Genomic DNA, 68780 nt, shown 5'->3' on the forward strand with positions numbered 1-68780 from the left:
GCGCTGCTGGGTCCTGGAGAGGTGAGGCAACTGGACCCTGGGATTGGAAGTACTCGGACAGGGAGCTGGGGCACCAGGTGTGCAGATCCTAGGCCACCTTAGCCCCTGTGTTTTCTCCTCCCTGCTCAGCCGCGACGTGCCCCAAGCACAGTGGCTGCCAGCTCTGCCTGGAATCCCACGACCTGAGTCTCTGAATCCCCGCCCATCAGCACCAGCCCAGCGGTGGCCCTGCCTGGGCCGAGGGCTGTGCTGGAACAACGACCGGCACCTGTGGGCCCCAGACCGGTACATGTGCCCCAGAAGTGCGGCTGCGTGCACAGCATTTGCTCCTAACAGGTGAGCGGAGGGCTGGACCTTGCTCCTGTGAGGGAGGCCCGGCCATCTTGAGGGTCAGGAACCCCCAAAACAGGCCAGGGATGGGCCCCCAATCCAGGACACCCACATTCAACTGGTGTGGTTGGCAGATTGGGGATTGACAATATGTTACGATTCACATCTATATTTTTGATGATTCCAATACTATTGCAGATTTTTACTAAGCCCCATTCCCTGTGCTCAGGAATGTGTGCTACATGCTTATTGTTGTTGTTGCTGTTAGTAGTATTGGTTTTTCTCAGCCATCATTTATTGAGTGCTCGGCCCAATGAACCATTTTGATAATAATAACGACAATGATAACAATAATTAAAAAAACCCATAATCACAACAGGTAAAATTACTTAGCATCAATAAGTACCAGATTCTGTATGCTTTATTATTGTCTTTCGTGTTATTTTAGTGGTCAACATTTAAGTCCTGACCATATGTCTTTCCCACACTACTACTGCTAACAATGAAAGTGTATTGGGTATTTCCTTTGTGTCCAGGCCTGGACTAAACACCGCAATAAGAATAATTATAATAGCAATAACAACAATGGCTAATATATGTGGGCACGTACTACGTGCCTATCGGTGTGGAAACATATTAAAATAATGATGATGAGGATGATAATGGCCAATATGGACGGGCATTTGCTCTGTACCTGTGCTAAGTATTTAACAACATATGGGAATAACAGGGGCTACCATGTTTCGGTCATTTACCGTGTGTGTAATCCCGTCTTCGTAATAACGGGTACAATTTTCTGAGCTCTCGCTATGTGTCAAGCACTGAACCAGCATGTTCTTAAGAATAATAGTAGTTAAGGTAGGTCGGCAGCTTACGGTGGGCCCGCTGGGTGCAAAGTGTCTCACGCACACGCCTGCAGTGACCCTCCAACAGCCCTTTATCACCCCGACTGTGATAAAGTCGGGAGGAAACAGAATACCAGAGGACAGTTCTCAAGAGACAGAGCCATGTAGCGGTTACCAGAGGGTAAGGGGGTTGGGGGTGGGAGATGAGGGTAAGGGGGATCAAATATATGGTGATGGAAGGAGAACTGACTCTGGGTGGTGAACACACAATGGGATTTATAGATGATGTGATACAGAATTGCACACCTGAAATCTATATAATTTTACTAACAATTGTCACCCCAATAAATTAAAAATAAATAAATAAATAAATTAATTAATTAATTAATTTAAAAAAAGAGAGAGAGAGCCAGAGCCAGATCTGGACCCCAGATCGACCCCCAGCCGCGCCCTTAACACTGGGCTGGGCTTTCCGCCGAGGGAAGCAGGTGTCAGTCAGTGCGCGCGAACCTCAGGCGCCCCTGTTGCTGGCTCTGACCATCATCCTCATGCCCATCCTCACGCTGCGCCAGCTCCTCGGTCTCTGCTCTGTCCGGTCCAGCTGCCAGGCCCAGACTTCTGCCTGACCCAGGCCTCTACTGCCTATCCAGGTCGGCCTCTCTCCCTTGGTGCGGCACCTGGTCTGGCTGAACCGATGCCCCCGCCACTGCAGCCGTGGCAGTTCAGGGCAGTTGTGCTGCAGCCAGCTCGATGCCCTGCCGGGAAGGTCTGTGGTCTGTGGGGTGGCCAGCTGGGCTGCCAGAGGATCTCATTACTTCACTTTTGATGGGGCCGTGGCCCACTTCCAAGGCACCTGCACCTACCACCTGGCCCATTCCTGTGGGCTGGCTCCCAGCCCTGGGGGATCCTCCTTTAGTGTGGAGGCGTCCAACAGGCACGTCCTTAGCCAGCACATGGCCTTCTTGTACTGCATGGAGGTGGCACTCAGCACTGAAAACCTGTGTGATCCTGGAACGAGGGCAGCAAGTTCAGGAGAGAAGGTAGAAGGGTAAGCCCTACTCTCAGCCCTGTCCAGGTCAATCCCTCATCTCACCCTCATCCATTTAAGCCCTGGTGCATCCGTCCATCAATCCCTACAACCAACCTTCCGTTTAATAATCCATCCATCCCTCCATCCTTCAATCCCTCCATCCACCTTTCCGTCTATTCATTGATCCATCCATCCCTCTACCTCTCCATCTCCGTCCTTCCACTCCTCAATTAATCTACCCCTCCACCAACCCACCCCTTCATTAAAACTCCCTGTATCAAATCATCCCCAATAATATAGCACACCATTGATCCATCCATCCGTGCATCCATCCATCTATCCATCCATCCTCCCATCCATTATCCATCCAGTCAGCAAAACTTTACTGAACATTAATTTTTGTGTCAAGCCCTTTTCTACATTCTGGGGGCACAGCCGAGAACCAAACAGGTCCCTTCCTTCCTGGAGCTCACAATATAATAGTGGGAGAAAGAGATAGTGACAAATAAATATATATTAGATGGTAGTAAGTCCCAGAAAAATAAAACATGAAAAGAAGATTGGGAGAGCATGTGTGTATGGGGTGGGGGTTATAATCTTAAATGGGGCAAGGTTCTCTCTGGCTTTGTGGGGGAACAGACCATTGGAGGCCTGGGGGTGCAGGTGGATTGATTCAATTGTCCAAGAGGGAAAGGCCAGTGGTTGGAATCAGGGAGAGGGTAGTAGGGGCAGGGAGAAATGGTGGAATTCTGAAATATTTTGAAAGGATCAGATGTGGGGTGAGAAAGAGGGCGGGTTCCAGGATGACCTGGTTTTGGCTTGAGATGGAAAAGGTGGGGTGACGGGATTTGGGGTACGATGGGAGCTCAGATTTGGATGGTGAACTGGGACATGTCCCTTAGCGCTTCCTCCCTCCCTTCATACATATTGTGGGGGTCACGAAGGGGTGTGTGGCTGGTATTGGGCAGGGACAGGAGGTGTTAGGAGGAGATAGATCGTGAGCTCCCCCACCCATGGGGGGACAGGCAGGTGGTGAGTCTCCCGGAGCAGCTGGACCCTGAGACCCACATGTGGTGGGAGCAGAACCTGGTGCTACTGCAGGTGGGCGCCCAGCTCCAGGTGTGTTTCAACAGCTGCAACGCACTCTTCCTGCGGGTGGGGCCTGAGTACCCGGTTGCCTCTGCAGACTCTGTGGCAACTTCAATAGTGACTCCAGCAATAACAAGCTATTCCCCAGCAGGGCACCCGTCCCCAGTGATGCCAACTTCAGCAATGTCTGGCAGACCCAGGACAGCTGGCCTGGGCGAGTGGCCACAATGGGCCGAGGGACCTGGGTTGGGGGAAAGACAGGGCTGGGGGCACAGAGTGGGCAAACAGGCAGTGCCTCAAAGACAGATAGGCTGAAACAGGCCACTAATAGCAAACATGTGGGGCTCCTTAGTGCAGGAGGGGAAACCAAAACACAGAAGGATTAGTATTTGCCCCAGTTCCCACAGAAGAAAGGGTGGAACAGGGATTGGAACCCAGGCAGCCTGGCTCCAGAGCCCGTGATCTTAAATACTCCACTCTACTATCTCCCAAAGAAGAGGCTGGAAAAACGACCCCCTTACTGAAACTTTAGTCCAGAGATGTCCAATGCAGCAGCCACTAACCTCACATACTATTTAAGTTTAAATGTAAATTAATTTAAATTAAACATCTCGTTCCTTGGTCACACTAGTTGCGTTTCAAGTGTTCAATGGCCACAGGTGGCTGGTGACTACTGTATTGGATGGCACAGACTTAGAGGTTTGTCCAAGTGGCAGAGCTGGGGTTTGAAGCCAACGAGGCTGTTTCCAGAATCCGTGTTCTAACAACTACTCCACTGAGCAACAGTATGAAAGTCACTTGCTACTGTGGGTTGGGGTTTTTAAGTTTGTAAAACTGTGCCAGGAGCTGTCAGGGGCTGAAAGAGAGAGATTGTCGGGCAGCTGAAGGAGGAGGGCTGGCAGGGTTGGCCAGGCAGGGAGGCAGGACACGAGGCTTGGAGGTGGCCATGCTGCGTCCCCAGGATCCCCCAGCTGCTGGCAGGACACTGGGGGCATCAAGCCTTGCCAGGACCGGCCCCATGTGGAGCAGCTCTGCAGAGTTCTGGTGAACTGTTCCAGGCCCTTTGCCGAGTGCCACTGGCACAAGGACCCTGTGTCCTACACACAGGCCTGAGTCTTCGACCTCTGCTACTAAGGCTCGGGCAACCACATGCGGTGAATCAGGCTGGAGGCCTACGCCGAGCTCTGCGTGTGGTCTGCCTGCTGGAGTGGCGCGCCAGCCTGGGACGCAGGAAGTGCCCCTTCACCTTCTGACGAGGCCCTCACCCTTTGGCCAGCTAGTATACCATCTTCCCCGGCTGATTGGAGCCCCTCATTTCTAGGGAGACCCCAAGACCTGCTCCTGGATATGGTGACCCAAACCTCACACGAACCAGGGCCCCCGCTCAGCCCTTTTTGAATCTACCTTCCACCTCCCTGCACTTGATCCTGAGCGTCTTCATTGTTCATCACATGCCACAATGTTTAAGTGACCCATGGACATGATATTAATAAAACACATGTGCATTAACCTGGCACAAGGGTGATTTGGGAAGCGTCCTGTGGTCCATCTCTGACCCCTCCCTGCCCTGCACCCATCCTAGGTTTTTCTCCCTCTGACTGAAGCACCCAGGGTTTCAGGGTGGTGGCCCCAGGCCATCTATTCCCTCCCCCAGGTGTGACATGTCCCGCCAACAGCTACTACTACTTCTGTGGACCACCCTGCCCATACACCTGTACCAGCCTTACCTCCTCAGCAACCTGCACCCGCCAGTGCACGGCCAGCTGTTTCTGCCATGAGGTCTTTGCCCTGGAGAGGGGCATCTGCATGCCACACACTCGATGCAGCTGTCACCTGCAGGGCCACTACATCCTTCTGAGCACTGAGGTGTTACCTACAGCCACCTGTGACCAGAAGTGCATGTGCTATGGGTCTGGACACCTGCCTCAGTGTCACCCTCATGCTTGTGGGCCCCACAAGCTGTGCTGCCAGTGCAGGGGTGTTTGGGGTTGTCACCCCATGCGCTACGTGACACTGGCTCTACGGAGACCCCCACCTGCACACCTTCAGTGGACCCACCACCAGTTTCAAGGGCCCGGCCAGGAGGTGTTGACCAGAACATGCTGGTCCCACCACACCTCTTTAACCAGCTGGAGGAGGTCGGGTGCCACGTGGGCCTATCAGGTGGACGTGAACACGGCAGGATGGCGGCTGTCACTGCTGGGAGGACAGTTTGAGGTGGTCCAGGTGAGCCTCACCTAAGTCTACTTCTGGGTCTCAGAGAACCCTGATGACTAATGAACATAAATAATAGGCTGATGAGACGGTAGCCGAGGGGCCTCCACTTTGGAGAGGGAAAGGTGACCTTAGAACTGGGCGGAGGGTCCCTGCCCCAGCCCTACAATTCAGAGGGTCTGCTCTGGCCTCCTCTGACTGCACCCTTCCCCGGGGGCTGCAGGGTCCAAGGACCTCTGTGCAGTGGCCCTTGGAGTCTATGCCTCCGGCCAACCCCCTTCTAGACCACGCTCCAGGAGCCGGAATTCCCTGCATAAAAGGCTCTGAGCCCATTCCAGGGCCCTCATTGACCATCCTTACGACAGTGGCCCATGCAGCCAATGTGCACACATTAAGGTCCCATCGCAGGAGGTGAGGGGACCAAGCTGGGCTGAGGAGCACCGGCTGGGTGGTATGAGTATGCAAGACTCCCTGCAGTGTGAGCCAAAGCCAAGGCTGGGAAGACAGGAGGCGGGCCTGGGGCAGCCTCTCCTTGGTGCTCTGAGGAGTCAAAAACCCTAAAATCACAGCTGGCGTCCCGGGCCTTAGGAAGGTCATGTGGCAGGCAGGAAGAGAGAACATATGTCATTTAACTGTTTGGCAGCTTGAAGACTAATGAAAAGTGAGCTTCCGTTCATACTCTTATTCTGGGCCCCACAAGTGGAGCACAAATGGACGTGGACCTACCAGCGTGTTAGCTCTAGCAGGCAATGTGGTGGGGCAGTGAAGCGCGTGGTACTGGGCTCAGAAGCCTGGGTTTGAATCCCCCTGTGCCATTCGTTAGCTATTGACCTTGGCCTGGTGGCTTTACCTACCTGTGCCTTGGCTTCCCCATCTATAAAATGGGAGCTAATGGTACTATTCTCTGCTCACACAGAACGCTTCTGTGAGTAGATGTGTGGGTTTTCCACAGCAAGCAATTCTCTGTGACACCAGCTGGATGCCCTACAGTTCAGTTCAATTCTGACTCTATCTACCTGGAGATAGCGTCAGACTCCATAGGAGAAGGGTTCCGTCTTGCGAGACTGTCCCCTACCTCAGACAGCAATCACAAGTGGTGGGTGCCCAAGTTAACCCCACTTCTGTCTGACTTGGCTACAAATTGGGGTTCTCACAACCCTCTCCTCAACTTCTGATAATTTGCTATCACAGCTCACAGAACTCAAGGAAACACATTTACCGGTTTATTCTAAAGGCTGTTACAAAGGATACCGATGAACAGCCAGATGGAGCGGTACACAGAGTGAGGTCCAGGAGGGTCCCAAACGCAAGCGCTTCTGTCCCTATGTATCTTCCAGAACATGAATGTGTCCACCAACCCGGAAGCTCTCTGAACCCCATACTTCAGGGATTTTTATGGAGCTTTCATCACATAGGCATGACCAGTTATTAGCTCAACGCCTAACCCCTCTCCCTTCCTCAGAGGATGGGGATGGGGCCCACCAAATGTTGCCTCATTAGAATAAAAGACACTCCTGTCATGGAGAAAATTCCAAGAGGTTTAGGAGCTCTGCATCAGGAGCTAGGGTCAAAGACCAACTATCAGCATAGAAGATGCTCCTAGCACTCCTATTGCTCAGGTAATTGCAAGGGTTTTAGGAGCTGTGCGCTAAAGACAACATATAACTGCGAAGTCAAACCGGCTTTCGAAGCAGTGCCCTGCCCCCCACGGCAGGGAGTAAAGCAGCAACCTCTCAAATTCTAAATCAGGTCACACAGATCTAATCTCAAAGCCCTCCCATGGCTCCATCTTCCTCGGGAGTAAAACTGTGGCCTATGTGACCCCACAGAACTGGCCTCTATCACCTCGCTGCCCTCATCTCCTGCCACTTGCCCCTCACTCACTCTTCTCCAGCCGCGATCACCTCTCTGCTGTCCCTCCGACACTCCAGCCAGGCCCCCAAATCAGGGCCTTGGCAGTGGCTGTTCCCTCTGCCTGAAACACTGTTCCTTGAGATGCTCACGTGGCTGATGCACTCTCATCCTTGAAGTTTCAGCTCAAATGTCACCTCCTCTGAGAAGTCCTTCCTGACCACCCCCATGAAAGGAGCCACCTCTCCAAGTCTCTCTCTTTTATAATCCCCCATTTTCTTTTTTTTCCCAAAGTATTTGCCAGTATCTTATATCATCTTTTCTATTAATCATGTCTTTATTTCCTGTCTGTCTTCCTCTTGACAGAATAGAAGTTCTCCAAGGGCAGAGACTTTGTTTACTTTGTTGAAAACTAGACAAAAATCCCTGGAGAAAGACTTAAGTATTATAATGAGATGCAATAATAACTTGCCTGTAATAATGTACATAACTCCCAGGACGTCAGAAGGTAAAACAGGTTTTTTTTCTGGAGGAAAATAAAGCTGGCAAGAGAGTGCAGTGGGCTGTTATTCTTTAAGACAGGGCGGGCGAGGACGCGGTCAGGCAGAGACCTGAAGAAGACGACAGTGGGAGTCATGTAGACACAGGCGGGAGAGTATCCAGACAGAGGGAACAGCCAGTGTAAAGGTCCACAGGTTGGAATGGTGCCTGATGTGTCGCTGGAGCAGAAGGACTGAGTGAGAGGGCATGAGAACAGAGAGGTGACAAAGGCCTGTTTCATAGGGCTGCACAGGCCATGGTGAGGAGTTTGGATTTATCTGAGTGTGCTAGGGAACCACGGAAGGGTTCTGAGCAAGGGAGGGACAGGATCTGATTTGTGATTTTGAAGGACTCTTCAGATGCACATGGAAAGTGGATCACAGGGGCAGAAGCAGGGGAGCCCAAAGGGGTTGGTGTCTGGGCAGGACTGCCTGACACCCCATGTACCTGTGTTCCAGGTGAACGGATCCCAGACCAGCCTGCCTTGGCTGGACCTTCTTCATGTACTTGGCTGTCACAGTCCAGGTGGCCTCTGGCCTCTCCATGGCCTTTCGTGAATCTCATGCCCTCTGGGTAACAGTGTCCGAGACCTGCGCTGGCACCCTCTGTGGCCTGAGTGGGGACTTTCGCATAGGTGCTCGGGATAATTCCAGTGGTTCCAACAACATGCGGCTCTCTGATGCCCATGGCTCAACCACAGGCGTAGGCAGTCCTACACCGGGCTTTCTGCGGATGGCTGGGTGCTGTGCTGGGCCCCACCAGGCCTGCAATGAGGCTGTGAGCCTTGGGTCCATGTGCAGAACTGTGTCCACTACCTCTGTGCCACCGGGGGCTCAAGGGACACTTTCCATGTGGTGCTGGGGAGCTCTGCCCAGGAATGCCAGCGACATGGCCTCCCTGTGTGGCCCTAGAGACACCTCGTGGCCTGTGGTGAGTGGGTGTTGCCAGGAGAGGGTCTTTCTCAGCTTGATCTCACCAGTTGTCTCAATGCCACCTCCATGATGTTTTCCTAGGTCAATACCACCCAAGCTGCGTGACTGCACACCCTGCTGGATAACTGTCTTCCCTGAGAACCCTCCCTGATGAAAAGACTTCAGTAATAATGACAGCTGACATTGAGTGCTATCAAGTCAGCCAGGATAATCTAGGTTAGGAGACTATCTGCAGTAGCAAACTAACCTGACATCTCCACGGCCCGACATGACCAAGGTTTATTCTCTCTTCTTACGCATTCCACAGTATTCTCCAGGACACCATTCAAGTTCACTTCCATCCTGTGATGCCACCCTGGTAATATGTGCACCCACCCCCACTCTTCAGTCCTTCACCTTGGAAGTCACGTTCATAGTTCATAGCACTTTGGCCAGCATTAGTCATGGTCCCACCCATCTGCAAGGGGGCCTGGGATGGGGAAGCCTGTGGGCATAAAGTGGCTATAAAGTGACTCTGCCATATGAGTCACTTCAATTAACTGATTGGAGCTAAAAGAAATGCATTGGCGCAAACTAAGTAAAAGCCATGTGACATATCCCAGTGAAAGTGCTGTGATTCTGGGTTCACCGAATTTCTCTGTATGCCAGTTTGGCTGTTCTTGGTTACAAATAACAAGAAACCACATGAAAACTCCCTTAAACAAGTCAAAATTTTAGATTACATAATTGAAAATTCCATGGTGAGATCAGGCATGGTTTGATCAGGGTGCTGAGGCTGTTTCTCACCTTTCCTCTTAGTCTGTGGTCCTCTCTGGCGTTAGTTTTGTCCTCAGACTGGCTTTTCTTGTGGTGGCAAAATACTGCAATTCCCAGGCCTCCAATGCACATTCCCCACCGCCCAAAGCAAACCCCACATCTTTTCTTCCCCCAATTACTAAACAAATCCCCGGGTTTCACTTTGATTGGACCCTACTGAACCAATCATTGTGGCCCAGAGCTTGCCTTAGGCAAATCTAGTCCTAGCCTCAGGAGCTACAGATGGGAGAGATCCCCCCAACCCTCACAACTGCTCATTACAGGGACACGGATATAATGGGAATACACCTCAGTGGGCTCACATTCCCAAACCAGTATTTCTTGTTGCAACAATCCTCAAAGAATGTAAATGCCCAGAAAGACCTGCCGTCTGAGATCTAAGCCTTTGGTCTGGAAACCACAGGGGTGAATGTGTTTTCCACGCCTGAGGTCCCCCGCCTACAAGAGTTCCATTGTTGGCTGTTGGAATACACACAGCCGGTGCCTCTTCCACCCCACCCGTTCCAGGAAGGGAACAGCTTTTAGAATTAGTCACGCTATCAACATTCCACACAACAATGCTGTTTAATCCAAAGGGCAACTCTGCAGGGAGAGTGCTATTCTTATCCCCATTGTACAGATGGGGAAACCAAGGCCCTGGAGGGAGACTTGCTTGCCTGAGGTCACACAATAAGAAGGAAGTGGAGCTAGGATTTGGACCTAGGCTTTCTAGCTCTGAGTTCCTTCCCTCGCCACCTGTGGGCCTACTGTGTGCCCCCAAAGTGTAATCTACTTAAGGAGAATGGGTTACCTCATTCATCTGTTATGGGGCCTGTGATATAGTAACTATCAAGAATGGTTTTCATTCATTCACTGAACAAATATTTCCTGAGCACCTACTATGGGCCAGACCCTGTGCTCAGTGCTGGAGACACAGAGGGAATAGAATAAACAATGTCCTTTACTCACTGAGCTGACATTCCAGAGGGGAGAGAGACAAACATAGCCAAGAGGTGTATAATTATACAGTATATCAGAAGGCAGTGGGACGGCTGGTTAGCTCAGCTGGTTAGAGCGTGGTGCTAATAACACCAAAGTTGCCGGTTCAATCCCTACATGGGCCACAGTGAGTTGCGCCCTCCTTAAAAAAAAAAAAAAAAAAAAAAAAAAAAAAGATACGTGCCAATGCCACAGGAAAAAATAAGGGCGAGAACAGGTTGGAGGGCGGAGGGGCGGTGGTTTCCAGGTGGAAGCTGTGGTTTTAAATAGAGTGGCCAAGGAAAGCCTCATCAAGAAGGTGATGTTTGAGCAAAGCCCTGAAGAAAGGAGATGAGAAGGAACTCAGGCGCACATCTGCGGGAGGAGAGAATCCCTAGACGGAAAGGCAAGTGCAAATATCTGGAGGCCAGTAAGGCACCTGGGGTGTTAGAGGAATAGCAGGCAGTCGTGAGTGAGTGAGGGGCTTATGGGGAGGAGATGATGAGATCAGAGAGGTGACAGGGAACCAGTTGGACGGGGCTTATGGGTCGCGGTGAAGACGCTGCTTTTATTGTGAATGAGGTGCAGGTAAGGAGGTCCCAGTCAGGAGGACCCTGACCTGACTCCGGGGTTCATAGGCTCCATCCCACTGTGTGTGGGGAGCAGACTGTGGGGGAGGGGCAGCAGCAGAAGACCAGGGAGGAGACAGCTCCTCCCTGTAGGGAGAGGATGGAGGCTGGGTCAGGATGGGGCTATGGAGGTGGGGGACGGTGGGTTCTGAAAATATTCTCTGCAGTTTTATTCTTTCTTCCCACCATTCTGTCTGTTCTTGGGACCCTCAAAGGTTTGTGGGGCCCTGTTTTCATTTGTCACCACACACACACACACACACACACACCCACGAGGTGGAGTCAGACAACCTAGCTTGCAATCCCAACTTTGACACTTAATTAACTGTGTGACTGCTGCTCAGTGACTGAACCCCTCTGTGTCACAGCTTCCTCCACTGGGAGAATTATGCCTGCCTAGCAGGCAGTAAGTCCTGCAGCTGCGTGCATGCGTCAGGATTGTTTGTTGAAAATAGAGACTGTTAGCAATAGTAGGCAAATGACTCAGGGATGTGCAGGGCTCTGGAGCTGGCTCTCGCTGGGCACAGACAGCATCACCTTTGTGGATACTGAGGTGCAGGGGGAGGGGGATGGGAATGCTGAGATGTCAGGGGTCCTGCTGCCAGCAGGCTGCTGGGTCAGTACCTCCCCATGGCCTCCAGTGCTAGCCAAGTTCTTAGGACTGCAGACTCATCTCCCTGCCTCTGCAGCCAGGCAAGAGCCTGCCAGCCCTAGCGCCAGCCACAGAGCCTCAGCCACCCACCACTGCCAGGCCAGAGCTGAGCAGCCAGGAGGGAGGAAGACACCCACCACAAGGGAGGTGCAGAGCTGAGTAATGAGGGGTCACAGACGGGGAACTGATCCAAGAGAAGGAAAAGGAAAGCATTGTGGGAGGGCAAAAAAGAACACAGGCTTTTATCTAAAAGGAAAAAATTATATATAATATATTTAATATATAATATGTACATAAATATATTACTACCTAAGTTCAATTAAATTACTTGATTTTAGGTTACCCAATCCTGAATTTCCTTTTTCGTCCATTCTTTTGCCGTTGCTTTTAGTCTTGTGATTTATTATTTTGTGTTAACTTTAGTTTTAAGATTTTTATTGATTTTTCCCAACTGTTATTTTGAATTTTTTCAACTACAGAGAAGTTACATAAACAGTACAGTACAATGAAGCTAAATAACGTTTGCAGAGATTCACCAGTTCTTAGTGTTTTGCCTCATTTACTTCATCTCTCTCTACGTGTATCTATATTTATTTTTCTTCTGTGTTTCTTGCATCTCAGAAGTCTCCTGCCCTTCTTTGTGTAGACATTTCCAAAGACAGTCTCCTCCCCTGTTAGTTGTCCATCAAAGTCTTTTTGAAAGGGAGTCACAAAACATGACCAAGCTTTTCCTCAATTGTGCCTTTTCCTCTGGCCATGGGCAGGCTTGGGGTGACAGTCCTGGGGATGTTTTCTGCATAAACCCTACCCTGATACATTCCCCAGAGTCTGTGCTGTGATGGTGGCCACGTAGGTGGACAGTGGATCTGAGATGGGAGATGACAGAAACTATTTATAGGCTTGGTTTTTCTCATTGGCAAGAATTCCCAGGATGCTGAGAAATAGCAGCCAATCACAGCTTCAACAGGTTTTTCGGGCCAAATTTTTCAAAAGCAGAATGAAGGGGTAATATTTCAAATGATTTTATTATCTATATAATAAATATATAGAAAAAAACACATATACATATACACACTTTAAATGTGACTAAAGTCAAATCGGCCTGGAAGACTCATCCCAAAAGAGAGCCAACCTCCAACAAGAGGCTGCATGCCCCCCAGGGTCCCAGTGTGCACAACTTTACCCCTCCACACATCCACGGAGCGTCTCAGGTCCTACCCCTCCCTGCCATAAGCCCCAGCCCCAGCTCCAGCTCACTCTTGGATGTGGCATGTTCAGGGCCAGCCCTTGGAGGAAGCTATGGTTGGCCTGCGTTCGGCAATAGCCCCATAAATGTCTGTTTATCCAAAGATTCAGGAAATGAAGTTGGCAAAAGTCTCTAGGTGGTGGTCCACCAGGCTGAAATCAGCCCTTCGATGTGTTCTGTTTGACCTGCATAATTTAAAAAAAGAAAAAAATCTGATCCAATTTTTAATACTGGAAATCCCACCTAAAGATTCGGTTTTCTGATATCTATTGAAAACATAGTAGCAATTGGCTGGAACTGTGTGGAGGCTACCTTTCGTTTTTTACATTAAACGTTTTTTTCCCAAGGTCGTACATTTTCAGGATATAAAATTCAAAAGTACAGAAGGGCATATGATGATAAGTGAGTGTCTCTTCCACCCCGTTCTGCAGCCTCCCCAAAGCAACAAAATTTTATTCATACACAAGAATATACACAAACATTATTTTTCCCCTCACAAATGGTAACATGCTTCTCTACATCTTGCTTTTTTCCCTTAGCAAATTATCTGGGAAGTACTTCTTTATCTGTCCACGTGAGCTTGCTCCAGTCTTTTTGGTGGCTACCCTTTAGACAGGACAATAGTTCTCCTGTTTGCCACCGTACCTCATAATCTCACGCCTGTCCTGCTGCACTCCTTCATGATTCTTGCCTGGCCCCTTTGGCATCTGAGTTTGCAGACTCTGGCACAGGTGGACAAATCAAGCCTCCTTCTCCGGGAAGGAGCGCTCAGCCCCTCCCGCTCTCTGATGCCTGCAGTTCCCGGACTTCCCGGCAGAGGGAGAAACAACTCCACTCCTAGGACCACCTAAGGGGTCTCCCCAGGGATATTACAATCTTGAAATGTCTAGGCAAGAGATGCTATCTGCCCAGACACAAAGACCCTTTAGCTGGACTGGAATCCCCGCAAGGCCTCCCCTTCCTCTGTTTCTATTCCCCCCTGAATTTCCCACTTTGACAAAGCCCCACCCTTCCTGAGTGCTCCCTCCATTCCTTGCAGGGACTGGCCCCTCCTGACTGGGGGTCAGGGAGGGCTTGTCTTAGTCTAGGGCCTGGGATTAAGAAATTGCCTGGGGGAACCACATAAAGGAAGCATGCAGCTGGGCGAGCAATCCTGCTTCCCTATCCCTCCCTGCTGAGAATTGGGGGGTCCATTTTCCCTGCCCCCAGAAGACAGTCCCTAGAAGACAGAGCCTTGATCTTCCAAACCCCTTTTCCCTGTCCTTCACTCCACCCTCCCAATAGTACCCTCTCCCTGGCCTGGCTCCTGCAGCCCTCCTCCCCACCCCTCGTGGTGCTGTTGGGGGTCGCCTGGAGTCCAGCTGGTGGCCAGCATAGAGCCACCCCTTTCCTGGCCCTGCCCCTCCCCGTGACCCCAATCCTCCGCCAGCCACTCAAAGGCGCCTTGTTCTCCATCCAGCCCCCAGACAAAAGTCCTTCTGTCTAAAAAGGCTGAATTGGGGGAAGGGGGCACCCCAACGGGGACCATGCGGGGGCCTGCACAGACCCCAGCCGGAAGGAATGCATTGAGGAGGAGGAACAGGAGAGGGAGAAGAGAGAGGAAGGGAGCTGTGCCCAATGCAGCGGGCCTTATCCGGAGTGGGACACAGCCCCCCATCTCAACGCCCACTCTGTAGACCCAGGCTCCCAAATGGCACAATGAGGGAGGGGTCATGGTCTAAGGCCCAACAGCTCCACCCCTACCCTTTGTGCATCCCACGCCCACCTTATGACCTTGGTCATGTCAGCATCTTCTGCTGATCCTCAAACCAAGAGCAACAAGTGACTGGGAAGGGGATATTAGATCTCCCATAATCATCACCACTCCCTTCTCCAAGCTCCGCACACAGTCTAAGTAAAAGAAATTAAACTATTTTACCCCTATGTTGCCCTCCCCCACCACTCCACTAGACAGAAGCCCTGCTGTTATAGACCTGGACTTTCTTCCTTCCAGGTCCTTTTCTGAGGGGCAGGAGATTGAAGAAAGCCCCCTCCTCTAATGTGCGGGGCAGAGTTCCAGCCCATCCTGTTCTCTCTACACCTCTCCTGAGACTGCTATGATCTTAGACCCCAGGGAGCTCCCTGTCACTAGTGGGGACAGCAGCAGGGAACTGTCTCTTTAAGAGCAGGAATGGGGTGAGAGCCCCCGTGCTTTAGGGAGTCTGACTTGTTCTCTACCTGCCCAGCTTTGCCCAGGTTTGCTTAGGGCGTGGCAGCTGCAGATAAAGGCAGGACTCGGGCTGAACCTGGAACCTACATGCAGCCTGGGGAGCCACACAGGTGAGCGACTGGGGTACCCTCTCTCCAACCCCCTGTTGGTTCTACCCCAAACTATCAGCCCCTCCCCTCTCTACTCTCTGTTAAAGACCCTAGAACCTTCCTCCTTCCAGGTGCTTTTCTGGAAGGATAGAGGATTAGAGAAAGCCTCCCTCCCCTAATGAGGTTGTCCCCTCCAGTGTTCTCCTCTCAGGGGCTGGGTGAGCCAGCTGGGGTGAGGATGAGGCCCACAGGTAGGATTGGGGTGTCTGGGAAGATCAGGGGTGTCTGAGTGGATCAGAAATATCTGGAGTACCAGCGGTGTCTAGGTGGCCAGGGGTGGGGTGGGGGTGCCTGGATGGGGGTATCTAAGTGGTCTAGGGGTGGCTGGGGGTATCAGAGTGGATGGGGGTGACTAGCTAGACTAAAGATCGGGGTCCTGTGGATCTAGGAAAGGAAGATAATGTTTCCTGAGGAGCTGTAAAATGGGGAGTTGGGTAGAAGAGTTCAGGGACACAGGGAATCGTTCTGCATGCCTGAATGGCCTGGCCACCATCATGGAAGAACAGAGGGGAGAGCAGAGGGCAGAGACAAGACCTCTGGGGCCGGGAAGGAGCTGAGAGGGGTGGGCAGAGCCTCCATCTGCAGGCCGCGTTCCTCTCTAAGCCTCACACCAACAGCAGGCATTTCAGGAGCAGCCCAGGGACTCTTCCAACAATGGCCTGACCTGGGAAGAGGGCAGCAGACCCCCACACGCCAGCTCCCAGTGGCCGACCAGGGGAGAGCCAGGCTGGAAATGCTGTGCAGGGGCTGGGGCACAGCTGAGGTCGCCATCCGTCTCCCCTGACCTGGGGAGGCCTCACCGTGGGGCAGGGATCCATGGAAAGAGGCTTAAGAGCTGCGACTCGAGTCCCAGGTGACAGAGCATACAGCAGTAAGCTGAGCTCCTAGGGGTTACAGGGTTGCAACAGCAACGTGGGATAATCATAGTGCCAATTTCATTAAGCTGCGAAGATTATACACGTGAATAAGTGCACAGAACTGAGAACAGCGCCTGCCATGGGATGAACACTCAATAAACGCACACTCTCGTTACTAGTAACAGTATAGTCAGAGCGACAAAGCCTCCTAGGTAGCTTTAGACAACAGCCAACCTTCTAGAGACCTGATCCCAGAATCACTGGGCTGTCCTGCCTACACACCCATTCCAGCTCTCCCCAAAACATTTTGGGTTCCTAAATGCCTTAGTAATGCTCCCCAAAGCTACAGGGCCACTTCCTGCAAGAAACGGATGCTCAAAATAAAATTATGAATCCCGCATGTGGGATTAACAAGAAGCTAAGAGGATTCCCAGGACCTAGTGGCAAAGGGAGAGGGTGGGGTCTGTGAGAAAGAGCAGGAAACAAGAAAGCACCTGGGACGGGGGTTAGATGAGGGCAACAGAGAGAGAGAGAAGGGGGCGCTCTCTCCAGCTGTGAACAGGAACACAGCAGGAACTATTAAATGCGCTTGTTACTGGGCTTGGAGAGGATATGTGTTTTCCCGGCATGAAATGGGATGCATAAAAGATGACCTTCAGGGTGGTTGGGGAATAAATGAGTGAAAACCCAGCAGAGTCATTTGTCAGTGCCCCGTGCAGAGTAGATCAAAGTAAGTTTAAGCTCTTGCTATCAAAGTTATACAACATATGCTTGTGGCTGTGGAGCAGGGGCAGTTAGAGGGCAGGGGGACAACGCCCAGAGACTGGGGGCTTATCACAGGCACACAGGATGTTAGGAGGATGGACTAACCCCAGACCAGGAGGAGACAGAAGGGTCCTCTCCATGTTGGGCAAGCCTTTCTGGTGGAGGAGGAAGTTTGCTGCCAGGAGGAGCTTGCTGGCAGGGGCTGGGGTAGGAGCTGGGGCTGTGGCTTGGACTGGGATAGAGGCAGGACCAGGGACTGGGGTGGGATGGGTAGGATTGGGGCAGAAGCGGGGGTCAGGGGTCAGAGTGGCACAGAAAATGAGGCTGGGGCTGCAGCCAGGTCAATTCTTTTCCCAAGTCTGCCCCCTGCCCTCACCCCAGCCTTGTGTTCTCTCCTCCATACCCTGCCCTGGGCAGCAGCAAAGTCTGGGCATGGGAGGGCAGGCTCTGAGCTGTCTAAAGAAGACACTCCCAGAACCGGGCCTCCTGCCACCTGGCTTTTAACACTCCATTTTCCAAAACACCCTGAGGCTCTGAGAGTCCTGAATTAGGGATAGCTGCTGCAGAGGCAGGCCTGGTTTGAATCCCACCTCCTGGCAAGGAGACCCTGGTCACCCACTTCCACCTCTCAGAGCCTCAGTTTCCCAATCTGTGAGATGGGGATAACCATAGGCAACTTCTCCCTTATTTGGTTGCCAGGGTGATTCACTTAAAGCCTCAAGTCCATGTCCAGTGAGTTGTTATTGCTGCTCCCTCATCAGGTCTGAGCTCTCAGCCAGCCCTCACTGCATTTTTCGGCTCCTTCTGATCTCTAAGTCTTCAGTGCCAGCCTGTCTGCCCCCGGGGGTGAGCTGTGTACCCTGGGTGAGGAGGGGAGGAGGAGGGGATTGGGAACCAGAGGCCCTGGTGGCATCCTGGTGACCCTGCTAAAGCTGGACTCCCCGCCCCCCGCACTCCTCCAGGCCAGCGCTCCATCATGCAACAAGTGGTCCTGAGCCTGCTCCTTGTCCTGGCGGGTGAGTACCACCCCTGAACTGCCTTTCCCCTGAAACCTCATTGTCTTTCCCAGGCTTTCTGCCTCCCCTGTGAGGTGGTGACTGTCAGCTCTCTGAGGGAAAAGGTGTTGTTGCACTGGTGGTTTCAAGAGAACACAAAGACAGGACTTCTCATAGCAGCAGCTCACACAGCTACATGGTCACCGTCTTGATGTCTCATTGATGACATCAAGAGAAGGCTCAGCCTTGTGCTACTGTCTTTCACACCTCCCTGACACTTTATGATGAGGGGTGACTGGGAACTTAGTGGGTAGGTAGTAAGTTACTGATTGTGCCTCAGTTTCCCCATTGGTAAAAATGAGGACAACGATAGCACCTACCTATAGAGTCATTGTGAGGATTAAATGAGTTGGTACTTGAGAAGTACTTAGAACAGTGCCTCGTACACAGTAAGCACTACGTGTTTGTGTTTTAAATATAATTAAAAATTATTAATCTCCCTTTTAACAAAGGAATAACAGAGTTTAGGCCCAGAGCTAAAGCAGGTCAGTGCTTCTTGCCAGAATTTAATCCTAGGCCTGTGCTTTCATTGTATTTGTTTTTCTGTTACATGGGGCGAGACTGGTATTCCATTCAGGATAGTGATGACAAGTTGCCTTTTTAAATAAAGTTACTAAGTTTATAATGAGTAAGTTGCTTTAAAAGGAATGGTGAGCAAACGTGTGTGGAAGTGGCAGAATGTGGAGATCAGCTCTGAGAATGGCTGGGGACTGAGACCATCCATCGGCCATGTAGACAAGAACATTGCTCTGTTTCTGGAGGAGGCATGGATTAGCCCGGTGTCTGGAAACATCAGGCCAAAAGGTGGCCAAAAGCCACCCAGATTAAAACCTATTTCAGGAGGCAAAATGCTGGTGTGGGGCTGAGTGGAGAGTCCACATCTCGAGATAGGACGTGCTAGTTTGGGGCTGAACCCCTGCACTCTCAGGAGGCAGGGAACTATCCGTCGGGGGACCTTATTCTGAGGTCCTTGAGGCCCAGGGGCTCTGCTTGCCAGCTTCACTGAGCCCAGCGCCACCATCTCCTCTCCTTCCCCGCTTCTCTCACCAGGCCTGCCTGCCCTGGACGCCAACGACCCGGAAGGTGAGTCAGACTGTACTCGTCTTCCAGTCCCACCCCAAATTCTCCCCCGGGACCCCTGCATCCTGGCTATTGTCCTGAATTCATATTCCTTTTTTCTTTCCTTTTAGATAAAAACAGTCCTTTCTACTATGGTAAGGAGCTGGTGCCCCTCCCTTCGCCCTCAATATCCCCACCCGTCTTACTGTTTTGTGCCAAAGTTCCCACATAGGGTTGGGTGAGGGTCTGATGTGCATGAAAAGACACAAGGATAAGAAGGGACTTGGACTGGGGCGTGGACCAGTAAACACAGTGGATTCAGAGAACAAGACATACCAGTCTGGTCCTCGGGAACACGCATGACTATCAGGCAAGACAGTTAGACACACACAGGAAGTGAGGATAGTTCACAAGAAGCTGTTGCTATGGTTCAAATCAAGTCTTCTGGAAGAAGGGTTGACTTGAGAAAACTGTCCGGAGGTGCTGAGCTATTTGGCCCAAATCCTCCTGTGGCCTTCAGGGTCCAGTTGATCTGCTCTCTGGCACCCCTCTGTCCTTACGACTCCCCCCAACCCCCCGCCCCACTGCTTCTGCTCAGGCCATAATGGCCTCCCGGCTGTTGCTCAGACTGAGCAGACACACTCCCAGCCTCTGGACCTTCGTGTCTTCTGATCCCTCTGCTTGGAACACTTTCTTCTACGTTGCCCCATGGCTCCCTCCCTCTCCTCTTCAGGTCTCTGCTCAAAGGGGGCCCCTCAGAAAGACCTTCCCTGATCACTCTCCCTGAAAGTGCTGCCCTCTAACTTTCTGTCCCCTGGCCCTGTTTATATGCCTTTAGACTGCTGCTCTCCACCTGACCCTACATTAAATCCCTTGTCCCTTTCTTGTGTGTTAATTAGAATGTGAACACAGAAGGGCTGAGGTTGTTTTCTGCCCTGCTGTATTCGTAGCACCCTGTATATCATAGGCGCTCAATGCATCTTTGTCAAGTGGCTGGGATGGGGAGGACATCAGCCGGCATTGAGGGCCCCTTCTGGGTTTCTCCTAGATTGGTACAGCCTGCGGGTCGGTGGGCTCATCTGTGCAGGGATTCTGTGCGCCGTTGGCATCATCGTCCTCATGAGTGAGTGGAGGAACTGGCAGGGGAGTGGGCAGGGCAGGGCTGTGGGTCTCCTCTCCTGACCATTCCTCTCTCCCCAACAGGTGGGAAATGCAAATGCAAGTTCAGCCAGAAGCCCAGGTGAGATGGGTTCCCAGTGTGTGCCTACTTCATGCTGGTCAGACACCTTTTAGGGGTGAAAGAACTAAATCTCACAGAAAGAGGTCAGGCCTCCAGGGTCTGCCCTGGAGAATTCCTGTCACGAAGATTTTCCAGGTTTATTCCTCAGAGATGATAATGCTCAGAGAGCCCGTATCCTGAAATGTTTTGGTCCCTGGGATGGTACAACCCTCCGATGGAAAAATAGCCAGAAAGTGGAGGGGAAGTTGAGAAGCTTCTAGTCTTGAGGGAGCGGACAAAACCGGTGGGTACAGACCTCACCCCTTTTCTTTTCCTAGCCACCGACCAGGGGACGCCCCACCTCTCATCACTCCAGGTAAGACAGACACAGATGAGGCTGAGGAGAACATGAGACATGAGGGGTGTGTGTGTGTGTGTGTGTGTGTGTGTGTGTACGTGCCCTGGGGAGAAAGCACTCCAACCACTCTCACAAGCTGACCCCATCTCCTCTCCCAGGCTCTGCCCGTAACTGTTGAGGACGGATCAGCTGAAAGAGCATGGAGGCCTCTCTTTCCCCAAGTTCTGCCTCTGCACAGGACCTGCACTCCACGATGGAATTCTCCCTCCTCTCCTCAGACCGCCTTGCTAGGCCTCATCTCACCTCTCACTGGAGGGGTCTCTTTGTTCAATTTTTAATCTAAAATGATTGTGCCTCCTGCCTAAATAGTCTTGAGACTCCCTATGTGCGCCTTGGGGGCGGGGTTGGGGGCCAGGAGAAGGTAAATACAGACTGGGGGCTGCCACAGAAGCTGGAAGTTGAATCTCTTTGTTGGGAAAAAGCCCAAAGGCCTATTCCCTCCTGACCTGGTGAATGGCAGGGGTCTTATCTCTCCCTCCATGCCCATGGGAGCTCCGTGTGCAATGTAAAATTGTCTAGTATTCAAATGGGGGACATTTCTGAGACTGAAAGGGAGTTCTAAGCAGATCAAATGCCGGACACCGGGATCATCCTGCCATGACATGAGTACGCAAATAGTTTACGATTATAACAGTCAGACCCGTATGGCCCTTCCATTCGCCCCTGAGACCTCACTTGATTACGGAAGACCCTTCCTAATGTCCCTGTGAAAGCTTTACATAACCCCCCATGATAATCCTAATAACATATCATGGCCGTATGGTGAGAGAACTTCCAACAAGCCCCAAACTCCCTTGAGGCTCCCCAGTACTCAATGAGACCTCCAAAATGTCCCCAAAAGCCACCCCCAAAATTCCTAAAACCCCTCAAAACACTTCCAATATCTACAGTGCTCTAAGATATAACCCCAAGAAGAGACCCACAGTAAACCTGTGACCTGTCCCCTGATGATGTCCTTATATGTCTCAGACATCCCATGAGCCCCCCATAATCACGAGCCTACACTCCTTAGAGACCTCCAAAAGCTCACTATTGGCAGCCAAATGCACCACTGGGATCTCCCCCTCTACAGCACGGCTCCCTGGACACTGCCCCCCACCACGCCCCTCAGGAGACACCCTCTCCCAGTGATCCCACAACAACAGGTAGGGCAGGTGCACAGCGTGTTTATTGAGCTCATATACCTTCTGCCCTCACCCCTGTCACCCACTTGGGAGAGGTAACCGGGGCTTGGCCGTAACAGCTCTCGCTTTCCCACCTACTCCCAGGCCAAGAGCAAGAGGGACGACACGCTGGGCTTCCGCCACAGCCGGCGTGGGCACAAGCAGCAGAGGAAGTTAGCAAGCCTGGCAGTCCAACCAGCCCAGCAACTGATGATGTCATGGCGGCGTGCACTAAAAGCGATTGGCCAGATTGAGTTTAGAGGAGAAAGGAAAGCTATTTCCTCCTGAGTATTTTCACGGGGAGCAGGAGAGGTGCGGGTGGGTTGAGTGGGAGTGGGGGTGCTTCCAGACCTCACGGAGCTCTGCACGTGACTCCCACCATGACTTCTGTATTCTGCCTCTATGCCGCCTTCTGAGCCCCCACATCACCTGTGGTGGGGGGCATTTGCCCCCAGCCAAGATGTTACTAAGACGGGAAGGGCAGCTTTTGCGTTGAACTTGCCCTGTGGCCAGTATCTCACAGAACCAGCCATAATTCCAAGTGGGGCCAGGAGGTCAGTCAAGGGGGTGTCCAGAGGCCTAAGACTCCCCATGCCCCACCCCCATCTCCCACCCCCAGCCCCAGCCAAGTCCAGGGTCCTGCCTGGTGTTAGGCACTGAGGTCTAACTCGTGAACCTGGTAGATCTGTGTGGGGCCCTTGAAGCAAGCAGCAAACAGGAAGCGTCTGCTGGCCACGGTGATGTGGGCAAAGGCCCGGGGGGCCACCAAGGTCGGGGGCCCCAGCTCCTGCAGCGGTTCCAGGAGCCCCTTATCAGGGTCAAGGTGGAAGACCTGGCTGAAGGCGAAGTCGCTGCCCAGGATAGCCAGCTGGTCCCTGGCGATGAGCAGTGGCTGGAAGACGTGGGCACCACGTGAGGGAAGTTGCTGCAGCAGGCGAAACATGGAGCCATCCCAGCGCATGACCTATGAAGTGTGGCCACTAGTTAGAGCCTGGCGTCCAGAAAGGCCATGCCTGTTGGCAGTCCTCTAGGCTTTGGAGGACTTGGAATAGCCTGTAAACAGAGGCCTGTAGGTCCCCAAACTCCTGCAGCTTTCTTATCTTCATAAATGTCACCACCCAGCTGCTCAGACCACAAACTTAGAGTCATTCTCGGCCCTTCTCTCTCCCACACACCCTACAACACAGAATCCATCAGCAGTGGAATCTGTCAGTTTTACGTACTATGGTGTGTATTTCTCAAGTCTCCTCTGGCCGCACTCCAACCCAGCCACGGTCACCTCCTCCCTGGTCTCCCTACTCCTGTCCTTGGAACTCTAGTGTGCTCTCCACATAGACACCCTATGAACACCTGAGTCAGATCAGTGCCTTCTAGACTCGGACTCTCCCCCTGGCTATACCTCACTCTGGAAGGAGAGTGTTGGAGGAGGTGGGCGTCAGCCTTGGGGCTTCAGGGTGTGGTGTTGGAGTTAAATGTAAGTACTGGAGTGAGTCAGAGCAGAGCCGCAGGTTGAGGGTAGAATCAGAATCTCGGGGCCAGTGTCAGTGTTGGGGGAGGAGGAGTGGTTTAGAGTCAATATCCTTGAGGGGTCACAGACTTGGAGTCAGTGTTGAGGTTGGGGTCAGAGTTCAAAGTGCAGCACATTAAATGGGGTTGGAGCTTGAAGGTCACTCTGTGAGACTGGGTCAGAATTTAGAGGCCAGTGTGCAAGGTGGGGTCAGTGCTGAAAGACTTAGCCCACATTGCGTAGTCAGAGCCGAAAAGCCAGCCCTGAGTGGGAGTCAGCTGCGGGTCAGTCTGGGTTTGAGGCCTCTGCTACCCGCCCCACCTGACCGGGTCTGGGCTCACCATGGAGTCCCCGATGTAGCGTGTCAGGCACAGGAACACATCCCCACTGGCCTGGAAGTGGCGTGTGGCATAGACGTCCTCAGCCTCAGGGATGTCTGTGCGCCGCTCAAAGCGGCCTCCAGACCAGTGGAAGAGCACGGGCCGCTGGGAGGCAGAGGCCAGCAGCAGATGGGGCCGGCCGTCCAGCTCGAGGACCTCAGCATCTGTGTCCCGGTGCCAGGCATGCAGGCTCTGGCGCGGGTAAAAGCCGGGCCCATCACGGCACAGCAGTGTGGTGCTGCCTGCCTTGGAGGCGTCAGCCACCACGAAGCAGGGCTGCCCGTCCAGCCACAGGAGTTCGGCGTCATTGGGCCGTAGCAGCCGTCGTGGGGCCAGGGCTTGCGTGGGGGCCAGGCGCAGGCCAGGGCTGGGCCTGGACCACAACTGTGAGCCTCCCCACAGGCGGGCAGCCAACACAAAGAGGCGCAGGCCCAGCACCAGCGGCTTGCAGGACACCACCGAGGGCGCTGTGAGGGAGTCAGGGAGCAAGGGGCAGATCAGGCCGGTTGGGCAGGGCAGGCCCACCAGGCAGGCTGCAGGGGCAGGCAGGAAGATGGCAAGGGGCTCACCGGACAGCTCTTCCTCGGGCCGGAAGCGCTGCAGGCTGTAGTCCCAGGTGAGAATCAGGCAGCGGCCGGCGAAGGGCTGTGCCAAGATGATGTGGGGCTCCCCCTGGTAGGAGAAAGACTCCACGCCCAGTGCCGACTCTCCAACTGTCTGGAACCAGGACAGCTCTGGGGGGTGGCAGGAGAAAGTCAGGCAGGCTCGGGGGACCCCACGGGTCCTCGTCGCTGAGCCTTGGTTTGCGCATCTCTGAAATGAGGACCATCATGGTATTCGTCTCATAGGGACATAGAGTGGAATCTTTTCATCTATAGCTGCACCAACTCACAACAATATGGTAATCCTTTATTTCCTAGGCTTCGTGGCACCATCAAATAGTTGCTTAGAAACAGCATGTGCAATAATTATTTTAATTTCACAAAATCCCTATGAGGTCCAGCCCGTTATTATAGCCACTTGACAGTGAGGAAACTAAGGCTGAGAGACACAGGCAGCCAGTTGTCCAGTAAAATCCATCCTTCCCATCTTCCGTGAAACAGGATTGGAGCTGAGCACAAAGCTGCCCAGCTAGAGGCCAAATTATCCCAGCACTCCTCCAGCACCTTTCCGGAAGGTAGGTGTGGCCACGTTCAGACGAAGTTCCCAACAGAACAAGGGCAGAGTGGAGGCCGTAATGCTCACCTCTCTTGTATGAAGACGGTTCGCCCTGGACTTGGTCTTCTTCCCCTTCTCCCCATGAACTGGCAGATGGACGTGCCACAACTCAGTGTCAACCATGAAAACCAGGACGACACCCAAGGGCAGCCCCACTCTCCTGAACTGCTCACCTCAGACCTTCTGTCCTCTGTAATTCATAGTATTTTGAGCCTCTTTGTTATAGCAACCTAGCTTTTACGGTAACGATGCACCCAGGTTGCCCAGCGTAGTGGTGGTAGAGCTGGGCAGCTGACTCCAAGTCATAGTACTTCACTCTATGTGCCAGGCCATTTCCAGGTGCCAGGGTTGAACTACCAAGGATACCCACCCAAAGAGGGATCTTTTAAAACTGTCCAGCAAATTATCATCCTCGGCTCAAAACCCACCATGGCTTCCGACAGCCCTCAGGGTAAAATCCGCTCTCCATTCTGTGGCTTCCAGTGTCCTGCACAGTGAGGCCCCTGTGCCTTTGACCTCATCTGCATCTTTCCCTTCACTCACTCTCCCAAGCCAGACCTACTTCCCTTTGATCCTCAAACAGGATAAGCTCTATGCTGCCTCAGGGCCATTGCACATGCAATCTCTTTTCTTCACAGTGCCCTCCTCTCTGTATTTCTCTTAGCTGCATCCAGACTTAACATCATCTCTTCAGAGAAGCCTTCCCAGATGCTCCATGTAACGTAGGACCCTCCCTGAATGTCTCTCATCGCTTCCTGTGTTCATCACAACATACAGCATACATTTACTTGTGCAATGTTTTATGCAATAGCTGTCTCCCCACTCCCAGGACTGTGAGGCCAGGGCTCAGAGCTACCTTCGTCACCACAGTGTGCCCATTGCCTCTCACAGGGCTGGGCACAGAGAGAACCCTGGTGAATGTTGGTTGAATAACTGAATCAAGAGAACCTTTAAGTTACATTTTCTTTTCTATGAGTCCCACGGACCTAAAACACGTCTTACACTTAGATGATGATGGTGATGATAGTTTTTTTTTATCATATTAACAGCTTTCAGATTGGAACTCAAATGTCCACTCCTTCAGGAAGCCCTTCCTGACCCTCTAGCAATGTCTGGCCCTCGCTCTGGTTCTGGGCTTCTGCAGCCCTGCAGGCTCCCCACTTCCAGCCCTGACAACTCTGTGCTTCCCCAACACTGGCCCTGATCATTCTGGGCTATCTTTGCCGTCCTCTGGTCTGTGGGCTCTGTGAAGGCAAGACCCAGGGCTGTCTTCATCACTGCCATGCTCTCTGCATTGTCCAGTACCCATAACGGTACCAAAATGATCATAGGAAGTATTTTAGAAGTGGTCATTTTTATATTAATAACATCAAGAGCGAACAGTTATAAAGGCCTCCCATTCTAGGCCCTGTGCCAAATGCTATGCAGGTGTGGACGCATCACTGAACTCTCAACAGCAATCCTATGTCACTGTTTATTACCTCCATTCTACAGATGAGAAAACTGAGGCTCAAGGAGGTGATGCTGCTTGCTCAGAGTCCCACAGCCAGGAAATGGCAGAGTTGGAAGTGAGGTGAACCCTTCAGCCCTGGCCACTGTCCCCCTGATCTCCCGCCTTCTTCTGGGAACCCCGGCTGTCCCTCCCACCCAGCCGGGAAAGCCCCCACCTATGGCTCTGCACTTGAACGTCTTGGGGTCCAGGTGGCGGAGCTGCATGTGGGCCAGGGCGGCAGGGCCGGCGCAGGCCCCAGCCCCCACGCTGGCGTTCACGGTGGGCATCCACTGCAGCAGCCAGAGGACACGGCAGTCACACTGGAACTGGTTCCCTCGGAGGTCCCTGGGGCAAGAGGCCGGGGAGGGGCTGCGACCCGGCTTCCACCCCCTGGAGGCCACACTCCCCACCCCCTCCCCAGGCGAGGGTTCAGGATGGGGTCCCACAAGTGGTGTGAAAAATATGTAAGAACCATCGCAGCTGCACACATTGTGGGCACAGATATCCCCTCCCCTCTCAAATAATCCCACCCACCCCCACCCACCCAGCCCCCTGAGCCTCACACATGAGTCAGGGTCTCCAGGCCTCGAAACAGGAATCTGGGAAGGGTCTCAAGATGGTTATTGGCCAGGCTCCTGGTGGAGGGAGAGAAGGAGGCGGGGTCATCAGCTCCTGTGTCCCTGGGTGATGGGGTATGGGGAGCCTGTCGGGGCGGGCTGGGGTGGTGGAAGGGTGAGGCACGCACAGGTGTGTGAGTGAGCGAAGTCCTCGGAGAGCATTCTTAGAAATGGAGCCAATCTCATTGTCCTCGATGAAGCTGTGGAAGGAATGGGGGCTGAGGAGGAGACCCTTGGTTTCCTGCTGTGGCCCCATAGTTTTTAGGGGAACTCACCCCATGAAAGCCATAGGCCACTGGAATGTGTTGAATTCTCCCCCAACACTTGGTATAATCCCAGAGGAAGCCTCCCCAGAAACCTCTTCTCACCGAGATCCCAGCCCACAGTCCCGGGAGCCAAGAACCTGACCCATCTGGTCATTGCCAGCCTTATAGTGACTCCTGTCACCACCATCACCACCCCTGCCACTATGGTCACCAATACCAGCTCTAGCACCTTTATCACCACCGATACCTCCACCATCATCTATTATGACCAACACCCATGTCTCTACCATTGTCATCAACCCCAGTACCAATAACTGCCATTATCACCAACACTGTATCATGCCACCATTGTCACCAACAGTGCCACCACCATCACCAACACCATCACCACCACCAACATCCCTCCCATCACCAACACCGACACCATCACTACCAACCCCCACACCAGCAAACCTAAAAGCATCACCAACGACACAGCCTTCACAATCAACACCAAAATGACTGCCACCATCGTCACCAATACCCGCCACCATTATCACAAGCATCAGCACCAGCACCAGCATTGCCAACACCAATGAGGTCACCATTATCCCCATCACTCACCTCCTCGCTCACCACCAGCACCACTAGTGCCACAATTTGCATACATACCAACACCTCCACCATCACCACCAAATCCAATACCAACAGTGTTTCCATTACACCAACACCAACATTCTACCCACAGCAGCACTAACACCAGTACCAGAATTACCAACGTCCACTATACCGATCGTTATCACTGGTGCCAACCTCTCAAACTTCATCCGGAGCAGACCAACAGCACCACCACCGTGGGGTCGGGTCTGCCATTTTTATCAACATCATCTACACTCCATCATCCTCAATAATGCCATCTTTTCCTCGTGAGCAGCAGCAACAAGTTCACCACCATTATTCTCACCAACACCAATACCAGCATGGTCACACGGTCGTCACCACCACCACCATTGCCAACATCCCCACCTAGCTCAGAGTTGTTTCTTGTTAATTTGAAATATTTCCTGTCTCTGGCCTCTTTGCACACTCCCTGGGCTCCCATAAGTCAGGTAGGGCCACAAACAGTCTCGGGTTATCCAGTTCCTTTGTGGATCTCCAAGCACAGAGAGGTGAGGTGAGCAGGCTGAGATTTCAGAGCTGAGCAGCAGCCCTGACCCCACCCAAGAGGTCAGGCCCCTTGTCCCTCAAGAAGAGACTTGTCCAGACACTTCCTCCCCAAGGCAATAAGCCCCTACTTCCCCATACTCTGGGAGTCACAGAGGGGCCCTCCTTCCTCTCCCAGGCCCCCATTCCTGCCCCATCCGCTGGCTTCACTCACAGGTATTGCAGGTGGGACAGGCCAGCAAATGCATCATCCTCAATCACGGAGAAGTAGTTGGATGTGAAGAGGCTGGCAAGGGAGCAAGAAAGAAAATTTTCCAGAGTTGCTGCCCCTTATCTGACATTTTAACCTTGGCCCCACCCTCAGCCCACATGGGCGTGGTCACCCACACACATGCATGCAATGTGAGTATGTGCGTGGACACAGATGTTTTCACAGACACACACATATCCATATGGGTGCCCACCCCCACATGCATGTGCGTGAACACCCACTCCCTTGAGCTTGCTGTCGGCTCAGCTGGGTCCCACTCACAGCAGGTGCAGTGATGGTACCCTCAGGAAGCTGCCGGCCTTCAGCTGGGTGACTCCCGTCCTTACGAGCGAGCTGGGGACATGGGCAATAGTGGGTGAGAAGAACACTACTCCAATACTCCCGTCCCATCCCAGAGCCATGTCCTGTCTGGGGGGCCCTGGCATGCCCCCCTGCCCTGGGTGTATTTCCCCTACGTCTCAGGGAGACAGGCATTTGCCTTCCTCGCTTGGTGAGTGTCCTGGGAACACTTAGCCCACCCCACTATCCTTCCTCGGGGGCCCCTAATACTGCCCCTGCCCTTTGGAATTTCCTTTCCCCTCCCTTCCAAATCCCAGCAGCCCCCTTTGGGGCATCCCAACATCCTTTGCTGCCCACCTCCCATGATCCTGACAGGCCCTTGTTTCCTCGAGGACCCCAGCATCCTGCCCCCAACCCCTGGGGTCCCAGGACTCCCATGTCCACCCTTACACTCACAGTGACAGCAGGGTCGGGGAGAAGCTCTCGGGCAGGTCCGGGGAACCTTCACACAGGGCACTGTCTTTGGAGCAGGAGCAGCTCAGAGGACACTTTCCCTTTGGGGGTCTCCAGGCCACCCCAGCCCCTGCCTCAGCCAGCAGCAGAAGCAGCAGAATGCCTGCCCCTCCCATGCCCCCTCACCCCTGCTGAGGCACCAGCTCCTCTCTGCCCACCCAGCTCTGCCCAGGCTGCGGCCACTACATCTCCCATGCCAGGCGACCCTCCATTCCGCCAGCTGGCACGCTCTGCCCTGGCTTCTCTCTCCTCTTTCTGTTCTCTCTTTCAGTCTGTCTTTCTTCCTATATCTCTTTGGCGTTTAATTTTCTCTCTCTCTCTCTCTCTCTCTCTCTCTCTCTCTCTCTCTCTCTCTCTGACTCTCTGACTCAGTGAGTGAGTTAGTCTGTTTCCTACTTTCTATCTCTGCCTCTCTTTATTTCTGTCTTTGTCTCTGTTTTCTGTCTCTGTGTCTCTCAGTCTCTGTTGGCCTCTCTGTGTGTGTGAGTGTGTGTGTGTCTCCCTCCGTCTTTATTTTTTATCTCCCTTCGCCTCCTCCCACGCCCCTTCTCCCTAGAAGTTTGGGAAAGGGACTCACTGGGCACCGGGTGTGCCCAGCAAAGCCGGGTAAGAAAGAAGAGAGGGTCAGAGGCCATAAGAAGAGCAGCCCTGGGGAAAGGACTGGATGGCCCCATGGGAGGGGAGGGGCCACCGAGGGCTGGAGCTGCCTTGGCCACTCCCTGCCAGCCCCCTGCCCAGATTCCCCACTCAGGGAGTGTGAGGAGGATGTCACCAGGGTGGGGACCGGATGGCTCTGCAGGCAGGAGGAGGGTGGGAAGAGAGACCACTGAGGGCTGGTGCCGCCCTGGCCACGCCCAGACAGCCCCCTCCCCTGGCTCCAGGAGGGTGTGGTGGGCGGGCGCTGTCACCAGGCTTGCACGGGCCAGCTCAAGTCCCGCTACTCCCTCTGGTGGATACATTCGGTAGCGCGCTACCCTGCCCCAAACCCACAACCTCCCTTGCCCGCCCCAAATTAACCCCTTGAATGCCCACCACCCACTGAGGGTAGGGAATCCACCCAAGGAAAAATAATGATGATGCCACCTCCTTCTTCAGCCTTGACTCTGTGCCAAGCTCTGCCCTGAAGGTTGATCTATTAGCTCCTGACTTCACCACAGCCCGCTGAGGTTGATACTGTTGTATGGCCATTTTACAGATGGACATTCTGAGGAGAGAGGTCAGCTAATTTGAGATCTAGGTTACCCAGAAAGGGCAGGGCCAGGACTTGAGCCCAAGCGCCAGCTCCCGGGCTTTGCCACATGATATTGCATTCTTTCTTTGGAGATCAGAACTCAGGGATAATGATTGTTTTTATTTGGACTAAGCTTTTTAGCAGTTTGGATAGATTCTGTCCATTAAATGAGAAAAATAAATTATGGGCACTTGTTACCCAGCCCAAGATAGTAGTAGTAATATTCACTGAGCACTTACTGTGAGTAAGTGAATTTACTCAGTCCTCACAACAACCCCGTGAGGTGAGTTGTATTCCTCATCCCCATTTTACAGATGGGGAAACTGAGGCATAAGGAGGTTGAACGATTTGTTTCATGGCTCTGGACAGATCTAAACCTAACCACTCCCCCCCGCCACTGAGTAAAATACACAGCCTCTCTCTTCTTGCTGCACACACCCAGAACATTTGGGAGACAAGGGCCTAGTCAGCTCAGGCAGGGTCACACAGATCTGGATTACAGGTCCAGTTCTGCGTGGCTGTAGACAAGTCATTCATCTTCCCTGATCCTGTTTTCCCATCTGTCAAATGGGACAATCATGGCATCCACTTCCCAGGTGTGTAGAGCACTCAGTGAGATGATGGAGGCAACGTCCCTGGCTTTGGGTTCAGTGCAGGGTGGGCATCGCTGCACTGAACTGGTGGACTTGGGTGGACTCTGGACCCAAGTGCTTGCCTGCACCCAAACAGCTCTGTGCCAAACAGCAAGGCTCTCGGGTCTTGGTTACCTCAGCTGTAAAGCGGGGATGATAAACTTTTTACAGGGTCTTTAAAAAGATAAAGAACTTAGTGCCAGGGCACAGAGGGCAGACTGGCCTAAATCCATATTCACAGCATGCCCTCCCTAGCAGGGTTCTCACTCCAGTTTATGATAAGGATGACCATGACGATAATGATAGCTAACTTTGTTGTCACTGACTGTATGCCAGGCTTGATCCAAATGTTTTACCTGGATCATTTCACGTAATTATCCCAACCTCCCTCTAAGGTGAATACTATTATTATCTCCATTTTACAGAAGAAGAAACTGAGCCACAGAGAGGTTAAGTCATTTGCCCAACATCCCACAGCTAGAAAGTGGTTGAGCCACTCCACTCTGGAGTAGCTGGCCCTGTGAGGGGAGAAAGCCCAAGAGTCGCTGGAGCTGGCCGGGCGCTCCCCTCCCAGCTTGCTCCTTGTCACACCTCCCCAATGCTATGTAAACATTAGGGTTATCATTAACCAGGGGCTGCTGGTGACCCTGGGGTGCCAACCCAGGAAGGGCAGAGGCTGACGGCTCAGACAGACGGGGATGAGGGAGACTTTTGAAGGCCCCTGGGTCCTCTGAGGCCATGTGCACACATGTGTGTGTGTGTCGGGTGCACCTGTGCCTGAGTGAGAACACGCCCACCTGCCCCTGACGCCGTGTCCTGCAGAGGATGGGATTCGGCTGCCCCTTCTGACCTCTTCGACTGGAAGGGGACGCAGTTTCTGTCCTTAACTACCAGGGGGACCCTGGGAGAATTAGCTCCACTCTGCTCAGCCTCAGTTTGTTCATCTCTAAAATGGAGTTAATAATAAGACCTCTGGGTCAGAGACCTCTGAGCCTGGCCTGGGGTTACACGTATGGACTCAATGATTTCTCTACTTTATAGGATGGGAAACTGAGGCACAGAAAGGTCACATGGGCTGCTAAAGGTCACACAACCAGGAGCGGCAGAGTCCAGACCTGACTGCAGATTTCTCTGTCACCAGGGCCTTATGAATTTGACCTGCCCTTGAGAACGACAGGTGTGTGGTCCTCCAGAGGGTCCTAGAGACGACGTGAACTCAGGGAAGGGGAGGTTCAAGGTTAAACACATCAACCCACATTTGGTGGTGTTGGTGTGTGAACACAAGCACGTAGGTTTGTGCGTCTGTGGTGATGTGGCCAGTTGTGTGCCTGTTTGCCTATGCATGAGGTTGTGAACACAGGTGTGTTGTCTACCTTTGTGGTTATGTGTAAGAGTACCTGGTTGTATGGCCGTGTTCTTGACAGCGTTTCTGCTTCTCTGTGTACCCATGTAAAGGTGTGTGTGTCTGTGTACATGAGCACACAAGTTGGTGGGCCTGCACATCTCTGAGATTATGTGGGAGTGCTGGCTGGGTGTCTATGCCTTTGCGTGCATTTATGTGTGCCGTGTGTGTATTGGTGTTTCAGTGCCGTCATGTGTGAGTGTGTCTTCATGAATGTGTATCTTTGTGACCATTTGTAAGAGGGGACAGGTGTGTGGCTGTGTCTTTGTGCCTCTGTACAGGTATCCATCTGCATGAATATGTGGTTTTTATGTTGCGTGGGTACACAAATGTGTTTGTCTTGGTGTTTTGTGACTGGTGTAGGAGGTGCTGGCTGTCTGTGGGGGCCCTTGGGTTTCTCTATGGGTGTGTTGCTCTGTGTGCGTTTGCCTCTGTGTTTCTATGTATATATACCTATGTATTTGTGTGCTTTTGTGCCTGTTTACCTGGGTCTGTGGGTTTCTGTGTGTGTGTGTGTGTGTGTGTGTGTGTGTGTGTGTGCACCCTGGGGACCTCACAGTCAGCAGCGGAACACACACACACACACACACACACACACACACACACTTGCACACAAACTGAAATGTCCCCCGAAAGCCCGGTAGTGCTTGCTGATCAGGGCTCTGAACACGTGGGTCAGGGGGCAGTGGGCTCCTTAACACTGAGGCTGGGTGACCTTAGGCCCCACCCAGGCACAATTTCCAGGGAGCAGCACAGAAAATCATTGACACCCACCCTTCCACTCCAGCTCAGAAGCATTCTGAGGTGGGCCCGAGGCACGCAGGTGTGTGCGTGTACGTGTGTGCGTGTGTGTGTGTGTGTGTGTGTGTGTGTGTGTCTGTGTCTGCAATCCAATCCTCCCTACCAGCACCTCCTTTCCCCAACGTGGCTGCCTACTGTTCCTCCATCTGAGCTGAGAGAGTTAACCTAGCGGGCCAGGGCGGTCTGGGCTGGGGGCCGCCCCCTGGCCCCCCTCCAGCCCCGGCTCCAGTTACAGCTGCTGGTTGGGGAGGGCACAGCTGGGGTGGGGCTGGGAGGGGAGACCGCTGGGGGCGGTGCATCCAGCTCTGGGCCAGGGGGTCCAAAGTGCTCGCCTGGTCACAGCCAGACTTGGGGGCCTTCTTTCTGCAGGGGACAGCCTGATTGGGGTGAGCGTCCCCCACCCCTCCCCTCCTGGCCTCACCCCTTGCCTGGCTGGGCTGCCTATTTTGGGAGCAGGAGTGGCCAGCCTGCGGCTTCCCAAGCGGGCTAGACCCAAGAGGAAGGGAGTGTGGTTGGGACGTTGGGGTTCCCCCAGGGGTGGGAGTGTGGGTGCAACTCCTCCCTTCCCCGCTGCTGCCCCCGGCTGGTGTGGGTTATGGACACTCACATGTGTAGGTCGGATTGCGTCACTGTTTGGGGGCATTAGAGGCCTAGATGAAGAATAACGCCTGCCTGATTGTGTCTCCACCCCACGTCCTGCTCCAACCAGAAGTGTGGGGAGCGGGTGCTGTCTCCATTCCAACCCCACTGTGTGCGCGTGCATGTGTGTGTCCCTGCTCCTGGCATCTGTCTTCTATCTCATGTCACTCGCCTGATGTTGTCCGCTTGTGAAAGATGTCACCCAGAGGTGGGTGGAGGGAATGTTTTTCCCTTTTCTCATCACTCCCAGGAGAGGAGAAGGGGTGGCCTTTTCCCCAGCAAGGTTGTGTGTGACCCCGAGGAGGGGAAGGAAAGCTGTTGCCATGGTGGCCTGTGTGACACAAATTCCTCCAGAGTGAAGTGGGAGATATTTATACCCAGGGTCAGGCAGAGAGCGGCTGCCAGCGGCCAGGACAGCAGAGCTGGGATACTGAGGACACAGTGAGGCCGTGGTGTGGGCAAGTGGGTCCTTGGGCGTGTCTTGGCTGTCTGTCTCGCAGTGTATTTGTCTGTCCACCTGGGTGGGGTGAGGCCTCCTGCTTTTCCCGTTAGAGTGGGTGTGGGGAACCTGGGGCCTGCGGTGGGGAGGCCCAGGCCTGCAGGAGATCTCTATGGCCTATGAGAGTCTCACCCTTGTCCTTGCTGCCATGTGACCCCCATTGTGTGAGTTGTTTTGGTAACACTGTGTCCCATGAAGCAGGGGCGCCCCTGTTTCTCAGGGTGGCCAAGCTGAATGACAAATGCTTTTGGAATTAAGTCCCTCAAATGTCTCTGACTTAACCCCTTGGGTTCCGGCCCCAATGGTGGGGGAATGAGGGTGCGCATGTCCTGACCCTTGGTGTCCTCCAGGACAATGGCATCTCTGGACCACGTCTTGATTCTCTTTGTGGGTCTCCTCGCCATGGCCAGCTCAGGTGAGTCTGGGGAGGCAGCCCACTACCCACCTCAGCCCCAAGGGTCGCTGGGGTCCAGGAAACCCTGCAAAAGAACCAAGTTTGAGACGTCAACCTAAACTAAGACAGTTGGAGCACTGGGAAATTGGGGATCCCACATGGGGTCCAGTCACAGGCTGGTATTTGGAGGAAGGGAGAGGATGCCCAGGTCAGGCAAAGGTGGAGGCGGGATGTCAGTTGGCTTCCCCAGAATGACGGAATCACAGACACCTGTAATGAGATGGGGAGCTGGGACAGTTAAGTGTCCCCTACCCCACCCAGGACAGTACAGAGGGGGCAGCTAAGACCCAGAGAGGATGAGCAGGCTCAGCGTCCAACCAACTGTTCCCAAACTTTCAGCCCAGGAAAGTAGAACCCCCCAAAGGGTCTCTTTATGCCCTTTAATGTCCAGGATCCCAGGATCCCAGGATCCCAGGAAGCATCCAACCCTTGATTTCTCTCTCTCTTTCCAGAAGGTCCACAGGAACATGACCCATTCACCTATGGTAAGGGAAAGAGGGGCATCTATCTTTGGGAGTTGCGGGGCGTGGGGGTGGAGGTTTGGGGGGCTGGGTTTGCCTGTCCTGTCCTTATGTTCTCTCTCTCTCTCTCTGTTTATATCTCTCACTCTCTTTGTCTCTCTCTTGATCTGGATCTCTGACTCTTTCTTGATCTTCCCTTGTCTGCTTCTCTATGTCTCTTCCTGTGTGTCTCTGTCTCTCTATTTGATCCCTAGAAAGGGATCTCTCTTGATTCTCTCTTTCCTTTTACCTGTCAGTATCTTATGGCCCATCCTCAGCTTCCTCCTGTCCCCCTCACCCTCTCCATCATCTTTCCCCGCTTTCTTGTTTCCTCCCTCCTCCCTGCACTGCTCATCTCCTTCCCTTCCTTCACTGTCATTTCCCGATCCACCTCCTCCCTTCTCCCATATCTGCTCCTTCTTCTCATTCATCTTTTTCTCCTGTCCTCCTTCCCATCCTTCTTCCTTGCTCCCTCCTCCTCATTCTGCCCCTCTCCTCTCCTCCCTCCTCCCTTCCTTGCCCTCACCCTCCTCCTGCTGCCCGTAGACTACAAATCCCTGAGGATTGGAGGCCTCGCCATTGCCGGGGTCCTTTTCATCCTAGGCATCCTAATCATCCTGAGTGAGTAACCCGGTACCACTGCCCCCAGCCCTGGCTCTGCCTGTTTCCGCGCCAGCCCCGCCTTGTTCCCACCATCTGCCCATCCAGTTCTAGCCCCGACCCAGGACCCGCCCTTCCTGCCCCTATCCCCGCCCTCGGCCCTACCGCTGCCCCCGCGGCTCCGCCCCTCGCGAGCACCAGCTGGAGTAAGAGCGCCACTCGGTGCTCGCCGACAGCGGACTCTCAGCCCTGTCTCCCCCCCACTACCCACCCACAGGCAGAAAGTGCCGGTGCAAGTTCAACCAGCAGCAGAGGTAAGAGGCCCTCCCGTCACTCCTTCACTTACTTCTGCTTTACAAGGGCGCTGGGGGAGAGGCGGGAAGTCCATCCGACCCGCAGCCAGAGGCCCTTCAGCGAATTTGTATTAAGCACCTACTACATGCCAAGCCCCAGGCCAGGTCCTTGGACCCAGCAGTGAATTAACTGCCTTCCCTGTCTGGCTGAGCTTTCAGCCCAGTGGGGGCGGTGGCCGTAGGTTCCAACAGCTCCACAAATATAAAATCACAAAGCGTGGTAAGTGCTGTGAAAGAAAGAGGCGCGGCGAAATGAGATCACCTCCCTTGGTGGCCCAGTTTAGCTCAGAGTCTTGTTCCTAGCTCTTTGATTCATCTTTAAATAAAATTTCAAACCCAGGCAATGGGTTTAAACATGTTAAAACAATTGTAGATATTATTATAAATAATAGCAAATATTTATTGGGCGTGTGTGTCCCGCGTGCCAGGTACTGTTGCATTGTGTATTACTTACCCCGCACACCATGGCGCTGAGGCAGGTGCTGTTATTAACTTCACGTTACAGATGAGGAAGCCGAGGCACAGGGAGGTAGTCACTTGCCCAAGATCACTCAGCTAGAAGATGAGACCATATCGAGGCAGACTGCCTTCCAGTCCCTTTGGTCTTCCCTCCCCCACCAACTCCCAGTCCCTTCCCCAGCACTCAGGGAGGCACTCACTGGTACCCCTCTAGAAGCGCCTCCCACCACACACTTAAAGGGCTCCTGGGTGCGCCCGATTTTCTGGCGGAACCGAGCCTGCTCCTCGCCCTTCTCGGCTTCAGGGCACACCGGTCTGTGAAATGAGGGCTGCATTAGGGAATTACTGGGAATGGCTGCCTTTCTCCTTTTCCATCCCCAGTTCTCCTGCTTCTCTATTCCCAGGACTGGAGAACCTGATGAAGAGGAGGGAACTTTCCGCAGCTCCATCCGCCGTGAGTTTGAGGAGACTTCGGGTGTTTGGGGATGAGGGCTAGTTCCAAGAAGCCCTTTCCTGGCCCCCTCTGGGAGCAAGGAGGGAGGGGCTTGAACTCAAACCCGAGGGAGGGGAGCTCCCTTGCCTCTTCCCCCTCCAAAGGAGCCGGGGTACCCCTCCTGACACCTGAACTGTCTTGTGTTCCCCCTCAGGTCTGTCCACCCGCAGGCGGTAGAAACACCTGGCGCGATGGAACCCAGCCAGATCCTGCAGCTTTGACTAGGCTGAGGGAAGAAGGGGAAAAGAGGAGGGGGCGAAGGGCTGGGGCGTGATGGCTGGGGGAGGCTCTCCTGCCTCTCACCTTTTTCACCCCACAGGAATCCCCTGGCACCTGACGCCTCCCACCCACCACCGCGGGCCCACTGCCACCTGGACTGCCCTCTTCCCCACCCAGCTCAGACCCCACAGACTCCTCTCTGCCACCCAGACTTCCAATAAAACGTGCTTTCCTCTCTTGACAGCGCTTTGTGGATGTCAGTCCCTCTGCGCGAAAGCCTGGGCGCCCTTTTGGCCCCGGCAGGGGGCGCCCCCACCCTTGGGGAAGGGGCGGGGACGACGGCAGTGGGCGGGGGCGGGGGCGGGGGGTGGCCTGGACCGGGGCGGGCTCTCCCGGCCCCCATTGGCTACGGCCCCCCCAACACCAGGGCTCCCCCCATCTCCCCCCATCTCAGTCCGTCCCGCGTCCAGCTGCTGCAGCCGCGCCTTCACTGTCTCGGCATCCAGCCGCCCCCTGTTCTGGCCCGGCATGGCGACCCCGACTCAGGCCCCCACAAATGGTGAGCTTCGCCTGGGGAGAAGGCTCTAGGGGCCTCCGGGATTTTAGAGCTTCGGAGAGAGGATCTGGGGAGATTCTAGTACTGGAAAGGGAGGGGAGTGAGGAAGGGGATGTCGGTTCCTCCCATGGGCGGAGGCCCTGCAGTGCATCCCTTGGCGCCCCTCTGGACCTCTTGGACACCCCCTCCCGGTGGTGTCGTTCCTGTGCGAGACCCGCGGTTGGAGGGCGGCAGTCCCAAGAGAAAGGATGCTCGGATCGGTAGCTATGACAACCGGGTGACTGGTCTTGCACAGCGGTGGTAGTGGACGCGAAGAGATGGGCTTTGAGGGTGGACGTGGATGGGTCTGCAATCACAGAAGTTCTCGTCGGTTTCGGGGTCCCTGAGGTGGGGAAGAGGAAGGGGTCCATATCGCTCTGTTTTCCAGCGCTAGCTCCTATGGTGGGTGTTTCCTGAAATTCCTGACAGGCAGGTTCAGCGGGAAGGGGGAGAAAAAGGGGAAGATAGGGAGAAGGAGAGCTGGAGGAACTGAGCGAGAGATGGGGAGAGACAGAAAGAGACAGGGAGACAGTAAGGAATATAGAAAGAGACCGACTGAGAAAGCCTGAAAGAGATAGGAAGAGACCCAAAGAGACAGGAGACCCAGAGTCAGAGACACAAAGAGAGACCCAGAGAGAAGACAGATTTCAGACTCAGATTCAGGGAGAATGAAGGGGAGAGGCAGGCAGCCACAGACAGAGAGATGCAGAGAGAGAGAGAGAGAGAGAGATAGAGGGACTGAGGCAACTGTGGAAAGGGAGGCTTAGAAAAAGAGAGAAGGAGAGAGACAGAGAGATGGACCCAAAGTGCCAGAAAGGAATAGCGCGAGAGGAGGAGGGGCAGTCCAGGGTGGGGCCTGAACTACTGCAGTGAGCCCCCGTGGGCAGTAATGCGTGGCAGGACCCTCCTTTCCAGCCCTCATTCAGGGTGTTGTCAGGTCTGGGAGGTGCACTTGGGTGCACACAGATGCCCCTCCCACCCCCGTGCTGCCACAGCGATGTACATTTCCCACCCATTAACCCAGTTATGCACCTGCTTAAACACTCTTCCCCTACGATCCCCCTTTCCTGAGCCTGCGTCTGCAGAGGACCAAGGGGTAGAATGCTTTAACTGGGAGTAGGGAGCAAGGGGTTTCCAGCACTGAGAGCAGGGCCAGGGGATAATCTAGCGGTAGCTGAGGAGTCCCTGGCGGTGAAGGGAACCCCACTCCACTCCGATCTCTCCTTCCCTGACCCCTTTCCCAGCATGCGGGGGCTGCTGCACTGAGCAGTATCTGCAGAATTCGAAGCAGGGCGGGGGGGGGGGGGGGGCTGCAGAGGCTGGAAGCCACCCTAGGGAGAGGGGGCAGGGCTGAGCCAGCAGGCCTGGCGGGAGCCCAGGGCTTCTTTTTACAGAGATGGTTAGCCGGATCGATGGTAGCAGACAGGCAGAGGTGGGAGGACCTCTGCCTCAACCCCCCCAACCCCCCGTCTTTTCCCCAGTCAGAGCATGAGAGGGGACCGCAGGTCTTGGGAAATCCCGAGGGAGGAAAATCACACTGTGCCTTGTAAACTGCTTAAGAAAATGAATTAATGGATTGTTGGGGGGAGAGGGTGAAGAAGGTGAAGTCTCTCCCCACCCAGTCACAGAGTGGGAGGGTGAGTTGAGGGGCAAACAGGGAATGCAGGAGCAACAGTGGGCCTGGATTCCTATTGCAGAGAAGGACCCTGAGCTTGGCCGGAAGCCAGCCCTGCAGGGGCACAAATGGGAGTTACAAAAGGAACAGGGGGAGTCAAGATTTGCCCCGAAGTTAGAAACCCAACCCTTAGCCTCCCACAGGACCACAGCCAGCCTGGGGTGCCCAGACCCATCACCTCTCTTCATCTCTCCAATTGCCCTGGTTGCCATAGCAACCACCTCTTTCCTGATGTCTCTGGCAACTGGCCTAGAATGGTGCACATTCCTTCTCCTGCCTCCTGGCTCCACCCTTAGCCCAGCCTTGCCCTCAGGACCCAGATTGCTGGGGCTTCAGGGACCAGAAGAGGAACTTCCGCACGGAGCACAGAGCACCCAGTGAGGAACCAAAAAGAATTCTGAGACAGGTGCTCACCCAGTGGGCTCCTGATGGTTTGGGTAGAGGGTAGGTGGAAACGCAAGAGACAAAAGCAGGATAATCCAACTGCTCCACCTCTGATGCAGCCTCCTGTAGCCCAGCAGAGGCTAACTTTCCTTCTTTCTTTCTTTCTTTCTTTCTTTTTTCTTTCTTTCTTTCTTTCTTTCTTTCTTTCTTTCTTTCTTTCTTTCTTTCTTTCTTTCTTTCTTTCTTTCTTTCTTTCTTTCTCTCTCTCTCTCTCTCTCTCTCTCTCTCTCTCTCTCTCTCTCTCTTTCTTTCTTTCTTTCCTTCTTTCTTCTTTCTTTCAAACTTCTTTGAGAGACTTTCATAAATGTCAGAATTAACAGCAGAGGTGAGTCAAACAAATTTACTCCCCATCTAGTGGGGGAGCTAAGACAGAGCACAGATGTCTCTAAAATAATGTTTCCCCATCTTGATACTTTTGAATACCACCTTCATGATTTTTGCCTGTCCAAATGCTCCCTGCTATTTATTTAATATTTTTCTTTCAAAGGATTAACTTTCAGAAAACTTAATCAGCTTTATTTTATATCACCACCACAAATGGAAAATCAGGATCTTTTGCCTTGAATTGAAGGCAAGTATAAAAATGATCTTAAACAAGCGACTTTACTTTTCTGGGCCTCAGTGTCTTTCTTCTGTGGAATGAAGATGAAGATAGCACCTATATCAGAGAGCTGCTGTGAATATTAAATGTGTTAATATCGATAATGTGCTTGGAAGAGAGCCTAGCATGGAGTCAGTACTATCAAGTGCTTGTTGGATAATCAATAAAGGAGAAAACCAAATAATGTCACAAAATTCTACCTAGATATTGTTGCCCACTAAAGGCTCTGAGCCCAAGGTCTGTGTTCTTTTGCGAATGGGGGAGATCAACAAGGCTAGAAGTGTTAACGACACATCAGCACCTACCTAAGACTTCCTCTTTGAAGACTGGACAGAGAATGAAGAAGAGTGAACTTATAAGTTGCCTGAATCAGTACTATTCAGGGTCTTGCCTAGGTGCTACCTGTATCAGTCAGTTTAGGGCCAGAGCATGCTGGGGTAACAAGTAGTACCAAACATCTCAGGGGCTTCTGACAACCAAAGTTTGTTTCTCACTTACACTATATGTCCATCACAAGTCACCTGGCGTTCTCTACTCACCAAAGAAAACTGGAGCAGTTACCATCTTGAACATTCATGTCACTAGGCCAAAGTCAAAAGGGAGCTCTTGTATGGGCACTTACATGCTCCAGCCTGGAAGTCACAATGACATCTCCACTCACAATTCATTGGCCAAGATTAGTCACATGTGCCCTCCACCACCACCTCAAGGTAGCCTTCCCTCCCTGAGCCTCGGAGGGGAAGAAAACTAATGACAACACCTGGCATTGCCCTGGCTCTCCTGGGTCCCCTCCCCTAGTGGTGTCCTAGAACTCTGCTCTAGACAAGGCAAAACGTACTAAGAGCTGTCTGAGGAATACAGGGGCCATCAGGATGGGATCTTGAATGGGAAGTATGTTCTGAGTTCTCCTGAAGAGGGATGTGGTTTGAGACAGGGAAATAGGAGATGGGGAAAAGTAAACACACACACACACACACACACACACACACACATTAACATTTATGAAATCAGGATGAGTCTTCTAATAGATGGGTATGTTTCATGTGATACCGTTACATATACATTTATGCATAACACACTGGGAAAGCTATTACAAACTCAATTATGAATCTAAAAATCAATGGTGTCTTAGAAATACGTAATATAGCATACATTGTATATAGCATGATATTGGGTATATTATAGGACAGTTTCCCTCTACTAGATTTAGTGGCAGAAGTGAGAGGATGAGAGCAGTAGCTACAGTGTCTGCATTTTGGAGCTCTCAGATGACCAAGAGGCTTTAGGGAGTGTTCAGGGGAAGCTGATACACTCAGCAGGCCACCAGTGGGGTTGGAGTCTGTTCACCCCTAGCACCATATGCAAATGGGAGTATAATATATATGTGTTTTCCGGAAATGAGTCCACAGCTTGCAGAAGACTTCCATAGGGGACTAGGACCAGGACTGCCATGTACGGTTGGGTAGGTTGTGCACTGCACAGATAAGGTGCCAACTAATGGAGTAAGTGGGGGCTGGAATCCATCCTATGCTTCACTCTTCAAGCCTTGTGTCCTGCAACGAAGCTATATCACCCAGAGCAAGGGGTTACTTTATTGGATTTCTATACAGAAATTATTGGGCTAGAGGCCCCATCTGGATCCTCAAATATGTTAAGAAACGCATTGTTGAAATATGTTTTCCTTTTCTCTCTTTCTCTGCCTTCGTTCCCACAGTTCCTCAGGAACCTGACCCATTTTACTATGGTGAGTGGCAGATTCTGTGATGAGGTCACCCTGGGGCTGGATGGACGGGTGGCTGCAGATTCCCACAGGTCACTGCTGAAGTGGCTTCAGCTGTGGCTGATATGTGCTGGGCCACTGGCCATGTGACCATACGGATACAGTTCATACCACCTGGGCTCATGGAGGGCAGAAACACATTGGGGGGTACCCTCTCTGGGCCCCCTCCAGGCTTCACAGGGACTCTGGGCTGATGCATTGGGGTCACCAGAGAAGCAAAAACTTTGAGGCCAGGCTGCCTGAATTTGAATCCTGGCTTATCCACTCACTAGCTGTGTGGCCTTGAGCAAACAACTCTGCCTCTCTGGGCCCTTCTGTAAATAAGGGATAGTAGTAGTTCCCACCCATGAGGATTGTAGGAGAGATTTACTTGGATGATGCTATTAAATCATTCTGACAGCACTGAAGCTCAAAGAAGTACCGCCAGGTCTAGATGACCTGGCCCCAGTTCCCCCAGCAACCTCCTGCCCTCTCTCTCTCTTTGCTCACTCATACTGTTCCTCCAATATGCCAAGTGCTTTCCCACCTCAGGGCCTTTGCACTTGCTGTTCTCTCAGCCTGGAATACTCCTCCTCTAAGTCTCCACGCAGCTGGCTAAAGCTCCTTTTCCTTCTTCAGACCTCAGGTCAAATACTGACTGCTCTGCTAGGAGAGGCCCTCTTTGACTCCCAGGCAAGAGGAGATACACCACATCTATCCATGGTCACATGACTCAGTTTTTGTTTTATGTAGTTTATTGCTTGATCACAATATGAACTTCAAATCCCTGAAGGCAGAGGCCTGGACCACTGCTGGTACAGAATGGGTGCTCCATAAATCAATATGGCAGCAAATATTTATTGTGATATATTAGGCAAGAATAATTCTTATGAAGGAAAAGGAAAGAATGAGATTAGAAAGTGTGGAAGAGAGGATGGAAAATTCTAAATAGGAAAGCCAGAGAACGTTTCACTGATATTTGAATAAAGCCCCAAAGTTGGTAAGGGAGGGATATTTGGGGGAAGAACTTTCAGGTAGAAGGGAGAGCAAGTACAAAGGCCCTGAGGCAGGACCATGCCTGATATGCTGCAGGAATAGCAGGGAGACCGGTGTACCTGGAGTTAGGGGATTGAAGAAAAGTGGAGCGGGATGAAGTCTGAGAAGGAACAGAGACTAGATCATACAGGGCCTTGGGGACTGTGGTGAGGACTTTGGCTTTTATTTGGAGTGCAATGAAAATGGGGAGGCCGGGAATGGGGGTCCTGAGTTCAGGGGGACCCTGATCTGACTCAGGTGTTAACCAGATCCCTGTGGCTTGGGTGGGGAGACCATAGAGAAGTTTGCTTGCAGCAGTCGCCCAGATGGGCAACCAAGGTGGACAGGAGAAGGAGGAGATACGATACAGATCAGAGATATATATGGAGGATATACCTGACAGAGGAAGGTAGGGGGAGAGACTAGGGGAGCTGTGCTCTCAGTCCTCACACTAAAGCACTGGAGGAGCCTCCAGCATGTTCTGCAGCATACCTGAATTCTGGGCCCCTGGCTGGGCAATCGGAAGCCAGGCTGGGGGGTGGGGCTGAGATGCCACCCCCCACTTTGATGTCCCCCATTATCTTCCCCAGACTATGACACTGTGCAGACTGTGGGCATGACTCTGGCTACCATATTTTTCCTGCTGGGCATTTTCATCATCATCAGTAAGTGTAACTCTCCGGGCTCCAAAACCCCTCAAACAGGGCTGCCTAGGGGGTCCCCAGGCACCTACAGTTCCCTTGTTGGCTTTCGACCAGACCCTTATGTCCTGTCTCCTTGTTCTATCTCTCTCCTAACAGGCAAGAAGGTGAAGTGCAGGAAGGAGGACTCCAGGTCTGAGAGGTCTGGCAGCAGTGGGGAGAGAGGAGAGAGGGGTGGGAGCAGCCTGGGGCCCAAGGGCGCTTCCATAACAGAAGGACCCCTGGGTCTGCCATGTGTTTCCCATAAAGTCTGTGGCTATTGAGCCTCTTTATGCTTTTTCTTTCTTATCTTTGCTTCCACAGCCCAACATGCAAATCCTGTAAGTCGGAGCTTCCCTCCTCAGGTGAGGGTGAGAAAGTGTGGGGTTCTGTGAGGACAGGTGGGAGCAGAAAAGGGAGTCATTAGAAGTGGAGTCGCACTGGATGTCCCTAAGAGTGGGGCCGCGAACCCAATGGACGGACATGGGACATTCAGTAGGAGCTGAGAATCCACAGATCAAAAATGTTAAACCATGGAGAGTCAGTGGGATGCAAAATGTCCTGAAGAGTCCACTAAGCCTCCCAGAAATAAGTACACAAGCCTGTAAAAGCAAGGATGAACTAATTCTCCAGAGGAGAAAGCCCTAAACCTGGGAAGACAGGGGCCCCACATGGGAAAAGGATTTCTGTAGTCAGAATCCAGACAGAGTTGAGTGCTAGAGAAGCAAGGAAATAGAATGTTTTCCAGACTTTATTGTTCAGTTTAAAAATCAAGGTTAAAATGGACAGAGCAAAGGAAGGAGGGGCTTCTGAATAGTTGTATCAAAATAACAAAAGGAGGGAGAGATGTATAGACTACAGATTTTAAAAATTCATGATGGAAAAGAGAGAATATGAGGATGTAAAGAGTATGAGGATGGAAAGTATAAGAAAGGGATAAAGAGCAGAGGATGGAGGCCCTGGGTAGATGGTGCATAGGAGAGGATGAGGGGGGTGGAGGTGTTAGAGGGGCAGGTGGAGAGTGGAAGAGGAAGATGGAATGTAGGAGGGGGGGTGGGGTGAGGGTGAGGTGTGTAGGAGGGGGAGAGTGGGTGCAGGTGGATGGAAGGTGTAAAGGAAGATGGAGAGTGGGATGTAGGAGAGGGACCAGCATGTGGATGAAAGATTGTGATTCCTTGGGGGTGTTCATTTTAATTATGTAAAAATATCTTGACCTGTTTTTAGTGGAACTGTATCCTTTCCAGGGACTTTAAAAACATCAGATGGGAATTTCTCTGTCTCTTATAAAGTTCTTATAACTAAAGAAAATGGGCCTTGGAGTACTCAATATTTGGGGAAATTTGGTGTGGAATTTCATGTGTTTTGTTCTTTTAATGGGACTTAAAAACATTAAGGGCACATTTTGTGAATGATTGGGGAGGGAGACCACTGTCTGAGAATGTGTACAAGATTCTAACCCACTCCAGTTGAGTGACAGTCCCAAGTGGGTTGGGAAAGGAGTGGGGGTGTAGGAGAAGGTGGGGGCATAGTAAGGGGGTGGTAACTCCCTTTCTGGCCCCAGAAAAGCTTTAGCTGGGACAGGGGGCTCAGACTCATCACAGGTACGGTCCCCTCTGTGACAGGACAAACGGCACACAGGTGTCCCTTTGTGAACCAGACATTAGGGAGTGGGAAGGCAAGACAACTCCTCAGTGCTGACTCAAGGGTTATAGTCCCTGGGGGTCTGGATTCCGTGGTGGGGATGGAGGGTTCACTGGCTGCGGGAGGGAGCTCCTTCCACCCGCTAGTTGCTGACCCAGGTGCCTGCTCTTTCCGTCCCCCTCTTTTTCTCTCGCTCCAGCTCCTGGAGGTGGCGGCGTGTAAAACCAACCCCGGCACCTCCACTGCAGTCCCTGCCCGAGTGCGGGAGCCTGAGGACGGGGTGGAGGCGGTGGGGACCCCAGCCTTGTGCCGCTGGGGAGCACTCCCGGGAATGAGCCGCCCCACCCACCCCGAGGCAGGAGCCGCTACACCCTGCTGCCCCTCCCGAGGCCTTGGCAACGACGACCCCCCAAAGAACCCGTCTGCATCTCAGATCCAGGGACTCAGGCCTCCAGCTCCTGGAGTCCGGGAGTCCCCCCCAGCCCTCCGGAGTCCCGGTGTACTGCGCCCCTGCACCTCTCTGTCGCCTCTCCAAAGATCCGTTCCCCTGCACACTCGGTGTCTATATCTTGAGCTTAATAAATGTGCATTTGGTTTTTCCCCCTGTTTTGTCTGTGTGTTGTCATCTGTGGGGACGAAATGGGGGAGGGGTCAAACTGAACCTGGGGGAGCTCTCCCCGTGTCCCCAGAGTTGCCCCCTCCTTCTCCTCCTCCTCTTCCAGTGCCCCGCCCTCTTTCAACGAGCCCCTCGAGTTTCTCTTTCCTTCCTCAACGCCCTCGCCCCCCCCACCAGTGGCCCCTTCCTTCTTTTCCCCAAGAGACTCTAGTAGACCCCTCCCCTTTCTCCTTCTCCTTCCCCAAAGGAGCGCCACCCAACCAAGACCTGCCTGCGGTGTTCCCCGCTCTCACCCTCCCCGAGCCGGGTGCTGGGCGGTCATTGCTTTGCATCTCCCTTGCCCACCCCCCACCATGGCCTTTAGCGTCTCCCCCCTCCTGCTCCCACCCCGGGCTCTGAAGTCAGGAAACCCAAGAGGAAATGACTGAGCCCGTCTGGGTTCCCGCCCGCCAGCGCTCTCCTGGCCACACCCTCTGCCTGGACGCAACTGCCGCCTCTACCCTCTCTCCAAAAAGCTGCGGGCTCTGGACCCCCAGCTCGGAGGTAAGTCTCTCTTCCGACCCCGCTCAGTCCAGGGCCTCGGCCCAGGTGGGTAAAGACTGGTCTTGGCGGATCCTCTCCGCCCCCCATTCATACTGACTTCTCCCGCGGGCTCGTGGGCTGCCCTCCTTCTCTCCCTCCTGCCTCGCTCTCCCCAGCTCTCCTCCGTCCTTCTCGGACCAGTCCTTCCCAGATCTGCCCATAGAACAGCATCCTGTTCTATGGTCCCTGCAATGAGGCCCAGACGCCACTTACGTTTTTCTCTGAGATCAGGAGCAAATTACTCATTCTTCCTCTTTCCCCTCCTGGCCGACTCCTCCGCTGGGCCGGGTGACAGCCCCAGAGGAGAGGAAGAGGCCCAGGATCTACTCCTGTACCCCAGCCCCTACTGGGTGCCCAGCAGGGTCCGTCCAAGAGGGGTAAGTGCTTCTCTCCGTCAGGGGTGTACAAGTTCAGTGGCTGCTACTGGAAGCCCAGTTTGGTCTGATGTGTCTTGTTTTCTTTGGGGACCTGTAAAGGGAAGAAGGGGGTGGCAGCTGGGGACCCCCCACTTCTGAGACTCTCCTGTTAGCCCTGGCAGGGGCTCTCTGAAGGCAGAGGTGCTTGCTCAAGGGAGGGAAGGGGGCCAAACGATCCCCCAGGTTTGCCCTGGGCCTGCCTCACTGACAGCATGGCTGACCCCAGCTCCCACTTGCCCCATAGATGTCACTCTCTGGTCACCTGTGTTTCCTCACCATCGTCGGCCTGATTCTTCCCACTAGAGGTAAGGCCCAGCCTTTGTCTCCACTCTGCCCCAGAGCCCCCAGCCCTACCTCAAGTGCACTGCTGGGTGGGCAGCTGGTGAGTTTGGCGGCCCTGTCCTGTGTCCGCAACCCCCTGCTGAGCCGGCACCAGGAAGTGGGGCTCCCAAAGAGGGGGACAGGGATACACCCTTTTTGGACACCTCAGAACTGGGTGGCCGCTTCCAGCGAGTCTGGCCAGAGCCTGTCCTGCTGAGCAGGCTCCATTTCACTTCCAAGAAGAACTCACTGAGTTTGATTTGGCGGGCAGATTGGTGTCAGTTTTCTACTCAGCAGCCAGGAAACCTGGGCTCCCAGCAGAGGAGCTTCCTGGATTCCCAGGTGATGCAGTTAGGCAAAGGGGTGAGCTGGGGCCAGTGGAAGAGCTGGAGGTGTCTCCCCTGGCCTGGGAAGTGCTTCCTGAAGGCAGCAGCTGTGGTGGCATTGGCAGGTGCTTTTCCACACGGCAGGTGCTGTGTGTGCGGGAGCTCACTTCAGCTTCAGCTCTAGTGTATTACACATACTGCCCTGCCTGTTTTACAATGAGGGAACTGAAGCTCAGGGAATTGAGGTTCAGCAAAGGAAAGCCTGTGCCAGAGGCTAGTGAGGGGAGGAGCTGGGATCCAATCATCCTGCCTGCCCCTGGAACCCAGAGCAGACTCGCCGCTGAAGAGCTCTCTTGGATAAAACGGTTTTCATCTATTCCTTCAGTCATTCAACAGGTATTCGTTGAGCAGCTCCTGTGTGCCAGATCTTATTCTATGCACTATGGAAACAGCAATACGTAAAACAGGAACTCACGTTCCATTTGGGAAATACAGACGATAAATCACCCATCAGTAAATTATACAGTATGCCAGAAGGTGATACATGTTATGCAGAAAAGTAGAGGAGAGCAATGAGGATTGTTTGAAGAGGATGGTCAGGGAAGACTTCACTAGGAGGTGACATTTGGGCAGACACGTGAAGAAGATGGAGGAACGAACCAAGCAGGTAGCCGAGGGATGAGTGCTGTCCGGTGGGTGTGAGGAACCAGGCAGTCCAGGTGGCTGGGTGGGGTGAACAAGGAGCAGGGTAGGAAGAGGAGAGGTCAGAGAGGTGACAGGGGAAGAGGTATGTGGGGGGGTGCTTAGGGGGTGGGTGAGGGCTTCGGCTTTTACCAAGTGCAAGGTGCAGCCTGCACCTTGGCTCTGAGCCAGCAGGGCCATGCTCTGCCTCAGGTGTTCCGAGGCTCCCTCCTCTGCTGTGTGTGGGGAGCAGACTGCAGGCGACAGGATGAGAGCAGGAGACCAGGGGCAGCGGAGAGGATCTGGCTGTGATGGTCCAGGAGGGAGAGGATGGAGGCTGGGCCGGGCAAGGCAGTGGCTGTATCCAGCGCTGACTGCCTGTTAAATAGTGGGGGAGACTCTTCACACTCCACCGCATTTCAGCCTCTGTACAGCCCCGAGAAGGAGGTTCAGTTATCCCCAAATTGCATTTGAGGCAACTGAGCCTCAGAGTGGGGTTTTCACTTGTTCCAGGTCACACAAGAAGGAAATGTTGGGAACAGAACTTGAGATCAGGGCCCTGGCTGACTCTAGCGCTGGGCTCACCTGGCTAAACTGTCTCTCCTGTCCTACAAGGATGGGCAGGGAGAGGGGCTGGAGGAAGGGTGCGGGGGCATTAGCATTTCTCAAAACACTTCCAGGATCATGGATTGGTACTGCCAAAGCCGTTCAATAAAACAGCTGTCTGCTGTTCCACCAGCAGCCAGGACCCCAGAGTTCCCCCCCAGCTGTCAGAAGGGAGGGAAGGGTGGGGGTGTTGGTGAGAGGAGCACCAGAGGCTCCTCCCTGACTTCTCAGTATTTCTCAGGACAGACATTGGTGACTACACCCGTTCCTGGAGCAGACTCAACCCCTGTGAACTTTCCTGCCCTGACTCCCCCAGGTGAGGAGAGGGGGACAAGTCTGTTAAGATTCTGTCACTGCAAATAATAACAGCAACAAAAATCACATGCGTGGATCAAACAGGAGTTTTTGAATTTGTGTAACTGAAAAGTCCAGGGATAGACCTTCAGCCATGGCTCAACGTAGGTTCTCAGATGATACTATCGGAACCCGTATCCGTCTCTTGGTTCTGTTTTCTCTGTGTTGGCGTCATTTTCAGGCAGAATCTCCTCTTATGGGGCCAGGATGGTGTCTAGAGGCCTGGGGCTCCCATCTTACTGGCTAAGAATCTGGAGAGAAGAGAATTTCCCTTTCCCCAATCCAGCAAATGTCCCAGAACTGAGTCTCACTGGCCAGGCTCAGGTCACATATCCCCCCATGAGCTGATTGATCGTTGTGTCCACAGGCACAGAACGCTGATTGGCCAGACCTGGGTCTGATGTTCAACCTTCGACAGGGCTGGTGCCGGCCCCACTGAACCAAGTAGACTGAGAATCAGGGAGGATGGTTCCCAAAGAAAGTTCTGGGAGCTCTTACCAGATGCAGGGGAATGGCCTGTGTGGGATGGGAGGGCCTAAGGCAGGGGATTTACTGGCAGTGAGCAAATCACATTTAGGCAGTGAGCAAATGGCTGGGTGAATTAAGTCGTTTCCATTCCACTATGAGTTGCTATGGAAATCCCCTTGTACTTCCTTCCATCCCATGAACCTTGTCCATATCTTCTCTCTCTTCCCTCCCTGTTTCTGGACTTCGGACGCAGTCCACCCAGAATTCCAGCCCACCCCACAGACTCCAAGCCTGCCGGCTGATGGTGAGTGGGAAAGGGGTAGGGGGTGGAGAGGTGGGTCTGGGAGAGACATTGCTCCCCCTCTTCCTCTGATACTTTGGGTCCTTGGTTTCCCATTTCAGCTCTCCATCTCTGAATCCCCTGGTTTGATTTGTGGTGGGCCAGCCAGCCCACTACATTCCCTTCTTTAAAAAAAAAAAATTTTTTGAGATCGTGAAAAATAATATGCATGTGGAAGTCCAAAACCCATAAATGTACAACCTAGCAAACTATTCTAAATTGAACCCCTATGTAACAAGCAAGTATGTCAAGGAGTAGAGCTTTGCAAACACCCCAGAAACTCCGTGTGCCAACCTCATGCCTTTCTTTCTTTAATCTCTTTCTCTTTTTCCTTTTTTTTTTTTGAATTTTCAAATCATTTTTAAACTTATTCTTGGGTCTAACGTAATTCAAAAGGTGCTCCTCAATTCTTTCCATTAATGTTTAATGATAAATATTACATAAGCACATTCTCCTTGGAAATAATAAAGAGGTGGCAGGTGAGCCGAAATCCCTTTGTTCGCTCCCCATCCTTGTTCTCCTCCCCGTCCCTGAGAGGCCTTCACTGGTAGTATTGGGTTGGAGACAGTTCCCCAATGTGACTGTGCCACATGTGTGTGACCTGGAGAAAATACACTGGCTGGGGGGTGTATTTGTGTTAGCTTAAGGATAGACCATGCTTGTTGTTCTACAACTGGCTTTTCCCCCCCATGAAACGATATAGTTGGAGGTTTTTCCCACATGCCCATGTAAACACTGAGCTTTTTCTTTTTCATCGCTCCAGGCTATTCCACAGGGTGCCTGTGCACGGTTAATGAAGCCATGCACATCTAGATGAGCACCTTGGTCGCTTCCAGATTTTTCTGCTACACACAGTGCCACATTGAGTAACCTCGTTCCTTCTTCCTTGACCAAACACTTACAGCACTTATGTGTCGGTCATGGTTCTAAATATTTTACCCGTGTTCACTCATTCAATCCTCACACAAACCCTCTGAGGTAGAAGTGGCCATTATCTCCACCTTACAGATAAGGGCACGGAAGCTCAGAGTAAGTCACCCAAGGTGTCACAGCACGTCAGTGACATGGCTGGGATCGGGGTCCAGGAACCTGGCTCTAGAGCCCTGCTTTTACCCACAACCCTATGGGGCCAAGGACACAAACACTGAAATTTGTTTTAAAAGCCACTTGAGAAAGAGCCACACTGATTTGTCCTGCCACCACCCCCACAGAGCCACTTGGGATCTGACTGTCTTGGATGTGTGCCAACCCGATACGGGGAGAGGGCGCCTTGCTGTTTTATGGATCCTTGCGTCGCTTATTCACTCATTTCTTGCCCTCCCCTCCTTGCTCTTCTGACCACAGTAGAAACATCACCAGCCCAGACAGAGAACCAGACGCAGCAGCAACCAACGAGAATGGATGTGCCTCTAACCACAGATCCAGGGGCAGACAAGAGCAGCACAGAAGGTACAGTCTGCCACCAGAACGGCAACATACAAGTTTTGTTTAATTCTCTAACTAGGTCAGCATTTCCCCAAGGATGTTTCTCAGAGCATTCGTTTGGGGAATTGTTAATAACATTTTCCAAAAAATTTTTTTGGTTTGTGGCCAAAGGTGTTTGGGAAACTCTGAGATAAAGTTAAGCACGTTTTTTTTTTTTTTTTTTCTGGCAGGACTTCTCAGGGTCTTAATAAAGCTTATTTGCAGCAATTATCCCCAAGAGGGGCATCTAGTTTGCAGCATTTTCCAAGCCTGATAGACTTAAGACCTCTTGTTCAGGTTCCTTCACAGGGCTGATGCTGGGAAATGTGGCTGTGGGTGGGTGTCCTTTGTACATGTCTTCTTGTTAGAGCAGGAGCTTTTCAGTTGCAAAATACAGAAAACCCAACTGGGAAAAAATAAAAAAGGACTTTTTGGGTGTATATTTCTGTAAAGTCCAGAGGGACCAATTTCAGGCATGACTGACTCAAGACTCAAGCACTGTCATCACGACTGACTTGCTCCCCCTTTCAGCTCTGTTGTCTTCATTCTCAAGTGGCTTTCCCCCTCTTGGTCCCAAACAAATATGGTCCCATAGTGCTAAGTTTAGGTCACAAACTCAGGAGCTGGAGCACATATCTTTCTCATCATCTGCAGCCCAAGGTCTAGAATTGACTCTCATTGGTCCAGCTGGGGTCACAAGCCTATGTCTGACCAATGGGAGCCTGGGAAATGGACTGATCTGATTGGTCAGGCCTGAGTCTTGTGCCCCCACCATGGGGCTGGGGAACAGGGTCAGCCTTGTCTGAACTGCATAGACCAAGAGTCAGGGAGAGGTGGTTCCCCTCAAGACCAGTGAGTAGCAATGTTAACCAGAGGCGTGGGAAAGAGGGCTGAGCCTAATGAAGCGACAGGTGGCTTGTCATGCCTGTGTGATGATTCATATTTGAGGAGCAGCCTCGACCGGAAAGTACTGTAGCTTGGACCACTCCCAAACTGACATACGCGCACTGGGCACTGTGTAAGAGCACCACCTCTAAGGCCATGCCATTCCCCCATGACAGTGTTTATCATTGTTACAATTTTCCAGTGATGGCAGTAAAACATCTCATTCTGACAGATTCTGTCTATTAAAACAATTTTACAAATGCTGGAAGTAAACTGTCTGGGGAAGGGAATTTTCTATGTTGCACAAAAGTGGGGGTGGGGGTGTAGTAGCTCTGTCCACACTTCCCAACTGAGAAAACATCTTCACATCACTGATTCACTTGCTTCAAGTCCTTGCTGACCTGAGTTACTACTGTGTTTCCCCGAAAATAAGACCGGGTCTTATACTAAGTTTTGCTCTAAAAGATGCATTAGGGCTTATGTTCAGGGGATGTCATCCTGAAAAATCATGCTAGGGCTTATTTTCTGGTTAGGTCTCATTTTCGGGGAACCACGGTATGTGTTGTTCCATGGTTGTTTCTGATTATATGTGACAGAAATTCAGTTGGGCTGACAGGTAATGGAACCGAGTGGTAAAAGGCATTGCTGAGCCTCAGGGTCGCCCAAAGCCTGAGCACAAAAGCCCGCAGCACCTCTTCCCTCCATCTTTGTTTCTCTCATGCTGGAGCTTGTCCTCCACTTTGAGAAGAAATGGCTCCTGTCATCTGCTGGCTCAGAGCTTCTGAAGCTTCACCTAGTTTCCACTCAGAATCCCTGCTTGGAATTTGAAAGGTCCCAGGGAAAGATGAGACTGGGTCACATGCTCCCCTTGTGGCCTGGGGTTACATACACTAGGAGAACCAGATGAACTGGGGAGCTGCTTGCAGAAAAATGGAGAGGTGATTGCCAAGCAAATGATAACAACAGCCAGCATTTGCTGAGTTTATTCTGTGCCAAGCAGTGTGCTAAGCTTTCATGTATTCACTCACCCAATGCTCACGACCACTCTGTGTAGTGAGAACTGTTGTAACCCCATTTTACAGGGAAGGGAACTAAGGCCCAGAGAGGTTACTCTGCTGGGCCGAGGCCACACAGCCCTAAGTGGCAGAATGGAATTTGAGCCCAGGCTCTCTAGCGCCAGGGTGCCTGAGCACCACATGCCACCCAGGCTGTGCTTTACATTTTTCTGTGACCATCACCTCGGTCCCTACTCTTGATCTTGCTTTTACCTTCTTCTGGGCAAGGATTTCCCGAACATGTCAGAATCCTTGGCCATCATTCGTGTTTTGGAGGTGAGGCGGTAAGATTGACCTGGGGAGCTCAAGGTTCATGAGGCAGCTTTTCTACCTGCTAGCTTCACATTGGGGCATCTGACAGTGGTAACCACTTCACTGGGGACACTTCTCAGTGCCAGAGAGGCAGGTCTTTTGGTGGGGTGGGGGAGGCATTATTTTGTTTGAAGAGAGGAAATCCTCTGTATTTTCAGTCTGGGAGCAGAGGTGCTATTAAAATGTTTTATAACAAGTACCTCCAGGCTCTGTAACTGGGCCAGGGTCCTGGAGGCCTCCTACCTGGTTATGACAGATGTTATCCTTTACTTCCTGGATTTTGGGGTGGTCCACAAGGTCCTAGGAGAAGGGCCAGGAGGTTGGGGCAACTGATCTTAACCAGCGAGTGCAGGCTTATTTCAATATTTCCATACCTGCCATTCCTTACTGTCTCCAGGGATGGGAGTGGGGGACCCTTGTGCCTGCCCACTGAATGTGTAGGCGTAGGAGAGGGGTTTCTCTCAAATACAGACATTCAGTGATGCCCCTTGTTTCCCTCCATGGCTCACTTCTGCCCTCCACCGACTTCTGGCCACTCTCAGCTCCTCCCACCAAAGGCACCACGCCCTCCAAGCAGTCTCCAGGCAACGACTTCACTGCGGATCCTGCTCTCAGGCCCACTGGTCAGTAACTGCCTTCCCAGACTGGGAACAGGCTATTTCCTATTCGCTGTGTATCTCTAGCACCTGGAATACTACCTAGCACAGAATAGTCCTCAGTAAACACATGTTGGGTGAACACATGACTTCAAGGCTGGCAGATGGTGGGCAAAGGGTAGACACGCAATAAATATCTGAATAGATGATGAGTGAATGCATAAATGAATGCTGCATGGAAGCCACCCCAAAACTCAGTGGCTTAAAATGACAACCACTTATTTAGTTCTTGAGAACTAAACTTGAGGTTGCAATTTGGAGGTTTAGTCTGGGCTCAGCTGGGTGGTTCTTCTTATCTCATCTGGACTTACTCGTGCATCTGAGATCAGTTTGGGATCAGCAGGGAGCTCTGTTTCTAGGGTCACCGTGATTCTTCCCCGGGTGGTTCTATCTTCCACTTCCTGCTCAACCCTCCCCAATAAACAGATGGAAATGATATACCCGTGGGTCATGTAGAGATTCCATTCACTCACCATTCAAAAACATATTCATTAGGGTTAGGGTTAGGGTTAGGGTTAAAAAAAAAAAAGAAAAAAAAACATATTCATTGAGCACCTACTTATGTGCCAGGCACTGTTCTAGGTACCAGGGATAAGCAGTGAATAAGACAAACATCTCTGCCCTCATGGAGGCAAACATTCTGGTTGGGGGGGCAGGCACAGTAAATAATAATCATAATAATTGTATGTCATATGGTTTTAAGTTGCTATCAAGAAAAAAATAAACAGGGTTAGGCTGAGAGAGTGACTGGGGAGTATTTCTGTAAAGGGCCAGAGACCTGTCTAAGAAGGAGCTGAGAGGAAACCATGAGGGTATCTGGAAGGGTGCTCCAGACAGAGGGAGCCGCCGGTGCAAAGGCCCTGAGGTGAGCAATGGTCTGGCAGGTCACCGGCAGGGCTAGAGCAAATGAGTGAGGTCAAGGTAGAGAGGTGATGGGAGCCAGGTTTTATGTCACGTGAGGATTTTGGGTTTTGTTCTAAGTTCACCAAGGCTGAGACACAGGTGTCCCCTCTCCTTGCCCCTGTCATTCACTGATTCACTCCACAAACCTCTGCTGAACTCTGACTTGCTCTCTGTCTGTCCCCTGCAGGTTCAAGTGAAGACAACCCCTTTTTCTATGGTAAGTTCCCGTGGAGGATGCCGGGGGGAGGAAGGGTGAAGCTCTTCTCACCATTCTCTTCCGCTTCTCTCTCTGCAGATGTGGCTACTCTCCGGAAACGGGGGCTGTTGGTGGCAGCCGTGCTGTTCATCACAGGCATTGTCATCCTCACCAGTGAGAGTGGGCATGGGGCGGGAGGGGCACCAACGCTGGGGGGGTCTTGGCATGCACCCAGAGGGGAGGGGATGGGGACAGGTTCTTAAAGGCCCCCGGGCAACGTGGTTTTAAATGAGACATATCCCTTAGCTTCAAACCAACCCAGAGTTCAGTGGTTTAAAATGGCAACCATCTACTTAGCTCTCAAGTCTGCAATTTGGAAATATAGGCTGGGCTCAGCTGGGTGGTTCTTCTGGTCACAGCTGAATTTATTCAAGCATCTGAGGTCAGCAGAGAGCTCTGTTTCGGTGGGCTCCTTGGTTCTTCACCTCATGGTCTTTTACCCTCCAGCAGGCTGGCCTGGGCTTGTTCACGTGCTGGTGGCAGGGTAATGGATTGGTGCAGCCTCTAGGACTAGTGCCAATGGGGAGCTGCAATCACGCTGGCCTGAAGGGCTGTGGGGAGGTAATGGCTGTGCCAAGGCCTGGTGAGAGATGGAACTGTCGGATTGGTTTGCAGCCACTGTGTCATTGTAACCCAGCCAGGAGGGTTCAGGCGTGGAGGGGACCAGAGGTGTAAACCTCCCTCTCTTCCTGCCCCTCTTTCTCCTGCCAGTGTCTCCCTTCCAGTGGTAAGTAGAGGGCAAGGAGCTGGGGATGGTGGCCTCTCAGGTCAGTCTCCCAGGGCTCAGCATCGCACGAGGAAGGGAGCAGAGGGAGACTAGCAAACGGAGGAACTAATTTTATTAAAAGTTTTTTAAATACTGCAGATTAAATAAAACACAAAGCTACCAGTTTGCAAGTTCTCAGTTAAGTTATATAACCTATGCCAAGTTTATTACCTCTCTTTCCAACATTCCTCATCAGGGAAATAGGCATAGCCATATCTTTCTGGTCTTAAGGTAGAAAGCAGAACACTAACAGTAATCACAAGAGAGTTTTAATATGTGCCTGAACCTCATTGAATCGGGGTCAAGCCACATGTGTTTATTGATCCTGACTTTGTCCCTGGCCCTGTTCTTTCCCTGTGGGAAAAGTGAGGGCTCAGAGAATTGAGGGGTTGCCCAAGGTCACACAGCACATAAGAATCAGGGAAGGACTGGAGCCAGATCTGTGTGAGGATAGAGCCTGAACGTTAGTTCTGGGCACAGAAATTATTCCAAAGACGAATATCTGTGGGCACCTACTCTGTGCCCAGCCTGTGCTGTGATGCTGGCCCCACCCTTGTGGAGCTCATATCTGGTAGGGTGATGATAACAAGCAAGTATCATTGATAACAAGCACTAACGAGCAGAGAGGAGACAGAGAAAGATAATAATCATGAGGAATCACGATGTGGCTGAGAGGGACAGGGACAGGTGCTCCCTCTAAAGAGGTAAAATAGGAACTGATTCCTGAGGATGAGAAAGGATTTAAAAAACCCAAGCTGGTAGAGAGAGAAGCAAGTGCAGAGCCCTAGACGCAGGAATGAGCTGAGCATGTGGCAGTAACTGTGGGAAGAGGGTGGAAGAGGCCAGGGAGCAAGGGAGGTGAGCGTGGTGGCCAGGAGACAGCAGCAGGCTGATTTCAGACGTCCCCTTTGTCTTCTAAAATCTCCTCTCATTCACTGTGGTCTAGCCCCCTGGCCTCCCTGCTGTCCCTTAAGCCCACCTGTTCCTTCCTACCCCAGGGTCTTTGCACTGGCTGTTCCCTCTGCCTGGAAGACATCCCTCTAGATGTCCAAGTGGCTCCCCTCGCCTCCTTCAAGTCTTCTGTCTCCTTCCAGGCTTTATTTTTCTTCACAGCACGCATCACCGTCTGACTTATCATCGTCCATACACTTGACTTAGTTATTTTTCTCCTCGTTTTTCTCCCCCGCTAGAAAGTCAGCTCTCCCAGGGCAGGGATTTTAGTCATTCTTGTTCCTGGCTGTGTCCTTGGTGCCTAGATCAGTGCCTGGCACATAGTACGTGCAAAACAGAACATTTGTTGAATGAATGACTAGCACACAAGCTAGCAGGGTTTTGAAAGGGCTCCTCTGTATGTGGGGGAAGCTCCTCCCTGGGGCCCTGCACCAGCTCTTCTCCTGTCTGCTTCTCATCACTTGTCCAGAGTTGCCTTGCTGCTTCCGGAGGGGCTTTGTCTGTCAGCATCCAGAGCACACACAGAAATCAATATTGTTCCAACTCACGACTGGATCATTTCCTTCACCCACAGGTGGCAAGTGTAGGCAGTGGTCCAAGTTGTGCCGGAATCATAATAGGTGAGGCCACTGGAAGTGGGGGCTGACGACCCGATGGGCACCTGAGACTGAGCCCCCACCAGCTCACCGTGCCTGCGTCCTCCCTCCCCTCACAGAACCTACAGAGTAGTGACTAAAGCCTAGCCTGAGCGGGAAGACACAGATGGAGCCAGAGCCAGGAGTGACAGCCTGAGCCCCCTACCCTCCCAGTCCTGCCCAACTCCTCCAGCACTGCCCCCAACATTGACGATTCTGTTCAGACAAAAAGTAAAGCATTGTGGTCCTTGTCTCATGATCTCTGATCATTCGTGACCGGGGGTGGAAGAAAGTGGTAGGGGCTGGGGACAGGCCCCCTGAGGAGTAAAATGAGGGGTTCACTCAAAAACCAAGGCAAGGGATGCAGTGAACGAAGCTGGCCTGGGGTGAAGCAGCAGGGATTGGGGGGTGGGCCGAGGAGACTCCGGCCAGTGAGAGGGTCAGCATTGGATTCTGCCCATGGCAATCTGAGACCCCTGGCCTGGTCCATGCACAGAGCCTGCCGTCTAATGCCAGCTCACCTCTAACTTTGGGAGGTGACATTGGTAACTGGACAAGCACAGGGGAGGCCCCAGGCCCGTGGTGGTCCCTTTTTCTTCACAGTGTGTCCCTCTAGCCCTGTGAGGAGCCTCAGGTGTGAACACCTGGCCTGCACATCCAAGCTCCATCCACACCACCAACCCACAGATGACTGGCCCTGGGCTACTTCTTGACTTAAGGGTATTGCCCAACAAGAAGACTCAAAGGCTCTGGAGTGCGCTCAGAGCAGTTTGGGTGGGGAATTCCAGGGTACCAGCTTCCCAAAACGTGGTCAAGAAGGGGCACAGGCTCCAGCGGGCACTTCCTGGAGACTCTGGGGTTCTGCAGCCCGTGAGGAGGGGCTCAACCAGACGAGGCCAGAGTGAGCCCTCTGAAACCCAAGGCTTGGGGCAGAGGCTTCTACCCATGCATGAGCGTTATCATGCCAAAGTAAAGAGACAAGGTTCTGTTGACTGGTGGTTGCATAACAATATTTCACAAACTTCAGGTCACAGCCTACTTACGGGTTATGAAATTTGTTCAGTGGGCTATGAGTAGCATAGAAGAAAAAGAAGTAATAAAATACAAAAGAAAATATCAGAGTGTAGCACAAACAATATAATATGACTATATATATCCTCTTCTCAATTTTGGCCACAATTTCATCCCACCTGTACTGTTATTTACTTTTATTTTAAGAGATCAACTCCTTTTTTTAGCTTAAATAAATTTATTTTAAAAGACGATCATATATGGAAAACCAGTACTGCTTCATATAAATAGAAGATAGCCAGGAAGATAACTCCAATGAAAACAAACACTTATATTGTATGCAATATGTATTGTATATATGTGATCTATATTCCGTATTATGTATATACATATATTATGAGTAATATATGTATATTACTTAGGTGATATACATTGTATTTATATACATATTATATACATGTAAAGAGGGTACTAAACATATTTTTTGATTGGCACCCACCACTTACTAATCAGAATAGATGCCTAACCAATCAGGAGGGAGTATCATTCATATATATGTATATATACATATACATATATATGTGTGTATATATATACATATACATGTATACATATATATACATATACATATATATAAATATATATACATATATATAACACATATACACACACATACATATATATGGTCAGCTCTCTTTTTAACTTAAATGTATTTATTTTAAAAGGCAAAATTAAATATGGAAAACCAGTAGTGCTTGATACAAATAGAAGATAGGCATAAAGATAAACCCAATGAACACAAACAAGAGAAAAGATTATATTCTGGGTGGATACTGAGCTGCTGACTGAGAGTCTGCTCTATTAGAGGAGACCATCAAGTGTCTGCCCAAAGACACTGCAGAGTTTGGGAAGCACAAGACTACCCTCACTTCTGACACCATCTGCAAGTTTGTCCCCAAGAACCATCAGATTCAATAATTCACTAGAAGGACTTACTGACAGCTGTTATACTCATGGTCACAGTTTATTACAGTGAAAGAAACCGGATTAGAATTAGCCAAGGAAAGAGACATGTGGGGCAGAGCCCAGGACATTTCCAAGCACAAATCTTACAGCTCTCCTCTCCCAGTGGAGTCGTGGATCGTGCTACCTTCTGGCAACAGTGTGTGACAACACACATGAAGTACTGTCAACGAGGGAAGCTCCTGCAAGCCTTGGCAACCAGAGCATTTCACAAAGAAATGACTGACCACCCATGTGGTCACCTTAGTTTCCAGCCCCTCTGGAGGTTGAGCCTGTGGCCCAAAGTCCCCACCATCAATCCCTTTGTTAGAAACTATCTAGGGTGGCCAAGGCTCCCAGGTAAACAAAGGCACTCTTTTCAGGCAGAACATTTCAGGGGCTGAGGGCAAAAGCCAGACCTCTCTTTGGATAAGGTTAATTTTTTACTACACAGAGCCTCCCTCCTTCATATCGTTTGATGGATTAAAAGACATTTAAAAAGTGATTTACTCTCATGTGATGGAGTTCAATGTCAGTTAATATTACTTGGGGCCTAAAACCATCTCCTGTGCCACCTACCACTGGAGCACAGCCCGGATTTGAGGCTTCACTAGCTCAGGAGAATACCTGACAGCCTCCAAAGCAGATTAAGGGCAGGGCTGGCCCTCTGTGGCTGATTGGGGAATGGGCACACTGCATCCATTCACGCCTCATTCCATCTTCCCATGGGGTAGAGATGAAAAAGCTAATACTATGTTTCCCAGATGCCCCTGAGATGGGCTTCTGGATGTGGATTCAGCTCTGCTCAGTAGAGGCCCTGCGTGAGACTCGGAAGGCCAAAAGAGACCGTTCTTTCTACCTAATTGGCTATTTTCTGCTGGCCAAAATTGTTGTGAAGGTGATGAGTATTTTTGGCCACACCATTCCAGTGTCCAGTCACTAACCTGTGGGCATTAAGATACAGTTACGCACACGCATACAAAAAGGATATCTAAATGGCCGATAAACACATAAAAAGATGCTCAATATTATTAGCCATCAGTAAAAGGTAAATGAACACCAGAATGAGATACCACTGCACACAGAATAGCTAAAATTAAAAAAACTAACAATACCGAGTGTTCAAGAGGAGGTGGAGCAAGCGGAATTTTCCTACATTACTGTCAATTGGAGTATACATGGGTACAATCATTTTAGAAAACTATCAGTTTCTGGGGCCGGCCCGGTGGCTCTGGCGGTTGGAGCTCCGTGCTCCTAACTCCGGGGGCTGCCGGTTCGATCCCCACATGGGCCGGTGGGCTCTCAACCACAAGGTTCCCAGTTCAACTCCTCGACTCCCGCAGGGGATGGTGGGCTGTGCCCCCTGCAACTAGAAAACGGCGACTGGACCTGGAGCTGAGCTGCGCCCTCCACAGCTAAGACTGGGGGGACAACTTGACTTGGAAAAAAGTCCTGGAAGTGCACATTGTTGCCCAATGGAGTCCTGTTCCCCTTCCCCAATAAAAAAAATTAATTAAAAAAAAATCTCTTAAAAAAAAAAAGAAAAAAAAAGAAAACTATCAGTTTCTTTAAAAGGTAAATGTCCATTTTACATATGACTCGGCAATTCAATTCTTAGATATCCATCGAAGAAAAGGAAACCAGAGGGCCACACAAAGATCAGTACTTGAATGCCTGTAGCAACAACATTTGTAATAGGAAAAAACTAGAAACAATCTAAAAGTCCATCAGCATAGGTGAGTGGATACAAATTATGGCGTATGCGTGCGATGGAATACTGCTCAGAAATAAAAAGGAAGAACTACTGGTGTAATACAACCCCTGGATGAGCCCCGGAAGCACTATCCTGAGTGAAAGGAGCCACATACAAAAAGCGTATATGTGTAATTCCACTTCTATGAAGTTCTGGAATAAGCAAAACTAATTAACGGTGATAAAAGTCAGAATAATCGTTTCCTCTACTACTATTACCATGTTGCCTCTACTGTGGGGCCAGGGGGTTGACAGAAGGGGCAGGAAGGAACATTCTTGAAATCCCAACAGTGGTGCAGATTCCAGGAACGCATGTGTTGGTCAGAACTGACTGAAATATACGTTTAGGATCTGTGTACTTCACTACATGCTAGTTATGCCGCAGTACAAAACACAAGAAAATTGAAAACAAAAAGGCAGTTATGTCCTGGGTGGTGATGACTTCCATTTTCCTGGATCAGAGACAGAGCAACAGGATTCTGAGGGTGCCATATACAAATGGATCTCCCGGGATGGAGGGAGACGCTCCCCGGCTGGGTCAGTTTGTTCATTGTGAAATAATAGAAAATATATATATTGGTTTTTGTCCCCAGTTCCTGGCACACAGCTCCCATAACCCTTGTAATTTCCTAAGTGATAAGCACGCTGGGAACATCTTTTGTTCTAATATTTGGTCTTTGGCCCCAGTTCCTGATGCAGAGTTCTTAAATCCCTTGGAATTTCCAATATGACAGGAGTGTCTTTTGTTCTAATGAGGTAATTCTTAGTGGGCTCCCGGATGGGGTCTGGTCACCAGAAAGACCAGCCGTGATTAGGAGCTTAAAACTTGATCCCCACTCCCTAGCCTCCGATAAGGAGACAGCGGCTAGAAATTGAGTTAATGATCAATCATACCTTCCTGATGAAGCCACCATAAAATCCCAATAGTACGGATTTCGGAGAGCTTTTGGGGTGGTGAACACCTCCACGTACTGGGAGGGTGACACACCCCAACTCCACGGGACAGAAGCTCCTGTGCTTAGGACCCCTCCCGACCTCACCCTATTGTACTTCTTCATCTTGCTGCTCATTTGTACCTTTTATCATATTTTTTATTGTATAATAAACTGGTAAACGTAAGTGTTTCCTTGAGTGCTGTGAACTGTTCTAGCAAATAGTCAAATCCAAGGTTGGGGGAAGTCATGGGAACCTCCAGTTTGTAGCCAAGTTGGACAGAAGTTATGGGTAACCTGGGGACCTACCAGCAATTAGCATCGGAAGGTGTGGGGTGGGGGCGGGGAGGGTCTTGTGGAACTGAATCCTTAACCTGTGGGGTCTACACTAATTCCAGTCTGTGTCACATTGAATTGAATTGTAGGATACCCAGCTGGTGTCACAGATTGCTTAGTATAGGGGGAAAAAATCCCCACATATTTGCTATCAGAATTGCTGTGAGTGTGGTAGTCATGTGAGAATAAAGCAGAGACACAGGAGGAGTTTTTCTTCTTGCCGTCATGTTCTGGGAGTCATTTGCAACATCTTAGCCTAGAGCCCATTCTACTCACCTTTCCAAAGAGCTTGTCAGCCCCTCATTCCCTGTATCAAACCAGTCCATTTTTGCTTAAAATTGACAGCAATAAACAATCTCAAAATCTCAGTGGCTTACAACAAAGGTTTTTTCTCACTCACACTGTATGTCCTTCATGGGTCAGCTGGAAGCTATGATGGGACCTAAGGTAATGGAGAAGCCGTTATCAGAAACATTTCTGATTACCACTGACAAAAAGAAAAGAGAATCAGTGAGATACATAGTGGCCCTTGTAGCCTCTGTCAGGGAAGGAACATCATTTCTGCTCACATTTCATTGGCCAAAGCAAATCACAGGTCCTGTCTGAGCTCAGGAGGGCAGGAAACTACAGTCTTCTTATAGGGAGGGAACTGGATATTGGTGAACAGTAGTACAGCTTGCCACAAAGGGAATTTATTATCTCACATAGCAAGAATTCTGGAAGCGGAAACTGTATTCAACTGCAAGAGACTGAAACAACCGTGGCTCAAACAAAGTGACTTATCTCTCGCTCCCATACCAGAACTCTGAAGTGTCTAGTGCAAGGCTGGGGAAGGGGTTTCCTGATGTCATAAGGGAACAGACGCTTGTTGACTTCCTGCTCTGACATCCTTAGCATGTGGCTCCAACTCTCAAGATCAGGAAGAGGCTGCAGGAGCTTCAGCCATCATGCCATATTCTAGGAAAAAAAGAAAGAGAAAAAGAAAAAGGTTGGGGGAGTCACCACTAAGTGACTCAGCTTCTTTTAAAGAGAGTTTCCAGGATCGCCTCCCAAAGACTTCTACTTGCTTCTGATTGGCCACCTCTATCTGCAGAAAGAAACTGGGAAATGTAGTCTTTTCGCCGAGTCCAGGACATCCTGAATACCATCAGGGAAAACAATAGCCCTGAGGAATCTGTCAATTTGGTGAGGAGGATGCTGAGCTCCTCCCCAGTCAAGTATCGGGGGTCACACCATTTTTATTCAAACGTGAAAGGAATAGGTAATTCTTAAGATTGGAGTCTGCTGAGACCTCTAGGGACAGAACATTGAATCTCAGACTTGGAAAAGACATTTAGAAATCTATCCAGTCGTGCCCCCACTGCACTCCAAAGGCTGTCATCCGCTGCCCAAACCCCTTTTGGCATAAGACACGTTTTTCTGTTGCGTAGTGTCTGAGCTGAAGCCTCCTCCTTCACTCTTACATCAGGGAGAGATTTCTTGCCAAGAGCTAATGGAGTGGCTCCTGTACTGCAGCCAGCCTCCTGAGTACAATACTGACAAGGTTATTATTCTGGAAGAATTAAGGCCAAATCACATTAACCGAAAGGGATCTGATTTCTTCATATGAAGCTAGATTGTGCTTTTCTTGGGGTGTTGGGCAGGACCTCCAATGCTTGCTCCAGTGAGGTGTGTTTGCTTCTAATGAGGTTGGTGAGTAAATGAGCTCCAGCTCCTGCTGGTGGGAGACTAAATAGGATTTGAAACACCCTCTGAGTTGGCTTTGTAGTGTCCACTTGCCTAGGTTAAACTACGTTTCCCAGAATTCCCCTTCCTGTATGCCTGTATGCTTATGCTTCGGGAGAGTCACAAGAGAAGTTCTTGTGGAAGATTTGCTGGGTAGAGGTTAAAGCAGCAACCATTTTGAGGCTTATACGTAAGGCAGCAACTGGGCCTACAACTGCTCCACTTCCCCCTGGATCCTCCTTCAGCTTCTCCGTCTCCTGGGCCAGGTGTGTGCTTAGCCCTGTGATGAGGGGCCCTGGCTTTGGCAGGACACCTGCACCACCAAGGTCAGAGGCAACAAGAATAACATGGGGTTCAGTCCATCCTCATGGACGCCAGCTTGTGCTTGTGGGTTCCAGATTGTTCTTGCTCTCCCCAACCTTACATCCATCTTCCTTTCCTGTCTGCCCTGTGGATTTCAAGTTTCGTCATCAAGCACAGAAATAACAGCCTTACGGAGACAGCTTAACTGGCTTCCACAACTGTGAAAGATCAAATTCCTGTAACAAATTGTGTGTGTGTGTGTGTGTGTGTGTGTGTGTGCACGTGCTTGCGTGTGTGCTAGTGGTTCTGTTTTGCAGACACAGAATTTGGTCTCAGAGTGTTTCCAGAAGAATAGAATCTTAAAGGATGAGTTCCACGTTTTCTGGAATTAGTTCTCTGATCTAATTATATTTAAAGTCATTGATGACCCTGTTTCCAGGGATAAAGGAAGCACTGATAGTCCATGGCATGAAGTGGCAAAACAGTTACTCAGATCATTACCAGTAGCTTCTGGTATCAGGTTCCTATAAAAGGAAAGGCTCTGGGTGACCAAGTATTGGCTTCCACAGAATATGTTAGTGAAAATAAAGAGTGTAATGGGGTTGGTTGTTTCATTCTAACTGTGGTGAAATACTTGGGAAAATTGATGAGCTCAGAGTTTTAAATTCCAAGCTCAAGATCTGTATAAGGGACTTGAAAACTGCCATGACTGCGCTGAAAGAAGCTATTTCCCAAAACCACGAGGCTGAGAGTTCTGCAAACCAAACTCAAAGTCAGATACTGTGGGTGGCTGGATTACAACACAGGTGGAACTTACAAATTCACAGGGTCTCTTTTATTAAAGTTAAGGCACTGATTCAGAAGAAATAGGGTCCTGAAAATTGGGATGGGAACATATGAGCAGATTCTAATAAGGCTGGGGTCCTAAAATCCCTAAATGCTGTTGATTCTTCTTTGCCCATAGAAGCAGCCTGTCCCCCTGTCTGAGGAGACCAATCTCCTCTTGCTTGAAGAAACTGTAGTTGCCTTCTCTAAGGTGGTTCCCAGACAAGGCCCTGCTGATCTTCCTTAGACCTACTCCCATCACCTCTTCTTGCTTCTAAGACCTGTAACTAGACTCAAGTCTCAATAGAATCCAAAAGGTGGGATACAAAATATGATCCACGAGGAGGTGCAATGTAACACCGAAACAATTGCCAATTTCTGTTTGCCAATTTTTATCAACATAAATCTGAAAAATATGTGTGGAAATGAATCTTCAGGTTGTGGAATCAAGGTGGAAGACTATAAAGTTGGATCAGGACAAGTTTATCGATATTGGCCACTAAGCAGAGTTTCTGGACTCAGTGTTTGAGCATGAGGGGCTAAGAATGGCTCTGATAGTTTGCTTGGTTGACTGATATATGGACCTAAAGGTGGTCTATACTAGGTTGAAGTGTCAGAAGTTCCTTGGTATATTGTAGACAATGAGTCAGCAAATGTTTTCTATAAAACGCCAGATAGCAAATGTTTTAGGTTTTACAGACCAGTGTCAATTACAACTATTCAACTCTCCCATTGTAGCAGAAAAGCAGCCAAAGACAGTTTATAAATGAATAAGTATGGTTGTATTCAAATAAAAGTTTATGAATGCTGAAATTTGAATCTCACATCATTTTCACATGCCACAAAATATTATTCTTTTTTTGATTTTATTTCAGTTAAAAATATAAAAACTATTTTTAGCCTGTGGGCCATACAAAAACAGCCTGTGGATTACATTTGGCCCCTGGGTGGCAATGTACTGACCCCCTGCTATAGAGGAAGTTTTCTAAAGGCTTAGGGCCTGGAGGACACTATGATAAATAAAGTAAGCCAGACACAGAGAGACAAATACTGCATGATTTAACTTGTAAGTGGAACCTAAGAAAGCCAAACTCATAAAAGCAGAGAGTAGGTGGTGGTTGCCAGGGGTTGTAGGGAGGGAATGGTGGCAAAATGGGCAGATATTGGTCAAAGGGCACAGTTTCAGTTATAGAAATGAATAAGTTTTGGAGATCTAACATACAGCACGATGACTATAGTTAATAATATTGTATTTATTACAGTAATACTGAAATTAGAGTAGGTCTTAAGTGTTATCACCACAGGGGGAAAAAAGGGCCCACATCAAGACACATCATAAGTAAAATGCCAATGGTTAAAGACAAAGAAAGAATCTTAAAAGCAGCAAGAGAAAAGCAGTTAGTTACCTACAAGGGCACTCCCATAAGACTGTCAGCTGATTTCTCAACAGAAATTTTACAGGCCAGAAGGGATTGGAAAGAAATATTCAAAGTGATGAAAAGTAAGGATCTACAACCAAGATTACTTTACCCAGCGGAGCTATTATTTAGAATTGAAAGACAGATAAAGAGCTTTCCAGACAAGAAAAAGCTAAAGTTCATTACCACAAAGGGAATCTTAGAGGGACTTCTTTAAGGTATATATATATATATATATATATATATATATATATACACACACACACACACACACACACACACACACACACACACACATATATATACACACATATATGCATATACATGTATATGACAAATATATATATATATACATATACTTATAATAAAATGGCAATAACTACATATCTATCAACAATTACTTTCACTGTAAATAGATTAAATGTTCCAATCAAAAGACAGGACGGCTGCCTACAAAAGA

General features: G+C 51.2%; 5 protein-coding genes across 8 annotated transcripts; 4 read left to right on the forward strand and 1 right to left on the reverse strand.

Annotated features, from left to right (window-relative positions):
• Positions 1-17248: 17248 nt before the first annotated feature.
• FXYD3 (FXYD domain containing ion transport regulator 3) lies at positions 17249-21168 on the forward strand. The gene is given in 9 exon segments (XM_033128557.1): positions 17249-17318; positions 17873-17957; positions 18074-18127; positions 19217-19249; positions 19357-19380; positions 20274-20362; positions 20365-20465; positions 20783-20820; positions 20961-21168. Coding segments are annotated over 7 exon segments (345 nt in total). The 5' UTR covers positions 17249-17318; positions 17873-17957; positions 18074-18087; the 3' UTR covers positions 20981-21168.
• An 835-nt stretch (positions 21169-22003) lies between these two features.
• On the reverse strand, positions 22004-30502 carry LGI4 (leucine rich repeat LGI family member 4). 3 transcript variants are annotated; one of them, XM_033128441.1, is made up of 10 exons: positions 29655-30500; positions 29181-29252; positions 28863-28934; positions 27368-27439; positions 27186-27257; positions 26798-26967; positions 25158-25216; positions 24482-24725; positions 23874-24379; positions 22004-22989 (listed from the first exon to the last, which is right to left on the reverse strand). In XM_033128441.1, exons 1-10 carry the CDS (start codon positions 29825-29827, stop codon positions 22675-22677), a joined length of 1755 nt encoding a protein of 584 aa, XP_032984332.1. In that variant the 5' UTR covers positions 29828-30500; the 3' UTR covers positions 22004-22674. The 3 variants fall into 3 exon arrangements, with proteins under 3 accessions (XP_032984332.1, XP_032984333.1, XP_032984334.1); XM_033128442.1 differs by lacking the exon at positions 29181-29252 and having other exon boundaries at positions 29655-30502; XM_033128443.1 differs by lacking the exon at positions 25158-25216 and having other exon boundaries at positions 22005-22989; positions 24482-24646; positions 29655-30496.
• Positions 30503-34808: 4306 nt separating this feature from the next.
• On the forward strand, positions 34809-38236 carry FXYD1 (FXYD domain containing ion transport regulator 1). Its single transcript, XM_033128562.1, has 7 exons — positions 34809-34874; positions 35266-35330; positions 35822-35854; positions 36416-36490; positions 36747-36783; positions 37686-37735; positions 37929-38236. The coding sequence occupies exons 2-7, from the start codon at positions 35270-35272 to the stop codon at positions 37949-37951; spliced, it is 279 nt and encodes a 92-aa protein (XP_032984453.1). The 5' UTR covers positions 34809-34874; positions 35266-35269; the 3' UTR covers positions 37952-38236.
• Positions 38237-38401: 165 nt separating this feature from the next.
• On the forward strand, positions 38402-46803 carry FXYD7 (FXYD domain containing ion transport regulator 7). Of its 2 annotated transcripts, none has more exons than XM_033128567.1 (6): positions 38402-38552; positions 43023-43052; positions 44693-44767; positions 44903-44945; positions 45107-45147; positions 46623-46803. In XM_033128567.1, exons 1-6 carry the CDS (start codon positions 38522-38524, stop codon positions 46643-46645), a joined length of 243 nt encoding a protein of 80 aa, XP_032984458.1. In that variant the 5' UTR covers positions 38402-38521; the 3' UTR covers positions 46646-46803. The 2 variants fall into 2 exon arrangements, with proteins under 2 accessions (XP_032984458.1, XP_032984459.1); XM_033128568.1 differs by having other exon boundaries at positions 44903-44936.
• Positions 46804-47312: 509 nt separating this feature from the next.
• FXYD5 (FXYD domain containing ion transport regulator 5) lies at positions 47313-59267 on the forward strand. Its single transcript, XM_033128538.1, has 11 exons — positions 47313-47582; positions 47888-47998; positions 48282-48342; positions 50213-50287; positions 51047-51097; positions 52478-52582; positions 55392-55472; positions 56596-56625; positions 56704-56778; positions 58956-59001; positions 59097-59267. Exons 1-11 carry the CDS (start codon positions 47460-47462, stop codon positions 59122-59124), a joined length of 786 nt encoding a protein of 261 aa, XP_032984429.1. The 5' UTR covers positions 47313-47459; the 3' UTR covers positions 59125-59267.
• The last annotated feature ends 9513 nt before the right edge of the window (positions 59268-68780 follow it).

Source organism: Rhinolophus ferrumequinum, chromosome 15, assembly GCF_004115265.2.
Source record: "Rhinolophus ferrumequinum isolate MPI-CBG mRhiFer1 chromosome 15, mRhiFer1_v1.p, whole genome shotgun sequence".
In the NCBI taxonomy this organism is placed as follows: Eukaryota; Metazoa; Chordata; class Mammalia; order Chiroptera; family Rhinolophidae; genus Rhinolophus; species Rhinolophus ferrumequinum.

Coding starts and splice junctions, on each gene's coding strand:
- FXYD7 (XM_033128567.1), top strand. CDS start 38,522: ATGGCGACCCCGACTCAGGCCCCCACAAATG. Junction 44,946..45,106: donor GAGGACTCCAGGTCTGAGAG/GTCTGGCAGCAG, acceptor TTGCTTCCACAG/CCCAACATGCAAATCCTGTA. Junction 45,148..46,622: donor GTCGGAGCTTCCCTCCTCAG/GTGAGGGTGAGA, acceptor CTCTCGCTCCAG/CTCCTGGAGGTGGCGGCGTG.
- FXYD5 (XM_033128538.1), top strand. CDS start 47,460: ATGACTGAGCCCGTCTGGGTTCCCGCCCGCCAGCGCTCTCCTGGCCAC. Junction 52,583..55,391: donor AGACAAGAGCAGCACAGAAG/GTACAGTCTGCC, acceptor GGCCACTCTCAG/CTCCTCCCACCAAAGGCACC. Junction 56,626..56,703: donor AGACAACCCCTTTTTCTATG/GTAAGTTCCCGT, acceptor CTCTCTCTGCAG/ATGTGGCTACTCTCCGGAAA.
- LGI4 (XM_033128441.1), bottom strand. CDS start 29,827: ATGGGAGGGGCAGGCATTCTGCTGCTTCTGCTGCTGGCTGAGGCAGGG. Junction 29,253..29,654: donor TCCCCGACCCTGCTGTCACT/GTGAGTGTAAGG, acceptor CCATGTCCCCAG/CTCGCTCGTAAGGACGGGAG. Junction 27,440..28,862: donor CTGTCCCACCTGCAATACCT/GTGAGTGAAGCC, acceptor TTCCTTCCACAG/CTTCATCGAGGACAATGAGA.
- FXYD1 (XM_033128562.1), top strand. CDS start 35,270: ATGGCATCTCTGGACCACGTCTTGATTCTCTTTGTGGGTCTCCTCGCC. Junction 36,491..36,746: donor AGGCATCCTAATCATCCTGA/GTGAGTAACCCG, acceptor ACCCACCCACAG/GCAGAAAGTGCCGGTGCAAG. Junction 37,736..37,928: donor TTTCCGCAGCTCCATCCGCC/GTGAGTTTGAGG, acceptor GTTCCCCCTCAG/GTCTGTCCACCCGCAGGCGG.